This window comes from Ambystoma mexicanum, chromosome 8 (genome assembly GCF_040938575.1).
Source record: "Ambystoma mexicanum isolate Mex_15411 chromosome 8, UKY_AmexF1_1, whole genome shotgun sequence".
Classification (NCBI taxonomy): domain Eukaryota; kingdom Metazoa; phylum Chordata; class Amphibia; order Caudata; family Ambystomatidae; genus Ambystoma; species Ambystoma mexicanum.
This window is the reverse complement of record NC_090929.1, coordinates 1,335,137,991-1,335,210,079: the sequence shown is the minus strand read 5'-3', so window position 1 is coordinate 1,335,210,079 and position 72,089 is coordinate 1,335,137,991.

Sequence of the window (72,089 nt, the reverse complement as noted above, 5' to 3'; positions counted from 1 at the left end):
GATTTTCTATATCTTCAGCTAGCGGCACACACCAGTACCCTGCTATAAGATCCAAAGTGGTAAATACCTTTGACCCTTGAACCTGTGCAAGGTCCTGATTAATACTTTGAAGTGGCCATCTTGACACAGGTAATCTCTTATTTAATTCTCTCTGGTCTGCACACAAGCGCCATTGACCACTGGGCTTTACCACACCTATTATGGGAGTATTTAAAGTATTGTGGATAGGCCTAATGATTCTCCTCAATTCTACATTTGGAAATATTTCTGCTAGGAGATCCAGGCAGGCCAAAGGTAACCTATATTGTCGCAAAAAGACTGGCTCCCTACCATATCCTTCTGGCATTGTAGCAACATGCAAATCGGTAATCCCACAATCAGAGGCGTCTTTGGCAAACACCTCTTTGAACCCTGTTAATATCTTCCTAAACTGATCTCTTTCATCTTCACTCGTACAAGCATCTGCTGCTTGAATGTACTCCTCCACCATCTTAGAGAATTCTGGCAAATCCTCTAAAGGAGGCACTTCTGCACTTTCCTCTAGCTGTGTGACAGTGTCCTGTTGGAGAGACGATACCCTCAAATATTTTGACACATTAGCTTCCATTTCAATTTGTCGGGTTTCAATGTTTTGTTCTTCTCTTTCAGATTCACTCACTTTAAATAGAATGCAATTTTCCTGATGACAGCAAATCACATCATTTGGTTTGTAGACAGATTCCTGATAGCCCACTTTGGTTTACAGTCTAATGGCTCATGCAATTTGCCCTGTGAAGTGACATAGCATTCAGGGATGTTTCCAATAATTGCATTATTTAGATCAGAAGTGTAGAGAGATTCCTGCAGTGCCATCCCTAATGCTATATTGTCTACAAATTAATGTCTTGGCAACCTTTGTTATTCACCAGTATTCGAATGGGGCTATCCCCAATCTATACCAAGGGTGTATATTCACATTCTAACGCTGGCTGTCTCATGGATTCATTAAGTTAAGGCACACAAATGCATCAGGCCCTTGTATCTGTTGTCCCTTCCTGTACTTTAACTTTATAGCAACTTGCCTGGTGGAAGTAGGAAACGTGACATCCTTCTTTAACTGAAGCTCAATTGCATATGGCATCCTTTGAGCACACTGATAAGCTTGTCTTTTGTTCTCAAATTCAGGTGCTATTCCACCCAGCCTAGATCAAACCTTTTGATTCAAGACGTCTAAAACACTACACATTCTGTGTATGATGTAATTTCCCAAATAGAATGTATGTGTGGTCCCACTTACAAACAATACATTGGGATGAGTGCATTTGGAACCAATTGTGACTCTCAGCATGTATCTTTCCACAATTCCTTGTCCCATTCAGGGTTATCCAAACCAGAGATATGTTGATTTTTTTATTTTAAAACTTGGTATCTCTTCTCCATCAAGCATCTGTTTCATTAATGAAACTCTTTCCTTGCTCTATGGCCAACACTGCTTCAATCATTTCTGGATATTCATTCACATGCATAGGAATCCAGGCCTCACCTTCTTTCATGTGTATTTCTGCAATTGTTGAAATATATTTGTCGTGAACTGATTCTGCAGCAATATTTATTTTACAGTTGTCCTCACTTAGATATAATCGCAACGTGTTTTCATCTATCTGCGTCGGCCAGTTTATCTTGGGGTCCAAATAAATCTTTTTTTCTTTTTCCCCTTGCATTTCATTCTTGCACAAGAGAATGCCAATGACACTAGGCACACAGCCATTCTGAAGATGTACTTCCACAGCACTTTTTGATCTAGAAATGGTGTGACATTCTATTGCACTGTTACTCTGGCTCACCACCTTTTTAGGTTTTAGGGGTCTTTTGACCAAACACTCCATTTACCCCAGCAATGAGGGGCGACAGTCTCTTAAAGCAATTTGTTCCTATAAGGAATGGTATCTCTTCAGTGGGTTTGACCACTACTCCCTGTCTCATTCTATGCTTCCCTATCTTGAGATCAACCTCAGTGACACCTTCCACTGGTATTTCTTCCCGATTGAAATGGTGTACAGGGCCTTCAATCTGCCTCAACATCAGTATGTCGTGTGGGGATCTCCCTTCATTTATGCTCTGCATAAATTTCTTTGAAATTACGTTTCCCTACGCACCTGTATCAATCATTACAAATGTATTACACGTCTCTTCAACAGTGATAGGGGCATAATACCTATCCTCTCATTCTTCAAGTACATGCAAGAAATGTGAATTGTTGCTGATTTCAGGGCTTATCTTCCTTAATCCTGCCTGACTTCTTGCTAGGCAAGGGGGTATATGTAATGACATGTTACCCCCCTTTTTCCTCATCTCTCCTTCAACTTCTTTGTTTATTTTTTTGTTTTGGGAATTCATTTATCGTGTTGCCACTGACTGCCCTTCTGTCTTTGGATCACCAGTGTTTATTTCCCATTCCTCTTCTGCCTTATCCCCATTGTCTGGATCTCTTCCACTTACCTCCACTCTGGAAACCAGTTGTCTTGCATTTTCATAGATATCATGTGTCAGACTTTCAGTTCCTGATGTGTGATACTAACGTTTTACCCTTTTGTACCTGTTATTTCTGCCTCATGAAAGATCTGTGGCTTCGAATACTCTTCAGGAATGGTCTTTGCAATATTTTCTTTTCTAAAGGAACATGATCACTATTAGAACAGAAAGGCAATACAACCTCTCCCTTTCTTTTTGTAGCATCACCTATCACTTCAATTGTTTCAGATCACCTACCCTTTTTAATATGTATTTTGATTCTTTGCTCTTTAGGTTCTTCCTGGGTATTTCTGTTTTCTTTTTTTTCAACTCTAGATAAAACCATACCTCCTTTTTGTGTGTGTTTTCATTTCCTATACCATTGTCATGTAGTGGTTTTCTTGGTTTTAAATCACTATGCACTTCAGTTTGTTCATTCAATGTTAAATCATTGTCATGTGCACTTTTATTGTGGGAAGCCTGGCTAATTTGTCATTTATTATCAACCCATGAAATGTCACTCTTGTGACATTCTGCACTTTCATTCAGTTGCCTATCTGTTCAGACAGCATTTTCACCTGTGCCTCCAAACACTGGAACCTGTCCATATCCGTCAACTCATCCCTCTGTACTCTAGGCCGGTAATGGTTGAATTCACCCTGATCAGGCCTATATTTTAGGAGAATTACTCATATTTGCATTTCCCCTGAATTCCTGTGTTACAGGGAGTGGAGAGCATGGGGTGACCATCCTCTGACCATGGTGAAGCTGTGGGGAAGACTGAGCAAAATGACAAGGTGCATAGTTTACATTCTGCCTCTCACTTGGCTGGAATTGTTCCCTCTGTTGGCATCCATTTTCAATAAATGTATATCTACATACCTTGGTCTTGCCTGATTGCCACATACCATTGTGCTAGGGTCAAATCTACTCTGGGCTCCTAAGGCCTGGTATGGTCCATTATACATCTGATTATGGGTATTATTTGGCCTCAGCATATCATAGGGAAATCCCACCTTTGGCAAATTACCAAGATACCAAGGACTAATGTATGAACTTCTGTCACTGGGATCTATGGACTGGAACACAGGTATTATGGGTGTTGCTGCCTTCCTTTGCATGGCCACGCCCGTGCTGATTATGTGGTGTATCATTCCTTATTTGAATTTGAGCTGTCTATAATGGCATCTTTCCAGATTTCTCCTCTAGAATTGCAGAAGTAGACTATTTTGTTTTCTGTTTGGTGGGTTCTTTACTCTTAGCCTCTTCCTGCTCATGAGAGATTATTTCATATATTTTAGTGGCTTCTTCAATGATCAATTCCAGGGCTTTAGCTCGATTAAATTCCTGAGCAAGCTGAGACACTATGCCCTGCTTCATCCCATGAAAATAGGTGGTTTTGAATTCTATAAAATTGGGGTCACAAGCCACATCAAAACGTGAGAATTGTCTTTTCAAATTTTGCAAAAATTGGTGTGACGACTCACTTAATTAAGTCATGCTATATGCAGCCTTCTTGGCATCTTGTATGAAATGATATGGAGAATATTATTTCCTGATCTCCCTTTCAAAGTCCTATCAAGATAGGTTGTTCTGCTCATTTAAACCTCTAATACAGCTAGCAGAAGCAGGGTCCATGTTAAGATGAAAGAACCTACCGTATTGGGCCCTGGAATCTCAAGTGAAAAATTTCAGTTACACTCTCTATGTGATCTTCGATGGAAATGCCTGAATCTTTTTTGAATGGTCAGATTGGAGTCTTGATATACTTAATTATCTTTAGTGCATTGCATGATGGGTCACTTTGCCCCCTTTTGCTCTGCTCTCGGTAGGCAGGCTCAGCTTCGAGCACTGGAGAGCGGCCTGCTCCTGGCAAGTGAACAACAGCTGGTACATCTCCCAGACTGTGGCTGCATTCAGCCTCAGTGAGAGTAATGCTCTGCTGTTTACAGGGATTCAAGCTCTGTACTCCTATCACCCCTGACACATGAATTTTACCGTTTTACCTACCTGCACAGGGTTTGGAGATCATGAGTTTGACTGTAAAAAGCAGAATTCTCTCTCCTCAATTGGCCAATTTCTCCCTGCATTTCAGTAATTTGCATTTTGTAATGATCCATTGTTTGGACCCTTTTATCATTCTCATCCATAAGCCTAAAAATGTCATCCTCCATTGCGTGTAGTTCTTTGACCATTTGACCAACACCCTTTCTGAGCTCTTGAACCTCTGCTAGCTCCCTATCTTTTGGAACACCAACCAAAACAGATTTTAAATGCATTAACTCTTTTCTCTGAAAACTGCTGCTCTTTCTTCAACAAATTTGCACTTACATCATCACATGCTGTCACGAAATTCCCCCGTCTCACCTGAGATCTCTCCTTGTACGATTCCTTGGGGGGAATCCTCTTGCGCACGGATTGGGTTTTGTACAAGCCCGCCCGAGTCTCTTCTGACTCCAACGTGCGTTCAGCGTTCCAGGATACTCGGATGCTCAGGACGTCCAGGAAGCGAAGAAGCATACACGAAAGAGGTATGCGGAATCCGGGAACAAGGTAGAGAGATGAAGGACGAGGGTATGGAGAAGTAGAGGATCCGGGAATCAGGGACAGAAGAATTGTACAGAAAGCTACGAAGCACACGTCTAGTCACTACCAGCGATAGCGGTGAGATGCGCAGGGATGCGGGGGCCTGGTCCATTTGTAGAATGAACTACATCCGACGTGAAAGCTGGTGCAAGGCGTTTCACGTTAGACGGCTATGTTGGAAGTGTCAATGAGTGCAAGCCCCGCTGCGATAAGGACCAGGAAGTCCAAAAGGGGCGCATTCTGTGAGTCATAACAGCATGCCTCCTCCGAAAACTTGTTCCACCAGGTTTGCCCGGATGTATAAGATGATACCTTCTGAGCAGTCGAGGGGTATTCAAATTAGAAAGTGGTTCCCAGGTTCTTTCACTTGCAGGATATCCTTTCCACTCGACCAAATATTGAAGTTTGCCCCATTTATACCTGGAATCACATATTCTTGATACCTCATATTCCAGTTGATTGTCCACAAGCACAGGGTTGGGTCTGCAGGATTTCCGGGAGGATCGGATGTAAGGTTTTAGTAGGGAAGTGTGAAAAACTGGATGAATCTTCTTCCAGGAGTCTGGTAACTTGAGCCGGAAGGAGACTGGGTTTATGATTTCCTTTATGGAAAAAGGACCATAGTAACGGGGAGCTAGTTTGTTTGGTCGTAAATGTCGAGGCAGTAGTTTTGAGGACAACCAGACCTGATCACCGACGGCATAAGAAGGTCCTGGTCTTCTTTTGGCATCCGCATAATGTTTAGCATGAGTCAGAGTCTTTTCTAGATGTTCTTTAGCATCCTTATGAACATTGATGAGATTTCAACCCAGGAATCGACTGTAGGTACAGGTGTGGGATGTGGTAGAATGGAAGGTAGAACTGAGGGGTGGAAACCTTGGCTGCAATAAAAGGGGCTGGTCTTGACTGCCGAATGGTCAGAGTTGTTTTAAGCGAATTCAGCCACAGGTATAAGGAGCGACCAGTCATCCTGCACCTTGGTGGCGAAACAACGAAGGTATTGTTCCAGGGTCTGGTTCACATGTTCCGTAGCTCCGTTAGTCTGTGGGTGATAACCCGATGAGAGAGCACATTGGATTCCTAGAATATGACAGAGATGCTTCTAGAATTGAGAGATGTATTGAGGCCCTCTATCAGATATAATCTTGGAAGGGAGTCCATGCAGTCGAAATATATGTTCCAGGAAAATGCCAGTGAGTTCTTAGGAGGATGGCAATTTGTACAATGGTGTAAAATGGGCCACGTCGGTGAACAAATCAATGGTGACCATGATCGTCGTATAGCCCCTTGATGGTGGTAATTCCACAATAAAGTCCATGGCAATGAACTCCCATGGTCTAGAAGGTAGCGTAGGTTGAAGTAGGAGACCTGCCGGTTTCTTGTTATCATGTTTGTTTTGATTGCAGACTGCGCAGGCTTGAATGTACCGTTGAATGTCAGTTTTCATTTTGGGCCACCAAAATTGCCTTTGTATGAGACGAAGGGTGTTGGTGACACCACAATGTCCGGAATGAAGAGTATCATGGCAGAGGTTGATAATCCGTAGTTGCAGTCTCTGTGTAGGAATGACCAGAGCATTGGACTTGAACAAATATCCGTCTCTAGTTTTAAGACTCCATCGATTCTTTCCTGTGAATTCATTCCAGAATTCAGAGGACTGGGTTTGCATTCGAATATCTTCCAGGAGACTGACTGCTTGGGCTACAAAAATTGTGTGGGGGAACATCTTTGGGTAGGCCCGAGATTCAAGAGTTTCATAATCAGGCGTCAGCGATTATATTCTGTGATCCGGGAACATGATGGATCTGGAACTGGTACTGGGCAAAGAAGAAGGCCCAACGGGCTTGACGGCTATTCCTACATTCCATAGATTGCAGAACTTGAAGATTTCGATGGTCCGTACGGACCTGGACAGGATGTTTAGCTCCCAGAAGTAGATGCCGCCATTCAGGGAAGGCTTTGCGGACGGCGAACAGTTCCTTTTCCAAGACGGAATAATGGGTCTCACTGGAAGTCAGGATTCGTGAGAGGTAAGCAATGGGCTGTTCTTGTTTATCCTCGAATTCCTGCTTTAACACTGCTCCTATGGCGTAGTTAGAGGCATCCGTCTCTACTAGGAATGGTCAATTAATATTGGGTTGAGCAAGGACAGGAGCTTGAGCAAACTCTGTTTTTAATCGTTGGAATGCTTGGTCTTGGGCTGAGGTCCAGAGGAAGGGGGTATCTGTTTTCAATAAAGTAATGATCGGTTGAACTATCTCAGAAAGGGATGTATGAATTTCCGATAGAAATTGGCAAGCCCCAGGAAGGATTGAATTTGTTTCACTGAAGTGGGGGTAGGCCAAGATAGTATGGCTTTTACCTTTGAACGGTCCATTCCTATTCCTTCTGGACTAAGGACAAATCCTAGATAATGAACAGAAGTGACATGTAGACATTTCTCGGGTTTAGCTAGGAGGTTATGTTCACGTAACTGTTGCAAAACTGCCTTCACATGCTCTTCATGTTTTTGAGAATCCTTGGAGTAAATCAAGATATTGTCCAGGTAAACGATGACGAAGAGGAACAACATGTCAGAAAACACGCTATCCATGAAGCGTTGGAAAACTGCGGGGGCATTAGCAAGCCCGAAGGGCATGACCAAGTACTCGAAGTGACCAAAAGGTGTTCTAAAGGTTGTTTTCCATGCGTCTCCTTCCCTAATACAGATCAGATGGTAGGTACCCCTAAGATCCAACCGTGAAGATTACAGCTCCTCTCACCGCTTCCAGGATATCCGAGATTGAGGGCAAAGGATAGCGGTCCTTGAAGGTGCACTGATTCAATCTAAGATAATCAAGACAAGGGCCCTCATTACAACACCGGCGCTAAACCATGGCGCTATTAGCACCATGGTTGGTGCCGGTGTTGTATTGGGTCCGCCATGGTTCAATGGGGAATTACCACCCCATTCCAAGGTTGGCAGGGCGGTAATTCCCCATTGAACCATGGCCCTTCCCCATTCCCATTTCCGCCCCATAGGGCTCTATGGGAATGGGGAAGGCGGTAAGTACGGTACCGCAAATTGTGGTACCGTACTTAGCAACAAGGTCCCTTTGCGGGTCCCTACTTTAACAGCTGGTGTAGACTAAAATCTTCCTTTTCAATTTCAGAACTAATCCTCTCTCTACAGCCTGACAATCGGCCACAATGCAAGTCCAGCGGTAACCCGCCGGTACTGCACCATTTCCGCCGCCTGAGATCCCAGCGCCACCTGGACATGACAAGTCTCAGCAAGGCCATGGAGTCCTTTTTCTTTTTTCTTCAGTTTCTATCTTACTCTTCCACACTCTCTCAGCAACAAAAATCCCATCCTTTCTCTCTCTCCATCTTTTTAAGCTTGATCCTTGCCAGCCTGTTAAGCGGAAACCTGTGCAGTTCCCTCTGGGACCACTGCAAAAGATTTAGGCCTACAGGTGTTTGGCAGTAAACCCACTTGGTAGCAGTCTGTACCACACAGATTCACTTGGTAGCTGTGGCTGAGCAGTCAGACTTCCCTCAAGAAGAGTTAGGCAGTATGTGGAGTATACAAAATAGGGCAATTTACACAGTAGAACAAGCAGGCACGGAACAGAGCTTGGGTGTAAAGATATATAGTTATTTATTTATAAAAACACGTCTATGAAAAACACACTGGCACTAATACGGCAAACAACTTTGATTACAATTACTATAAGTATCTCACTCCTCTAACAATATTTCGACAAGTCTAGGTTCAACGGCACCACTTATCTGCAGACAGAGGTGAATGCTTTAACCTAGATGGCACTCTAATATTCGTTAGAACGGGAGAGAAAAGGCAGGGTATGAAACCAACTTGGTACCAACACTTTTACGAAGCCAATGCAAGGCAAGTAAGGCAGGGTCTACTGTGGATTACAAAGTTCAGAGGTCAGGCCCACTCGGAGAGAGGCAAGGTGATATGTCCCAAAAAGTATCACAGTGGAAATGCACTTCGAGTCTTTGTAGCAAATTGTCACAGAAAGGTTGGACCAGTTAAGAACAAACAGTTAAGAAGGTCTGGAGGTGACCCAAATGGAGAGGCAAGATTAAGACACCTCACGCTAACCCTCACAAGGGAAGTCAGGCAGACACGGTACCTTGTATGTGGAGAGACAGCTCCGGCGGGGGCAGTTGTTCCTGGTGATGGATGCAAGTCAGGGCTTTGCCAAGAGATGAGATGATCTCGTCATCGAAGGAAAGTTGAAGATCGTTGCACCACCAGGGAAGAGACCAGCCACGGAGTGCTCCGTCACAAGGCACCACCTTTTGGTCGCGGTATGGGCTAGTGGCTATCCGGTTGCCGGGGTGCTCAGCACGGGCAATTCAACCACTACGCCCTGGAAGCGAAGAAAAAGCAAAGGGACTGGTTGTTCCCACCAGTCAGGGGAACAAGACTCTCCAGCCTGGAGATCTCTTCTGTCGTTGGGAAGTGGTGAGACGGTTCAGCAGTGCTCCACCGGAGGTGTCGTCGTTGCAGGTCGGCTCAGCTTTACCCTCGTCGGTTTCTTAGGTCCTGTGGCGACTTCTGAAGATCCAGTCCCAAAAGCCCTGCTTTTATGCAGCAAACCCCCATTCATTCAGCCTAGCTGTCAATCAAAACACGCTAAGTGGTGAGCGGGGTGGCTCACCACTTGGGCCAATCACACCAGAGTGCGACTTGAGTTGGCAAGGCAACTCAGTCCAGGGTGCCTAAACCCCCTCCCACACCCCCTGTGGTACCCAGACAGAACGGCACCACTTTGGAGAGCTTCTGTGTAGAAGCCCGCCAAAAGTGGAACAAAGGGCTCAACCTTTGGTTCGGAGTTACAGAGGTGAACACAGACGCCATTTTAAAAACCGAGTTCTGGCAGAAAATACCGACCGGTAGATTTATTTAAGACAAATAAACCGGCGGTATGTTAGAGAATAATGGGAAAAGGTATTAGCCTCCAACAATGGGAAGAATCCCGTAGAATTATATTCGGGGTTGAATATAACAAGTAGTTTCCACTGCCACCAGCCAAAACTCGATGAGGGGGGACGGGACAGTGCGCCCTCGAATAACAGACCCAGGGGTAATCGAATAACCCCTACTAGTACGTCCACAATAGGATGGTTTGTACTAGTTCTGTTAGCAAATTTAGGTCTAGTAAAACCAATGGTGACTTTACATGCCCTGGGAGACAGTAGTCAGTCCCAGGGTATGGAGTCTATGGTGGGGATCCTCTAGGACACCCCTGTGTTACGGCACGGAGGGTGCGGTGTAACACACATAGCAAAAACACATGAGACCCTATGGAGTAAAAGACCCCATAGCCCATAGAACACATTGACATTCACAGGAATCAACCACATTCATGTCCAAGAGTGGGAGAAAAGAGCCTCACTCTTGGCAGGATGGAAAAAAAACAAACTCCAGATAGCCAGCAAAGTTGCTGGGGGACTCACTAGATTAGGAAATTCAGCCTAAACAGAGAATTCTCCCTAACACTCGCCCCCCCCCCCAGAGTAAGGGACAGGAGGATTTAATCCACTCCTGGATGAATCTCATACCTCTAGTCGATGACAAACATCCTAGAGAGACCATCAGCATTTTGGTGGTGACACCCTGACCTGTGCTCAATGGTGAAATCAAACCCTTGCAGGCAGATTGACCATCTCAGTAGTTTTTGGTTTTCCCCTTTCATTGGCATTAACCATCTCAAGGGTTGGTGGTCAGTCTGAATGACAAAAGTAGAACCATACAAGTATGGCCTAAACATCTTCAGAGCCCACACGATAGCAAAGCATTCTCTTTCGATTGTTCCCACCTTGTATCAGGATCCTTCAGCTTGCGGCTGATGAAGCAAACAGGGTGCTCCCTACCTTTCCCATCCAGTTGGCTGAGTACGGCACCTATTCCTACATTAGAAGCATCTGTCTGCACAATGAAAGTTTGGTGGTAATCAGGAGCTCTGAGTACTGGGGCTTGGCAAAGAGTCTTTTTCAGGTTTTCAAACGTCTGATTGCACTCCTCGTTCCATCTAAAATTTTTAGGAAATTTTGGAGAGGAGATGACATTCAGAGGAGAAGCTATGGTCCCATAGTTCTCAATGAAATTCCTGTAATACCCAGTGAGACCTAGGAAGGCTCTCACTTGGGTCTGAGTAGTAGGTGTTGTCCAATTTTGCACAGCTTCAATCTTACTGAGCAAAGGCCTTATTTCTCCACCTCCTACCTCATGTCCAAGATAGACTACCTTACTCTGTCCAATTTGGCATTTACTTACCTTTATGGTCAGATTGGCTCGCCCAAGAGCCTGCAAAACATCTCTCAGGTGGGTTACATGTTCTTCCCAGGAATAGCTGAACACTGCTATGTCATCCAAGTATGCCATGCAGAAGTCCTCCATCCCATTCAGAACCTGGTTTACCATCAGTTGAAATGTAGCAGGTGCATTTTTCAATCCAAACGGCATCACCTTAAAATGGTATAAGACGACGGGGGTAGAAAATGCAGTTTTCTCCTTGGCATGGTCTGTCATGGCTATTTGCCAATAGCCTGACGTCAAGTCAAATGTGCTGAGGAACTTGGCTGAAGCAAGTTTATCTACCAACTCATCTGTTCTTGGCAAAGGGTGGGCATCAGTCTTGGTGACTGCATTAAGAGCTCTATAATCCATGCAGAATCTCAGTTCTTTAGATCCTGTCTTTGGTACTAACACAACTGGGCTAGACCATGGACTAGTAGAGGGCTCTATTACCCCGAGATCAAGCATCTTGCTGACCTCAACTTTGATGTGGGTTCGTACGTTTTCTGACATTCGGTATCCTCTGCTTTTGACGGGCAGACAGTCACCAGTGAGTATGTCATGTTGGCCCCAAGGGGTCAAGCCTGGTGAAAGTGAGAACGGAGAGGCAAACTGATTCAACATAGATTTGCACTCTTCTTGTTGCTCAGGTGTCAGATTTGAAGAGAGATTTACTCCTTCAATTTTTTCGTCTAAATGTAAGCCTCTGAGGGGATCCAGAAGAGCTTCACTCTCTTCTTCTTCCTCTAATGATGCTAAAAGCAACGCTCCTACATCAGTTCTCGAGACATACGCTTTGAGTCGGTTGGTGTGGAAGACTGTCAGAGCCTCCTTGGGATTGCCCAAGTCCACCAGATAGTTGACCTCTCCGAGTTTACCCACAACTCAGAAGGGTCCCATCCATTTGTCTTGCAAGGCCCTCTGCCTTGTTGGAATCATAACGAGAACTAGCTGGTCTTGAGTGAACTCAACCATGTTGGCCTTTTGATCATGCCAGTGCTTGACCAATGCTTGTCCAGCTTTCAAGTTATCACTTGCTTCTGTCATCATGTGCGACATTCTCCTCCAGAGACCTATCACGTAGTCAGTCACTCTGACTGGCTTGGGGGAAGGAGCACTCTCCAACCCCTCCTTAATCAGGGCCAATGGACTTCTGACGGGATGACCATAGAGGATCTCAAAGGGAGAATAACCTACTCCCTCCTGAGGGACTTCTCTATAAGCAAAGAGAAGGCATGGCAGTAGAAGGTCCTACTTTCGTTTAAGGGGTTCTTCTAAAGCACCGATCATGCTCTTCATGGTTCGGTTGAACCGTTCTATCAACCCATTGGTTTGTGGGTGGTAAGCTGTTGAGAACTTGTAAGTAACTCCACAGGTTTTCCACATGGCTTTCATGTAGTGGGACATAAAGTTTGACCCCCTATCAGAGATTACTTCCTTAGGAAACCCGACCCTGGTAAAAATACCAAGGAGGGCCTTAGCCACAGCCGGAGCTGTAACAGTCCTCGTAGGAATTGCCTCAGGATACCTAGTAGCATGGTCTACTACAACAAGTATAAACCTGTTGCCTGAGGAGGTTGGAGGATCAAGGGGACCAACAATGTCAATCCCTACTCTCTCAAATGGGACTCCTACAACTGGGAGAGGCACTAAAGGTGCCACATTCTTGGAGCCACCTTACCAGGTGCAGTGTTTTTCTACTTCGGCCCCCATCTTCAGCCAATAAAAGTAGAGAGAGAGCCTTTCCTTAGTCTTCTTGAAACTCAAGTGACCAGCCAAAGGAATCTCGTGGGCTAACTGCAAGAACTGTGGTCTGTTCTCTTGGGGTAATACCAGTCGTGTGTAGTCTCCAGGTGCAGACTCGGTCGGTTCACTGTAGAAGAGGCCATCTTCCCAGTGCAACCTGTATTTCCCAGGCTCTTGCCCTTCAGCCTGAGCTTGTGCCTGGTGGCGAAGACCTTCCAGAGTTGGACATTCCCTCTGTCCCTTACTGAAGTCCACACTGCTGGGTCCACCTTCTGCCAGTAAAGACTGCAGCTCAGGATGGTCAACAGGATCCAGATCTCCAATGAGTTCCTGGCCTTCCATTAGCTCTTCCTCAGAGTCTAATTCTACCACACAGGGTTGTACCACCCTCTCAGCCTCAGCGGGAGGGGGAGTTATGGGTGTAACTTTGGACAACCGCGGGGAAGTCCTTGTCGGCTGCACTGGAATGCTGGCTGCTGGTTTCGGTATAGAAGTCTTAGGTTTCCCTTTCGCTTCTGATTTCTTTGAGACAGCAGCTGACAATTCCAGTGGAGCAGGAGTGATATCTTTCTTCATCATCTCCTGGAGAGTACCTCTCATGGTTCTCTCCCTTGCAGGTCTGGTTAGCTCCTGTAACCGTTTACTAGGAGGTCTGGGGGTATGAGACACAACTCCGAGAGTTTTTAAATCGTTACACAACAGAACTCGTCCTGGTACCTCATTCTGTATGCTGACAGGTATCTTCACAGTCATGTTGTTACACTGGATGAGAACTGGTAATTGGGGAAGCATCTGCACAGGCCCTCCAGCTAACTTGGTGAGGGGTTTGGGTGCCTTAGCAACATCCTCAGCCTGAAAAAAAGATTTATCCACCACAGTTATGCTGGCCCCAGTATCCCTAATGGCAGGAGTCTCCTGACCATTCACCTGGACATTGTCCTTATAATACTTTTTAGTATTATCTGGGATAGAATTATAGACATCTAAATTCTGTTGTTCCCACAAACCCAGAGACACAAAAGAAACACTGGCTGAGACTCCAATGGGTTCATCAGCCAGCAGTAGAAAGTTTCCACTTGCCATTTGGACTTCCTCCTCTGGAGCGAAGGCTAAGGAGACAAGCTGGACCTCTGAAGGTTTACCCTTGCATCTGGGATCTCCTTTCACATGGTCAGTCGAGCCACAAACAAAGCATTTACCGAATGCTTTCTGGAATGGTGGCTTGTTCTGGCCTCCCTCCGGTTTGGCACCAGAAGGTACACTATTCTGCGGTGGATTTCCTTGTGGCTTACCCTTATGGTTTTGTTTGGGGCCTTCTTTGGAATTTGAGTTATTAGAATTCTCTTTTGAGTCTTTTTTAGGCTGTTTTCCCTCATTCTTCTTCTGAGTTGCCCCAGAATCCTTATGGGTAGCCCTGTTGGCAACCCACAAGTCAGCAGCCTTAGCTAACTCCCTGGAATCCAATTCCTTCGAATCAGCCAAGTGCTGTCTGAGCTCAGGAGAACAGGCATCATAAATAGACTCCAACATAAAAAGATTCTTCATACCCTCATAAGTGTTCACCTTGTAACCCGTAATCCATCCCTCTAAATTTTTCAACCCTTCACTCACCCAGGGAGCCCAAGGGGTACCATCATGCTTTTTGAGGGTTCTAAACCTCTTAAGATACTGGGAAGGGGTCTTCCCGAATCTAGCTATCAAAGCTAGTTTCACACTTTCGTAATCCTTCTTATCCACCTCCCCCAACTCCATTACCACATCAGTCGTAACAGGGGGAAGCCTAGAGAACAACCAGGGAAGTAACTCATTCCCTGTGATGTCCTGGAGCCCATGATTATATTCAAACAGTTTTAACCAATCCAACACATCCAATCTCGGTTCATACATACCCACTAATTCCTTAGGCAACCGGGGTCTTTTGGGACTGTAACTTCTAGAGGAACCAGAGGAGAGAGACGCATTTTCCACAGACAACTTTTTCATCTCTAACTCATGATTACGTTCTATTTCTCTGAGTCTTAACTCAGCTTGCTTCTGCTCAGCTTGGGCATTCATTCGTCTGAACTCTAGCTCTTGGTTTCTTTCAAATTGGGCTAAAAACCATTTGTACACTAATTCGAGCTTCATTTTTTCAAGTTCAAAATAAGCACGGTTACATGTGGGACCTGGTATGGGCCCCGTAGGTACAGTAGGTAAGGCAGACAGAGGCTCAGAGTGGCTAACTTCATTAGGTTCACTTTCCTCTTCTGACTCATTATCAAGACTTTGATTCAGATCAATACCATCACTGTTTTCTACATTCGCTGGAGAAGTTGGTTCCTCTGAACCAGTACCCAGACTTTGGTTTTCCAGCAGTCTCGCTATTAGTTCTACTTTCTTGCCTCTTACAGAAAGATTCTCTTGTCTACAGAGAGCTCTCAAACTCTCAGTAGTTTCACCTGACAAGGACTCTTGACTGTAAACTTCCATAGTAGACATGTTTTTGAAAGTTGCTTTTTAGTGCTAAGCTTTGTGGTTAGTTATCCTAAAGTGTTGAAAAGCACTCTAAACTGTATACTCGATACAAATCCCACCGCTGTACACCAGTGTTAAGCGGAAACCTGTGCAGTTCCCTCTGGGTCCACTGCAAAAGATTTAGGCCTACAGGTGTTTGGCAGTAAACCCACTTGGTAGCAATCTGTACCACACAGATTCACTTGGTAGCTGTGGCTGAGCAGTCAGACTTCCCTCAAGAAGAGTTAGGCAGTATGTGGAGTATACAAAATAGGGCAATTTACACAGTAGAACAAGCAGGCACGGAACAGGGCTTGGGTGTAAAGATATATAGTTATTTATTTATAAAAACACATCTATGAAAAACACACTGGCACTAATACGGCAAACAACTTCGATTACAATTACTATAAGTATCTCACTCCTCTAACAATATTTCGACAAGTCTAAGTTCAACGGCACCACTTATTTGCAGACAGAGGTGAATGCTTTAACCTAGATGGCACTCTAATATTCGTTAGAACGGGAGAGAAAAGGCAGGGTATGAAACCAACTCGGTACCAACACTTTTACGAAGCCAATGCAAGGCAAGTAAGGCAGGGCCTACTGTGGATTACAAAGTTCAGAGGCCAGGCCCACTCGGAGAGAGGCAAGGCGATATGTCCCAAAAAGTATCACAGTGGAAATGCACTTCGAGTCTTTGTAGCAAATTGTCACAGAAAGGTTGGACCAGTTTAGAACAAACAGTTAAGAAGGTCTGGAGGCGACCCAAATGGAGAGGCAAGGATTAAGACACCTCACGCTAACCGTCAAAAGGGAAGCCAGGTGGGCACGGTGCCTTGTATGTGGAGAGACAGCTCCGGCGGGGGCAGTTGTTCCTGGTGGTGGATGCAAGTCGGGGCTTTGCCAAGAGATGAGATGATCTCGTCGTCGAAGGAAAGTTGAAGATCGTTGCACCACCAGGGAAGAGACCAGCCACGGAGTGCTCCGTCACAAGGCACCACCTTTTGGTCGCGGTATGGGCTAGTGGCTATCCGGTTGCCGGGGTGCTCAGCACGGGCAATTCAACCACTACGCCCTGGAAGCGAAGAAAAAGCAAAGGGACTGGTTGTTCCCACCAGTCAGGGGAACAAGACTCTCCAGCCGGGAGATCTCCTCTGTCATTGGGAAGTGGTGAGACGGTTCAGCAGGGCTCCACCGGAGGTGTCGTCGTTGCAGGTCGGCTCAGCTTTACCCTCGTCGGTTTCTTAGGTCCTGTGGCGACTTCTGAAGATCCAGTCCCAAAAGCCCTGCTTTTATGCAGCAAACCCCCATTCATTCAGCCTAGCTGTCAATCAAAACACGCTAAGTGGTGAGCGGGGTGGCTCACCACTTGGGCCAATCACACCAGAGTGCGACTTGAGTTGGCAAGACAACTCAGTCCAGGGTGCCTAAACCCCCTCCCACACCCCCTGTGGTACCCAGACAGAATGGCACCACTTTGGAGAGCTTCTGTGTAGAAGCCCGCCAAAAGTGGAACAAAGGGCTCAACCTTTGGTTCTGATTTACAGAGGTGAACATAGACGCAGAAAATACCAACCGGTAGATTTATTTAAGACAAATAAACCGGCGGTATGTTAGAGACTAACAGGAAAAGGTATTAGCCTCCAACAATGGGAAGAATCCCATAGAATTATATTTTGGGTCGAATATAACAAGTAGTTTCCACTGCCACCAGCCAAAACTCGACGAGGGGGGACGGGACAGTGCCCCCTCGAATAACAGACCCAGGGGTAATCAAATTACCCCTACTAGTTGGTTTGTAATAGTTCTGTTAGTAAATTTAGGTCTAGTAAAGCCAATGGTGACTTTACATGCCCTGGGAGACAGTAGTCAGTCCCAGGGTATGGAGTCTATGGTGGGGATCCTCTAGGACGCCCCTGTGTTACGGCACGGAGGGTGCAGTGTAACACACATAGCAAAAAACACATGAGACCCTATGGAGTAAAAGACCCCATAGCCCATAGAACACATTGACATTCACAAGAATTAACCACATTCATGTCCAAGAGTGGGAGAAAAGAGCCTCACTCTTGGCAGGATGGAAAAAAACTAACTCCAGAAATCCAGCAAAGTTGCTGGGGGACTCACTAGGTTAAGAAATTCAGCCTAAACAGAGAATTCTCCCTAACAGATCCCATTTCTCCTGTGTCTATCTACAGAAAGCATATGATCTTCTAGCCCCTGGCAGTGATGTCATCCCACCAATCATACACCTCCTCCATCATGGCCAAGCCTTCTGGAAATTTCCAGAAGTCCCTATTCTTTTTCACAGTCACCCTTGAACAGTTTGGTTCAATGGGCCCAGAATCAACATGTAACCTTTTCACCGTCCTGCTTCCTGTGCTAGCAGCTAAAACAATGGTTGCGCTGGGTGGAATTATTTTTCAAATTCCTTAGCTCACATCCTCATTGCAAAAGCAGTCTTAATTCCTGCATTTTATTTCTAAACAGCATTGCAGAGCCTGTGCCTGCAGCTCCATTTACACCCCCCAGTTTGTACCCTAAGTTTGAACGCTTAGTTTGCACCCTTTGCCATGGACTAAGCTGTTCCATTATAATTATTAAAAATGATAATGGGTTAGGAGTTAAGGGTTAATGATTAGTATATTGGGCATTAGTATTGTTAGTACATACACTGCAATGCTGTGCTTTGGTAACTAATGCTATTATCTATTTATCCACTTCAAGCTACCCCATGCTATGTAATGCTAAAACCAAACCTTTGCTTGTATGAATTCACAACACTGTCTCACATCAGTCTCGGACAAACAAACGCTTCATGCAATATTTTTACCACAGGCATACCCCTTCTATAGGAGTTGTGACCAAAATTCCCTCTTAGATAAAATTCGGCTTGGTTGTCCTACAGGATCTTACAGGAGCAGACATATGCCAATTCCCTTTGCAATCCCTTTTGTTTTCATGTCAAATGTTGGCAGCTATCTAGTAATGTGTCAAAACTTTGTGATTTACCAGTAACTGCCAAAATATATATATGTATATTACACAGCCACGGTAGTGGCTGTGTAGTTATGGTTAAGTTGCTATTCCCATAGGAAGAGCACTTTTTGGGCGGCTTATAACTTCGCTACCCCTGGACGAATCCACGCCAAACCTTGCACAATAAGTATATGGCCCACTCTGAATTCTCTTGCAAAGTTTGGTGAGGTTTGGTCCAGGGGGGAAAAAGTTATATGGGGAGTCCCAAAACATATTTTTTCCCATGGGGTGAATGGGGAAAAAACTTTGCTCACGCCTACAGCCCAAACCGCTGGATGGATTTTCACTAAATTTGCGGCAGGGGCAGCGGCTTGGTCCCATAAGCATGCTTTTGTAAATTTAGTGAAAATCCATCCAGTAGTTTTTTTAAAAACGACCAAAAAGTATGTCACAAAAAATGTGTGATATCTATGTCCGCTCCACGGACACATTTCCCTGTTCGCTCCGCGGACATTGTCCTGATTGGCTAATCGGCTTGCGTCATGTCGCGGACATATGACATGTTTGCTGATTGGATGGTGAAAAGTGTGAAGTGTGTTAGATTTTCGGAAACACCCGCCATCTTTGATCCGCAGACATCCGCGAACAGCGCGGTGACAAATGGTGGAGAAATACAACTTTGGCAAGTGTGTTGGTGTGTAAGAGCGTTTGGGGAGGGTACGGTTTTAAGAAATGGGTCAAATGCTGTATTTATTTAAGTGGCAGGCACCCCTGTTGTGTGGTTGTCATGTCCGCGGACAGACGCGCTGTCTGGGATGTCCGTAATTGGGCAACCGGGGTGTCCTATGGACACTATTCCTGTCCGTACTGTCCGCAGGCAAGTTGAAACTGTTCTAAGAACATGCGCAGTGTCCGGGATGTCTGTAATTGGGCAAACGGGGGTGTCCTAAGGACACTGTTCCTGTCTGTTCCTTTTGCAGGCAAGTTGAAACTGTTCTAAGAACAGGCCTGGTGTCTGGGATGTCCTCACTTACCGAAAGTGTGGGTGTCCTAAGGACACTATTCCTGTCCATACTGTACGCTGGCAAAATAAAACTGTTCTTAGAACACTTTAGGTGTCCGTGGACATAAAAAATGCCCATGCTGCATGGTTAAAAAGTTTGATTCTACGGGTGTGATCTTTGGGGGTGATATGCTGCAGTGGTTGTGGCCAGGGCCTAGAGTCTTGGGTGCATGGCCGAAGGCCGTAGGCCATAGACCATGCACCCAAGACTCTAGGCCCTGGCCACAACCACCGCAGCATATCTCACCCATAGATCACACCCATAGAATCAAATATGTATGAAATATTTTAAAATCTACAGTTTATGCACTGTTTGATTTGCATAGTTGTATGTGAAGTTTTGGCTACATCATGCCATTAAGATTGTAGAGATTGGTAACAAGCACTGCAGTTTAACATATCCATGGAAGTAAACATTTTGCATTGTGGTTTACAGTTACATGTTTGCTTCAATGGTTGTGTTATGGAGCAGTATTTATGAGTTGTACTTACTATAATATATTTACTGTTTGGTTTGATAACTGGAGTACATATATTCTTTGTCAATTTCTGTGATAAAAGAAAAGATCATGTTAGTGTTGGTAGTTTGTAAGGTCTTATAACGTTGCATAATAGACATTTCAGCTTTTTTTCAACCCTCATATTTAGTAGATTACAAACCAGTGTACTGTGCAATTTGCTCAGTTTCTGTGTTTGTTGTTAAATCATTGGGTCTGTGGGAAAAAAAAATTCATGTTGGATTAAAAACCCCCTTTTTTTTCCTTTTGGTATAGTACATTCATTTTTGTGTTTTCAGTGTTTACTTGTTGTTTCTGGCTAATGTTGGGTTGGTGCACATTGTTAGATACTTGTTGTTGAATTGTAACTGATTATAATTTTTATTTATGTACTCAAATTGTTAATCTATCTGTTGGGTTGTTGCAAAATCTTGGTTGTTGGCATATTTTAACTGTTTATTTCTTTTTTATAATTTAGTGGTATTGATTTATCTGTTTGGTTGTTATAGAATCTTTGGACAGTTAGATACCTGTTGGCATATTCTAACTGTTTATTTCTTGTTATAATTTAGTGGTATTGATTTATCTGTTTGGTTGTTGTAGAATCTTAGGGCAGTTAGATACCTGTTGGCGTATTCTACTGTTTATATTTTTTCAATTGAAGTTTTATTAATGTTTATGCACAGATTAGTTATTAGTGGTATTGATTTATTTGTTTGGTTGTTGAAAAATCTTGGAGCAGTTAGATACCTGTTGGCATATTCTAACTGTTTATAGTTTTGTAATTGAAGCTGTGTTAATGTTTAAGTACAGATTAGTTATTAAACTTTGGTTTTATGAAGATAAAATAAGCGTTTATAAGATTTGCTGGTAATCTCTGCTTTAGAGTAATGGTATTATCATTAAATTCGAACCATCCACAATTCTTTTTTATGTATGAAGTGTAGTGACATGCACTGGTTGTGGCTCCTTCGTGGTAGATTATACCTATTGTGAATGTTTTCTTACCAAGCTATACTTGACCATGTGTGAATCCAGTCAGCTTGCAGGTGTTTTTGGTACCATCTGCATTGTAACGTAGAAGCATTAATATTACATAGTTACTATGTGTTTGAATTAGTAAGGTGGAGCGATTATCTGAATTGCAGGTAGTACGTAATCTGCCATAGTTTGCATTTTGTACAAGTTGCTGAAAGAGAACGGATTCACAGTTAGGTATGGATACATACACAAAAAGTTAATTAGGGATTTGCTCATATTGCATATTGTTGCACAGAGTGCATGTATGCTTCCACATGTATGAAATCTGGAAGATTTCATTTAAAGGTATGTTTTTGTTTTCCAGTACTTGTAGCAAGTACATTAGAAATTCTTGTGGATCTTCTTGTGAGTTTATAGTGAATTTCACCATTCCCGCACAGTAGTCCAAGTCTTGTCTTATTCCATGAAAACTGTAGGTGTTGTCAGGATTCTTGGTTGCATTTCTATGAAGGACTAACATTTGCAAACACAATTGGTCTTTACTGAGTAAGTAAATGTTGTCAATAATTAATGGCAATTGAAATACAATATTGATTTCTACATCTGCATAGCAACTTACACCAGTTACATTTGAAAATTTGAATGGACCAGATAGTTCTGTGTCTAAGTCAATTTTTTGGAGTCTGTGTTGCTTCTTTGAAGAAGTACCTGAGTTACTTTGAGTAATAGATTATTCTTTGGTTGTACTAATTAATGAAGTATTAGTTTCTTTTACTCTCTTTGGAGGATTTTTGGTTACATCCTGTTGTATTTCTGTTTGAAGTAGTTTTCTTTTACAACATTTTGCTTTTTGTGGAACAGGATATGTTTTTAGATGGGGGTGTATAGTGAACGTAGTCTATTGTATTCTAAAATGCAAGGCATATCAGCCTTTACTTTACTTGCATCAAAGTTGATTAGATATAGACCGTCAAGTGTATGTAAGCGTGTTAGTGCTACGTAGCTCATGCCTTCTTTGAAGACTGTGTTCCCAATATCTATCAATGCTTTATCGAAGGTTAGACCTTGTGATTTGTGAATGGTGACTGAGTATGTTAGTGTTAGAGAAAATTGTTCTCTGCGTACATACATGTCTTTGAAAAGAAGGAATCGAGCTGTTGAGCGCCCAATACTTTTTACTTCTGAAAGTTTGTCAAAGAGAATATTGACAAACTGAATGTTGTTGTCACGTGGGTATGTTTGAAAGCCAACAACTGTACTCAGTGCTCCATTAACTAGTCCTTGCTCAACGTCAAGGTTACGTTTAAGCATTACTCTACAGTTTAAAGATCATTTTAATATTTTCTCCAAACCAGCTGTATTGGAGATTGAATTTTCCAAGGTATTTAGTCTTGTTGTGGCTTGTTAACACATGGGAAGTGTCATACCATGTACATCCAGTTTGTCTGTTGCAGACATTTCAATTATTGGTTGCATTTCTTTTTTCAACAATGTTTCATTGAATTTGGAACAGGTGAAAGAGTTGGCATCAAGGACATACAATTGACATTTTTCTGTGCTAATTGTTCCATGACATCAGTAGCACATGAGTTATGGCCATAAAGTGCATGGATGTGCCAGGTTTTTAATATTGCTTGTGCTTCTTTAGATAATACACCAACTCTAATACTTTTTAAAATGTTGGCGTAGGTGAGGTCTGCATACTGTCGCATGTTTTCTGTCTAAGGTTAACATTTCCTATCCTGCCAACAGTTTTACGGCAGAGTTTGTGTCCTAAGGTTTTAAAAATAGGTTCACCTATCACTGGTGTCAATTGAAGAAGATCTCCGAAAACAATAATGTGTTTTCCTCTAAAGAGCTCTTCATAGTTTGTTTTAAGTAAGTGAGGTGAATCAAAGCCCACATTAGGTTGAAAACCATGCTTACCTCATCTATTAGGAGCATTTACATTTGTTTTAGAATTCTGCCTACTTCAATATCAGCTTCTGCTGATAGTTTGTAGTACTCTAATTTGTTTTGGTGATCTACTGGAAAGAGCAGTAGTCGGTGTAAAGTAACACCTCCTATGTTGTAGGCAGCTAAACCTGTGGGGGCTGTTATAACAGCTGAAAGGTTGTTTGTTAAGTTTTGGAGGAATTTGCTGATGAGAATGTTTTTTTCCAGAACCAGCTTCACCACTTTCATAGAGGAGCAGAGGTTCATCATTTTGACAGCTACAAGTTTTACTTTCATTCTTCAAACCAAGTTTATTTCTTCTGTCACTTCTAGGTTAATGCTAAATTGATCATCATTTAGCTGTGATTTCAGCACTGACAAGTCTTCTTCTGATTGTTCATATTGATACATGGTATTTTCTACTTCAATCATGGCTATTTCGGCTTAATTTAGAATGAGTGACTCTCCAAGTGGTTCCTGGCATCCTGTAAGAAAAGGTTGACTGCCCTCAGGAGTGTCTTCATCTAGTTGTGCTTGAACTTCTTCCTCTTGTTGACGTTTATTGTCCAAAAGGTTTTTGTATTGCTTGAAATTGACATTTGTTATACTGCTTTTATTTGCATTGAATGCAGCTTGAAATGAGTCATGGTTACCTAAAAAAAATCCTCTTGTTTTCTCCATGGTTTAAAAAGTTGCAGTAGGGCCATGTAAACACATTCTCTATGTTGAGGAGTTTTAAATGATAATTTTATACGATTAATTAGGCTGGGTTTGGTAGTTTGATGAGGCTTCCTTCACAAGCTGAGAGCACATATTTTCCACTATTTTCATCTGGTTTCATGTTATTTTTGTAGGAGATTTGGGATATGTGGTATAGGCACATGTTTTCCAAAGCAATACTTCAGTTTGGGTAGTATGTGTCTTATAAATAGTTTTTTTTAAATGTCCTGGCTGTTGGTATCATTTCTGGCTATTGTTTCTATGTCTTGGTAGGATTTCAGAACTCTATTTCTGGATGCAGATGGACCAAGGCTTAGCCAGACATTGTGCTCAGATTTGCCATATCAGGCTGTGCCTGTTAAACAGTATGCAGCTTCATAGCTTCCACATTCTCTATGGGACAGCATTTTTATGCCAAAGCTGTACAATTTTTGTGACAGTGGTTTGTCAGATGATGTGTCATCCCAGAGGTCTTTTAGCTCTGTTTTCTCAGCTTTGGTGGGATAGACTGTGACATATCCTGCAACAGCAGTGGAATTGGGTGCAATATATTGTATATCTACGTTTGCATTCCACAAGAGGGCAATGATTGCATTACAATCATTGATGTACTTTGAAGCTTTGTTTCTTTTATTGCTGTATGTGGTTTTAGGTAATTTGCCTTTCACACTGTGTCTAACAGAAGACATCAAGCTGTTTATTTAATCTTTTGCTGAAACTGGTCTAGGGAAACCAAAGCGACATTTGGTGCAGTATTTCACTTTGTTTTTATATCTGCATCAGAAGTATTTGCCACACTTATGTTTTTGGAAGCATAAAATGTGTGTACATAGCTCAGTATGTGTGGTTTCTGAAGGTATGTCGCAGGATATGTATTTCTGAATAAACTGCAAAACAGTGGCATCACTGTCATGTCCAAATTTAGGAGCATATTTTATCCACAAAAGCATGTGATGTGTGGTGCTCCTCTGGATTGATATTCTTTTCTCCAAAAGAAGTGTTCCCCTTTTCCGAGGGGAGGGCTACTTTTATTACAGATGAAGTGCAGCATTGCAATAAAGCGGTGGTGAAAGTATCTTGATAGATTTATAGGGTCAAGAAAACAGAGTTCTCCTGGTGTTTTTATGTCTATTCCTTTTTTTATTCTGGTTTGCTATACATAACAAGTCGTACAAGTTATCCCATGCATATTCTGCACAATTTATAGTAACAAACCATGTGGGTGGGCTGAGGCTCCTTAGCATACAATGTACATCAGCATGACTTCGGGACCAGTATACTTTGCTACCATGCATATTTGCCAAGAGATTTGTGATACTTGACTGAAAAACATCATCTTTGTCTTTTATCTTTTGAAGAAGTTATGTAGCAGATATGTTTAAAACATTAGAGCCTGTTTTAATGTGTGTGCAACTCTGTAACATAGAGTTGCATGTTCACTTTTGAACAGGAGGTGGAATATGTATTCTACATTTTGTCTGAATCTGCGGTCTTCAGAATACATTCATAAAGAGCGATATTCTGATGCTGTTATTTGTGTGGATCTTTCATCATATCTTCCGCCTTTTCCTGTAGGAAAGAGTAGAGGAAACAAACATGCTTCTACACTTGTTTCCCACATGCTGATTGGAGATCCTGTGGCTTGACGCATTTGATATGTTTTTAATGCATCATCTATGGTGTCTTTGGAGTGTAGTGGGTGAATTGTATACTGGTCAAAAATATTGGCTGCAGTGATAGGATCTACATGTTCAATTTGGCCACCTGGTGATGAATCCTGAATTATTTGGGTGATTTCTCTTAAGTTCTCTTCAATGTTTATATCTTTGTAGTACTCATTGTTTTCTTTTAGATATTGTAGGGTTTTTCTACCTTTATTTAAGTCTACTAGTTGTTGGCCATATTTTTTGTCTTTTGTTGGTACACCATTAACTAGGATATTCAAAGATTGATCTATTGGCTGTTGCACTCCTAGAGCTTCTACATTTTCATTAAGATCTAATGGCAAATATACTACTTTGCCACAAATGCCTTTTAATATTTCAGAAGGAGGCAATGTGCCTGTTTTGGGTTGAAGATGTATTATAGCTTGGAATCAGTGTACTATTTGGATTATAATACTCGCATTCAAATGAAGCTGATGGAGAGGTTTTGGAAGTGGGAATATTTCCAAATTATTAGTGACAGCACGTGATGGCATTTGGTTATTATCAAGCTTTGTATTGCAGTATGTGCAAAGTACTGCAGGGTCACTTATTTGTATTTATTTTCTGTTATAAGAAATAAAGCTAATTGGAACTATTGGGATTACTCATTGTCCTCTATTTTGTAAATCATATCTACAATTTGTGTGCTCTTTTTATAAGAAGTTCTGTGACATAACACACATACTATTTGTACGTCAGCAGATGTGCCTTTAAACTTTGCTATTTCTTTTTTATATATGTTTGTTTGAGGTTTGGTGTTTGTAAGGTTTTCGCTAATGTTCTCTACAGTTACTGAATTTTCTTAGTCATCTTCACTTCCAAAATATTTACTTTGGATGTGTTCTACTTGTTGAAGGACTTCATTGGATGTTCCATGTAGGAGAATGTTATTAAAATGTTGCAGTTGTGAAGCAGGAGTTTTTGCATAGTACAGTCTCTGCAGAAGATTCCGTATAGTGGAATGGTGTGTTCCTAAAATTTTGATGTGGTGAAAGGTGTTTTTGCAAGCAGTTCCCAAAATGTAGGCTAATGAATGTCCTCGTAGTCTAGTGAATATGTGCACTCAACAGGAGTCCATGATTTGCAAAGTTTTTATTCTAATTTTATCTTTCACTTTCATATAGTGATTGAGGAATTATCGTAAAGACTGGAAGGATTGTTGGTGTACGTTACACATTGAGCTGCATGGCCATTTGTAGACTGGACTGATTGGTTGGGTGAAAGGAACAGTTGGTTTAAAGTTTTTTGGGGATGTGCTTTCGATAAGGGTTTCTTGTGCCATAATGGTGTTTTCTACCATTTCATACTCTCGGCCATTACTATGTATGGCAATTGGGTTTTTCTGTTCTTGTTTATAAGCCTCTTCATTGAAATATGGTTCTGGGCTGCATGTGTGAATCCATTCAACTTCATAGAAGTTTGAAAAGGTATCTATGTTGACATTGCCCATGTGTATAAGTACTTTTTGTAATTTCCTGGTTAATTTTGTTAGTGGTTTCATTCTGTTTAAAATTACTATAAACAATTTTCTTTTCAGCAGAATTGTGCTGTAAATTAGAGCGTCCAGGAGTAGTCTTGTGCTGTAAATTTTAAGGGTAGAGCGGCGACTTCTCAGTTATCTTCATAAGATTGTGAAGTACTCTGCGGTGGAACATTTTTTGTAAAATATTTTTGGGGGAATCCGTCACTGCGGCTATGTTAACATTGTTAGATATAGTGGTTGGGTCACTAGCAGTTTTCTTCTTCATTATACGTTTTTTGCTTTTCTTTTTTTGAAGAGGGGCCCTCGTTTTTTTAGTGGTTGCTGGTTTAGTTTTGTTGACTGATTATCTGATTATATTAGCAGTTTTGTTTCAATAATTGCTATACATTCTGCTAGAGGTGGATGAGTATTTGGCATGCTTTTATTTTTGTGTGCTCTATTCTTTCTTTGCTTTCTACAGAGTTGGTTTTTAGTAGCTATTCTGTCCTGTCTGTTGGAAAGAAAAGGAAAGGGTGGGTTTGAAAGTTGTGGAATATATATGTGAGGGTATTGTGAATGAGTGTGTGAATATGATGGCAGACATAAATAGAGGGCTGTCTGCTTGTGTAGTGGGTTGATACTTGTGGTAGGGAAGGTTGTAAGAGTAGCTGTGGGTGTATATGTGTGAAGGGCTTGGGTTAGTGCATAAGACAGTGGTAGCATCAATGAATAAGTGAGGAAATTACAATGTTTTCAGGGTAATAGTGGGTGTTATAATAATGGTGTTTAGCTGACCATAGAAAGAGTTTACATGTTGAGTTGTAGTGAGCAACAGCTAAATAATTGTTGTTTTGAAAGGAATTGTGTAGGCTACTATGTGGCTAAACTATAATGTATGACTAACAGAAAGAATACGACTGCAGTAATGCACTTACTTTGTAGGATGTGACGAGTAGTTTCCTTCAGATGGTTGTTTTCCTGGAGGTTATTGTTCACTGTAATTGCGAAAGAAGACAATGTGTGGCTATATATGGTAGTGGTGAAGTAATTTTAGTATAGGATATGGTGGTAACCCAGGTGGTGCTGCAGATGGGTTGATACCAGATTCCTAATAATTTTTTGTCACCTACCTTCCCGGTACCAGCAGCACATTGCAAGTCCTGTTGGCCTGGAAAGTCAGGTGCCAGAAACTGTTAGTCCCTATTCCTGTGAAGTCCCATAGGATTCTACGGGAATGGGGACACAGGAGCACTGGCTCTGCTGGTAATGGGGCTGTTGGTCCCATTTTAAGTTTGCCTAACGGAGCTGCAGCAAGAAAGTTTGACATTTTTATAGAATGCAAAATGGAAACTGCTGAGTGTTTTAAAAGCTGTCCTTTTTGGGAGGCTGTACATGAAAATTGAAAAATGTTTTTTGTGGATTTATAGCAGCATTGTGTGTGACTTTTTCATTAAAAAAAACAAGTAGTGATGGAAAACAGTTGTATAACACTTTTAAGTGCCACTTGTGTGACAGTTTACTATGTTCTCAGTGCATGCATACTTGCCAATGTGATGCATTCCAATGCGTAGTTGCTTATAGATGGTGCTTTTGTTTGTATTGTGGGAGTTGTGGGAGTTGTGGTTGCACTTCTTCCATTAGGAAAGGTGCATTACAAGTCCCGGAATGCAGAGAAAAATGTAGAAGCTAATACGTACATACAGATTAGAAAGGGGAATGTTAGCAAGTATGCATGTGTGTCAAAGTTAATACAATTGCACACACTGGCCCTCATTACGACCCTGGCGGAAATCGAAAAACGATGGCGGAAATGCAATACTGCCATCGAATACCGCCCGTTGCGATTATGACCCGTCACCGTAAAGTACGATGCCATTAGCGACACCGTAGTGAACGCCAACGCTAACTGCACCAAGTACGCGCACGCGCGCACTACGAAACCGTAATTACCACCATGGCGCAACGGTACGGGAATTCTGACCCTAGCGGACATGTACCTAACGCCATCAAGCATGGCGGAAAGTACCATTCCGCCATGGTGATAAGTACGGCATCGCAAACCAACCGTAAAAGGCCTTACTGAGTGCCTGTACACCACTCCCTGGCCACATTGCACAACTCCTCGTAGGTGCAATGAAGTCAAACAATGCAACCAGTGAAATGTACAAGTCACCCATGCATGCCAACGAACAAATGAATGTAGGGGCTCCAAGTGCCTTGTGAGTGGCCATCCATATTAGCCATGGCACCATTGCCGTACTGATGCAGCACAGGCATGTGAAGCTCCAAGTACAGCAACATGAACTGAAAACTGAGACAAACAAAAACAGGCCCCCCATCGCTTGACACCAGTGCAAGGCAACATACAAAGCAGTATCCTGAGTGAGACTGCACCAGCCCTGTACTCCTGCCAGTAAACAAACCAACCAGCAGCATAAGCATGTACCACACAAGTTGGCAGAGTGACTGAGCAGCCAGGCACATCTCAAGAGGGGCCAATGGGAGCAGCAGGGCACAGATGGCACGAATACAGAAGCCATTCCAATGGACATGACCTCAGTCTCCCTCCAAGAAACGCACGCAAACACAGGCACCTGTGACCAGCCATATTCTGAAAATCACATAATTCCACCAATCCACCTGGCTGACCGGCATCTGTTACACAAAAGCCAATCCCCCTCCCATGAGCATGACATCATTAAAACAGTCATAATGGCAGCCCCTATCCCTGACCTTACTGGCCTTCGTAGGCAAACGCGCCCAGTACAGTACCACGCGACTATGCTCAGAAGGCCGAACCCAAAGCAGATCTCCTCACAATACATCGCTCCACAAATAGGAATATGCTACATTACTTGCAAAGAATAACGCTACAAGGTCAATATCATAATCAAAATTTAATGCACAACAAAATCACCCGGGCCATACAGCTATTAGGTCATGAACTCCAAATCATATCTCATAATTGTGGGCTGCATCCGCAATAAATGACCAGCTTCTTCTTGTGTGACGCCCTGTTCCTCCATGGTACACAGGGGCTACATCCACGTTCAAAAAGGCAACATGGAAGCGCCTAGAACCGCAGGGCCGTCCCATTAGGTAGGCACTAGTCCAGCTGAAAGCTCAAAATGTTGCTCCTAACCACTAGTACTGCGTAAGGGCATGTGGGCCATTGGCGATCGTCCCATAAGATCGTAATGGTGCTCCACTGATTAACACGAAGCAGCAGGTGTCGGGAGTAAAAGCCATCTGCAGGAGTGGCATACAGATGGCAGCGGCAAAAGGGGAGGAGATACCTGTCACCCAAATGAAACGAAAAAGAATAGTATGGGCATCTGAACTCCATTTGAATTACTCACTTCAAAGATCACACTAAATCCACAGCCATATGCATGCTAGCCCACTCAAAAGGATTATTCGCACCCAATAATCACTTGCGAATCATAACTATATAAATCGAGGTGAAAACACTATTACAAACGAGTGTTTGTGTGCATGCGTCTGTTAAAACAGAATCCATTAGATGGGATTAGTAACGTGCATAGACACAAGTGTTTGAAGGCGCGTCGAGACAGGGAGGGTTCAACAAGGGCAGATAGACAATGGTCCCACTATGGCAGCCCTGCATCACATAGCGCAGAGGAAGTTGATAGATTCCAAAAAGCCATGTACATGGCAGACTCTCTATTAAATCATCTGTCCATGCATCCATACATCATTCCCTCATCCCGGTATAAAAACGCCTGATTATTTACTCACATAACATTAGAAATTTCCATTGAATCTGTGCTTAATGCAGTCTGCAAAATCCACTGTGCTGCAGGCCGGAATTCTAGTGTTGTGAAGTAACATGTATTTGGGAACGTCCTGCCTTATCCTCCACTACGCTATTGCGCATCCCATACTATTCATATCAATCATTGCATTCTCGGCATGGCCCCTGTCCCAAGGACATTAAACAATAGAACTTTCTATCTGCAGTCAGACCTGTGGGTGTCTCCTCGCCGCTAGCTGGAAACCGAAAGCGCTGTCCTTCGAATTCCTCATTTGCAACATCACGTCGAAAAGGCATCTGTGACCGCTTGAAATCACAAATCCATCCATTTAGTGCGGCAGTGTGTGAAAATGGAAACTGGCTACACTCACAAATGGGACGCCCCGCCCGTCGGTGAACCGCGGTACAGCGCTGCATGAGGGTCCACCGTTAATCGAGTACTACATTCCACGGACCCTTCACAAGTTTGTTCCCGACTGCAAAGATAGTATGTGAAACAATGGGAGCATAGCAGAATTAACATATGAAGCAATATCTCACTGCCATCGGGATGAAATACATGATTGTAATAGCAAGATGCCATGCGTCGATTTGCAGCGTTGTGTGCGGGACGTGCTCGCCCAAAGGGGATTGCAGCTTGCACAGGTGGAATGAATCACCACAGGTGGAGGCTATACAGCTTGGAAACACATAAATTGCACACCCAACCCCCTCCCACAACCACACCCACTCCAAAATGCTACCGGCAGGACTTGCGATGTTGGCCCTGGGGGACCTGATAGCACTGCAAGTACTCCAACTTCAAGAAGAAGACGAACACCAACTACTACAACAACCGGCCGCACAGAGGAGACGCAGGAGGAGGAGGAGGGCAAGGCAGGGCCAGCAAGGCCCACCAGCACAGCCACTACCACCACGCAGGCAGCCCGCAATCCCACGCCTCCGAGCACATCCGTTCAACCTCACTGATGAGCAGATCCACACCCTCTACCGTTTGGACCGGGACACCATAACCGCCATTGTGGACATGACACACGCTGACCTTGTCAGCATGATAGATAGCCCAACCGCCATCCCACCCCTACTGAAGGTGGTGTCTGTACTCCACTTCCTGGCCACAGGCACCTACCAGCACACAGTCGGACAGTTGCATGGCATTTCACAGCCACTGTTGTCACGGACACTATTGCAAGTGCTCGATGCCCTCCTGAAGCACGCAGACGACTACATCTCTCTACCACGCTCGGAGCAGGAAATTACGAACACAAAAGTGGGATTCCATGCACTTGCCGGCATACTGGGTTGCATTGGTGACATCGACTGCACCCATGTGGAATTGGTTGTCCCACATGCCATGGAGGCCCAGTACCGCAACCGAAAACAATATCATTCTCTTAATGTACAAATGGTGTGTGACTCAAACAGGATCATTACACATTGTTGTGCCCGATTTCCTGGATCAACCCATGATTCCATGGTCTTACGGAACTCTACAATACCACGCTACATGGAGCGACATGCAGGGAACAGATCCTGGCTACTCGAGGAGTCTCATTTCATGCATGATAATGTGGGGTATGTGATGCGGCAATGACCTGCCAGGAAGGGGGGGGTGCTTACGTAGCAATGTCATTCCTCAAACATCCTTTATTGTCCACATACAGGTGATGCCGGGTATCCACTGAAGAGATGGCTCCTTACACCACTCCGGAACCCACAGGACCAGCATGAGGAGGACTACAACCATGCCCACTCACGTACCCGTGTAGTCATAGAACAGGCATTCGGCCTACTGAAGGGTCGTTTCCGCTGCCTCAGCAGGTCTGGCGGGGCACTCCTGTACCGCCATGAGAAGGTTGCTAAGATGGTCATGGCATGTGTCATGCTACACAACATGTGCATACGTAGAAATGTGCCCATGCCCCCTGACGCAGAACTGCAAGCACCAGAATATGGTCATGATGTGGGTGGGGATGTGGCAGAACCTCAAGGAGTCCGCGAGGCACAGGAGGGCCGTGAAATTCGTCAGATTATCATAGATTCATGCTTCTAGCACTCACGCCTGGTGGTTGATACATGGACACGGGAGTTGTGGCACTGTGTGTGTCTGGAACATGCACAATATGGACTGTACGCCTATGATGGCCTCGTACACAAAGATCAATGTCCACACATCTCATTGGATGATTGTGAAATGTTTATAGCATATGTGAAATTGTGTTACACACCCCATCGACCCGCCACCCAAGTAAGCCCAACACACCCCCTCCACCCTCCTACCTCCCCCCCAACACCAGTGTCAAAGGATGCTCATTGTCAGTGGGCAGACGCTATTGCAAGCCCCCTCTCCGGGTATCAGGGGCACCCCTGCCTGTGGAGCGCAGGTTCCTCCCAGATCTACGTTGGGGGCTGCCCTGGACGGAACTTGCAACGGATGATGTCTCTGCCTGCTCACGTCCATGCATGTCCCTAAGGGTTTGTGAGAGCTCAGTGAGCACACGGCGCACAGCGGCAAGTTCAGCACATACGTCTTTGGACGTCGCATGCAGTTCCCCCCTCAGGCTCTCGGTGCTTCTCTCCATTTGTACTCTCAGGCTCTCGGTGCTTCTCTCCATTTGTACTCTCAGGCTCTCGGTGCTTCTCTCCATTTCTGCCCTTAGTGTCTCTGTACATGTTTCTATGGCTGCCTTGGTACCCCCACATTCATCAGCATGGTCCTTGAGGAGCGTGGCCAGTTGCTGCTGTTGCACGATCACCTGGTCGAGGGACTGTTGCCTCTGCTGTGCCATGGACATCTGCGGTGGTGTCACAGTGGGGCTGATCACCTCATGTTGCCTTGACACAGGGCTTGTGGGGGATGGCCAGTCGTCGTCTTGTGAGTGCCCCTGCGTGGTATCCTCATGTTGTACGGGATGAAACAAACAGGGGGATTGAGACAGGTCATGGATGGATCGAACATCGACATCACCGTTTTCTGTGTCGGAGCATGCTGCCATTAATGCAGTGTCACCTATGGTGCTGCTGCCACCAGAAGCAGTGCCTTCTGTGGCATCCATTGGGGGGGCCTGTGGTGGTGGTGGTGTTGTGGCCATGCTGGCTGCTGGGGTGCCTGTTGAAGTCCCCTCCTGTGTGCTGCCACTTGATTTGTGCTGCTGCCGTGTCTTGATGCATGCAGCTGAGGTGGAGGGTCTTTGGCCGTTGGTCTTGGCCCTCTTTGCAGGTGTGCTGGTAGGGGTGTCCTGGAGCTCGTCGTTTGAATCGGACCCTGTGGTGGAGTAAAGGAGGGCGAGCGTTATTAATGGGTCTGTGGAAATTGGAATGGCAATTTATCACATGCATTGGGGTGGTGCCTGAGGGTGATTTGGGTCAGGGCCTTGGAGGTGGTTTCTTTTTTGTGTGGATTGAGGGTGCAGTTGTATTGCAGCCTGCAGTTAGGGGGTGCCTGCTGCACGTGTAGAGGGTGTTTTTAGGAATTTTAATTATTTATTTTTTTAATTTGACTTTTAATGTCCGCTATCAGGCCAATGTAAGTGGACGTTCTCCTGGACATGTGTTTCTGTTGCACTATGTGGACACATGGTACTTCACATGATTGGACATTGTGGTTTTAGCATAGTTTTATTTGGGCCACCTACCTGATTCTTCGGATGTCTGCACTCCTTTCTCCATCCCTCCGACTCCCTCTATGGTCTCCATTCCAATGGTGGAGGCACAGATTTCTTCCCAGGGGGTCAGCTTGATGGGTGATTCCGATCCTCCCCCGGTAGCTGTGGCAATGTTACGGTTGGCGGATAGTATGCTCCGTACGCGTATCCGCAAGTCGTCCCATCGCTTTCTGCATTGCTGTGGGTTGCGGGGTGCGGTCCCCACCGCACTTACCCGCTGTGCCACCAGGGCCCATATGGCCTTCTTGTTCGCAAGTGCCGTCCTGGTCATTTGCGTCGAGAAGACGACGGCAGCATTCTCCTGGAAGGTCTCTGTGAGCACCGTAAGTTCCTCACGTGAGAAGTGGACCTGCCGCTTGCGGTCGCACGCTTTTTTCGCTACTTTTCCCATTGTTTTGGTTTCACTAGGGTGGATGACGGGTTGGGATGTCTCTCAGGGTAGTATTTTTAATGGTTGTGTGAATGTTCTGATTTTATAGGTGTACGGCGTGCTGTTTCCCGTTCCAGGACCATGTTTTTGCTTCCGTTTCCGTATATTTACGGTCACCGTATTTTCCGATTGCCGCTCTTTACGGTGACCGCTATGTCCGGTGGCGGAATTGCACCTAGGTCGCCGTACGACGGCGGTGAGGGGCGTTTTGGGGACATTTCCGCCATCGCGGACTTTGCACTTCCGCCAAGGCGTACTGCTCGTGCCCGATGGGTCAGAATTAGCCGCACTTTACTCTGTCGTGCCATGGCAGAAACGCTATTTACGCTATGGCGGTCAGGTCAGTTGCTTTCCGCCAGGGTCGTAATGAGGGCCACTGAGTGTTATTTCTAAATGTTGCACACATCGTTTCCATTTTCTTTCATTTATTTTTTAGAAATTAAACACAGTACTGTTTTAAATGTACACATGCCTTTATTAGTTGTACTTGGTATGGTGCTGAATTGAATATTTTTCCCATTTTTCATTCCATGTAAATGCCATGCTTTGGCAACATACTTGCAGTGTTTGTATTCAGTTTGGATTGTGAGAGTTCTAGTGTAACTTTTTTAGTGGGAGAAGTGGTATTAAAGTGACAGAATGAAAGGAAAAAAATAACACTTTGTAGGTTATAATGGGTTATAATGGGCAGTGTGCATGTACTGTCAATATATAGAGCTTTAACACAGGATCTGTCATTTCAGCATGCTGTAGAAATGTTTTACATGTGATTTTCTTTTCTTTCACAAGAAATACACAGACATTGGTGCTGGAATTGCAAATATGGATTTTTAAACTGTGATGAACATGCTCATTAAAAGAACACTTTGTAACCAGCCAGCATTCTAAGTAACTGCCACTTCATGTCAGGAGATGGGGCAAAGGGGAGTATGATTACTGAGTAGGTTAATGCAGGGTAAATGGCAGGAATCCTGTTTACATGCATGTGTAAAGGAGTTGGAAATATAATTTTACAAATATAAGCATACCTGTACTTTGTCTTCATAGATGCAGATGTGGTTGAATCTGCAAATAGAAGTCTTGGAGATGTGTATAATACTTTCTGATGCAGGTGCTTGTGAAGAACAGGAGACATGTACTCTGAGAGTTCAACAGTAAATCTTAAGTGTTGCACTAAGATGACAGAGTTAGATGTAGAGTTTTTGGATGTGATTTGTGGATGGGTGTGTGACTGCTTGAAAATACCCAATGATGGGGTGTTACAAAGATTAAAGTGGAAAGAGAAGGCTTACTGTGTGGATGGTGGGAGATTCTTGTATTCTGAATCTGAAAAGATACAGAGAAATGTGTGGCATTTGTGCTAATATCAGATTGAAGGGAGTGGAGGTTTCATGGTATGGTGTGCCTTGTCAAAACAGGGAGAGTTTATTTGCATATTGAAAATACATGTCTCATCTCCAACGTCCAGATTTCATTGTGGTACATTGTGGAGGACATAGTTTGGGCTACATCAGTACAATATCTTTGCAGATTGCATTGAAACATATGCTGAAAGCACTAATGGTACTATTTCCACATGGAAAGATCATCTTTTCACACATACCGCCTAGGGCAGCATTGAGGTGCAGCAATGGGTTTTGTCCCCAAAAAGAAGCAGGAAGGCACCTTGTGAACAAAGGGGTATGTTCATTGTTGAATGGTGTTGGGATGACATCCTTTCTAAATGAGAACATTGTGCCGGATGGTAGACATAATTTGTTCAGTGATGGCATTTCTTTCACTGATTTTGGTATTGCAATCTTTCTTCAAAACATTCAAAATTCACTCTGAAAGTTCCTGTGAAAATGATGTATAGTGTATATGAATAGTTGTAGGGAAAAAAAAAACTAAAAAATCCAAACTGAAAAAGGTTCTTTTCAGAGCCACCACTAAAGATTAAATAACTTACATTGGGCCTCATTACGAGTCCGGCGGTAACCTGCCGGTTTTTCCGGCTCGGTTACCGCCGGACTCGTATTACCATTCCGCCTCCGTGATTCCTGGAATTACCAGGGCATTACAACCCCGGTGCCCCGGGAATTGTGGAGGCGGAATTCGGTAAATCCCCATTCCCATTGAGTCCCACAGGACTCAATGGGAATGGGGGCCATGGAAACACTGCCACAATCTCGTGATGAAGACGGTGTTTCCACGTCCGCCTGTAGGTGGGCGGTGTTAAACCCGCCAGGTCAGACCTGGCGGGAATGACACCTCCGCCTGCAGGACTCGAGATCACCCGGTATGGAAACAACAGTGGCGCCGGGTTTACTGCCACCATTATTTCCATACCGGGTGACTCGTAATGAGGCCCATTGTCTTTAACTTCCCTCCCCAACCCTTTCAATTGGACGATCTGTCTGCAGACACTGCAGTAGTCTGCAAATGGCATGTGCCACATCCTGGTCTTTTGAGGATGCCAGGCATGGAAATGGGACTGTGCAACCCATGGGATTAGCCAATCAGGTTTCCTGGGAGTGGTATACAAGGAGAGAGTCTGGCAGAAGCTTTGTTTGCTGAGCAGACTGAGAGGACTGCAGTTGGCTATGGCTATGTGTTGCAGGAGGCAGAGTGTGTGGATTTTGGGGGACTCGTGGATCCATTGGCTGAAGGCGTATGCTGAGCACTGTTGAGTGGCTGAAAATCTTGCATATACTTCCAGCTGCAGCTGCACCACAGTCTTTTGAATATAGGTTCACCTTTCACAGGAGTTAAGTGTACAACATCTACTGCAAATCTACTTGGATGATCATAACAATGCAGCAATAAGAAAATACAAAAATTAGCACATTACAAAAAGAAACTTACACAACCCCATCAATTGAACTACTTCACAAAACACTCCAAACACCCACAAGTACTGTGCATACCTCAAAGTACGTTAAAAGTACAAGATCATATCAAACAACCTTCAACCTTAATAGCCTATACAAAAGCTACATCTCCACTTGCCAATCAAACACACATAATGAAAAAATTGTAAAGAACACCATCTTCAAATATGTAAATGGTGATCAACGCTTACGTTCACAACAGACACACTCCTGCCATGTGCACAGTGAGAGTTCAAAAATCAAAAGGACAAAACTGAAGAAAAAAGGTGGCTTTGATACTTTACAAAATGAATATCAAAAGGAGGACTATATACCAATAAAACTACTAACATGGCTGACACATTTTCAGCACAACCTATCACTAAACCTTACACAAATGCAAAAGTAACAACAACCAATAGCAAACAATGAAACTGACAGAAATCTATTTTTTCCCCCTCTACCATGTTTCATAGCCACGGCTAAAGATTTTGGTTTGTACCTGCGGCTGCATGAACATTTTTCTGCAAACCCAAAATCAAAATAAATTGGCCTTCAAACCTTCAAATGTAAATAAGTGAACAACTAAGTACACAAAAAAACCTAAATAAAGACAAATCTGTACTACATCATCCAAAGGAACATATGATTATTGCACACAAAATGTATGTTTATAGATGCAGCCACAAATATAGCTGCGGCCACTACACACAACTTGTCAATTGTCCTAATATAGCCAGGGCTACAGAGGGATCGTTTGCATGCCTTCCTGAGCCACGGCTACTACATGTCCACAAACACACAGCGTGTCATTTGTTCTAATATAGCCCAGGCTACAGAGGGGTACTGTGGATGTCTACCAGTGAATAGCAATGCGGTAAATAATAACAACTGCACCCATCAACCAATTAGAAACTACAACACACACACACATCATACATACCACACTCATACAAACTACTTGAAACCCAAAGTAGGAATATTTTTTCTGGAAACAGAGAAACACTGCATATATCATCGTGGCTGCAATGAAAACTGTGTGGCTGATTGGAGACAGTTGGCTTTTTTGTTCACTGGCTTTTTGCGAGAAACTAAGTATTAGCATGGATCTAGGTTTGACAAATGTCACAATTAAGTGGTTTAGAATGTGAGGAATGCAGTGATTTCACATTCTTCCAAAATTGTAAAGTCTGAGAAGTACAGGGCACCCAGACGTCATACTTATTCAATGTGGAGGCAATAACTTGGGAAATATAAGAGGACTGTCCCTTACTTTAATGATGAAATAAGAGATGGAAAAATTAATGGAACTGTTTCCTCACACAATCTTAAATGTTTCCAATCCAACTCAGAGGCAAAAATGGAGATGGACCACCAGATCTAATGGTAAAATTGAGAAATCGTGGAGAAATGTTAATAAAGCAGTCCCGCTTTGCCTTTGCGAGGACCCCCAGCTCCGTTGGATCGTCTCCACAACGCTTTTACTGGATTGAAAACTACGTGCCCAACAAGGCACTTTCACATTACAGTGCGCTCAAGGGGGCGTGCTATAAAAGCGGACACGTGGAGTCCACGCTGAGTCTCCACAAGGCTTTTACTGGATTGAAAACTACGTGCCCCACAAGGTGCTGACTCTTTGCTGATCCTCTTGGGACTATACTGGACAATATTATATCTCCAGTAATGATATACTTATATTTATTTTTGCTTTATTCATAGGCACTTTCACATTACAGCGCGCTCAAGGGGGCGTGCTATAAAAGCGGAAGCCCACACGCACAGCGTGCGCACACATGTGGAGTCCACGCTGAATTCCGCTTTGCCGCTTCACTGCGGCGTTGTGCGGTGTGGCTCCGGGCTCTACTTCTCCCTGCCTGTTATTGCCTTTTTCCTTCTCTTTGGAGCGAGAAGCTTTGTGTGAACGGTTTTGCTCAAGCTACTGCTCCCGCTCTCTGAGTCAACACTGAAGTGTCATTTGTTGGGTGAGCTGTTATGGGCAAAAGCGCCTAAGTTTTTGTTGACGTTTTCTGAATACTTCTGAGAGAGAAACGCTGAGTGATTTATTGTTGTCTTTTCATTATTGGAAAACGTTGTTGCGAGTATATTGCCCTCCCTGTTGCCAGGCATGAAACCTCCTTATTGCACACTACGGACAGATATGCCTGTGCAACCTTCTAGTTCTAATATTAATGTGAAGGGTGAGAAGAAACGTACAACCTCGCACAAAAGCTTTTTTTTTTTCTGCAAAAAACTGTTCCACCCTAAGAAGCTTATCGGTGGTATCCAAAAGCCCTAAAGGATCTGGGTGCCACAGATATACGTGTTTTTTTTGCAGCAACTGTGGATAGAGTGGATGACACCCCCCCCCCCCGACTGCCTGTTCTGCTAAACAGGCATTGATTGTCAATGTGGGCACTGGAATGGATGGTGCAGATGATGCACAAACAACGCTCAAACCCATTTGCAAATGCTCTTTTTCTAATAATATGGTGGGACGAGGGACCTCGGTTACCTCGGTTGCTACCTCAATCAGCAGGAGTTTTGTGATTTCCTCTGCTGATGCTGCAGTGATAGATCTTGACTCTGCACACTGATTACTCTGCACAAACCATCTCTGAGAATTATCCTCCTCACCAAATATGTGTCCTGTCATTAACCCTGCAAAGTCTAATATTTTTTCCTCCTTTTTGTTACCTACACCAAGTCAAGTAAGACAGGAAGAGTATAGGTTGCCCTCTCCCAGAGAAAAAAGAGTGGTGAATCTGGCGTTTGAAGCCATGAACACAACTCTGAGCACTTTAGTGAAATGATTTGAATCACTAAATGATAAAATCTCGGCCCAAAGCGCGCAGATCTCTACTATCATGGCCTGGCAAGCTTTGCCCAGAGGCGCGGGGGAATTTGAACGTGGTAGACAAGAGACCAGAGCGCTTTCTCCAATAAGAGTCCTTCATATTGACAGAGCTAGCTTGCCTATAGCTAAATTTCCCCCCATTCAATCGCTTGATCCATGTCCAGTGCCAAAAGAGGTTTCTGCTGTGCCCATTTTTTCTGAAGTAATCACCGACCCCTTTGCGTCTGGCAATGAGGGGGCTGACAGCACCCCTCAGTTGCCTAACCATACGGAAAGGCAAATATATACTATATTTGCCAAACCGTCAAAGGGGGTAATTGGCTGCCCTAAGAAAAAGGTTTTAGTCTCGGATAACACTGAGAGTAACACAGCCGCCTTTTTGAAGCCAAAATCTTAAGAACATAAAAGCCAAGAAAAACTTAGCGACTGGCTCCACAAAGCAGTTTATTAGAGCCTTGAACACTCCAACCAAAAGTGCTTCTACAGCCTCAGCGGCTATTGTGAAAAAAAAATATGTGGAACTGAACAATCTAAAAAAAATCAAGATGGGGCTGCTAAAAACTTTACCCCTCAAGGAGCCATATGCTCCTTTGGACAACATGTGGATGCTATTCAGCTTCACTCTAACACTATTCCAAACTCTCCCATGCAGGAAGGGCTAGCAGACTCTTCTTCGGTGCCTAAGGCTAACTCGTTTTCCTTAGGAGTGGGTAATAGGCAAGAAGAAATCAGAAGAGAAGTTGACGCTTATTTGGCCAAGTTTGTTCAGTTGCCCACAATAGGTGCCCCCAACCCTATGCTTAAAGCTGTGACCTTTTGTGATAAGGGGCCGTCTTTTGTAGCCTCAAAATTGAATATGAAGCCCTCAAATGACCATGAGGGACAGGCAAAGATGGTGCAAAGACAAAATCTTCCTCCAGATGCATCCTTTAAGGAATGTCGCGACCATTATCAGGCCGTGAACTCAAATACTGTGGGGCAATCCCGATATGACTCTTTTGAAGGCAGGGGGGATCAGATGGCTCGGTTACTACAATCTTTGCTTCCCAAACAATAAACAAAAACTCAAATGTCTGAAGTGATTAAACAGCAAACAAAAACTAAAATGTCTGAAGTGAGTCAAGTTCGTAAGCAAACTTTGAAAACTCCAGTGCCAAATTCTAATCAAGACCTCAATGCAAACACGTTAATACTTGGGTGCCGTTCTGCACCGTACCCCCAATTTGTACTTAACAGACATACAGGGTAATTCATAGAATTTCGCACAAAAGTGGTGCACGCGGCTGGCGCACAGTGTGCGCGTGCGAATGTCTGCGCCAGCCGCGCTCGCTAAAATCGTTTTCCACGCACAGCGTATTCATGGATTTTAGCCTCCAAAACCAGCTGTGGTGCAGAGTTGCGCAGCGACCCTGCAGCAGCGCCAGTTACACGCCCAAGAATGCCCTCGCGCAAGGAAAAGCCATCAAAATTCCCAATTTAGTGCAAAGGGCTCCGCTAACCCTAGACCAGTTTACAGGGCTGCCTAACATCAAACGCCAAGCGGGGAACGTGTATTACTGGGGTGCGCGTGAAGTTTCACACGCGAAAGGGCCTGAGCGAGTGGGGTACGTGTATTACTGGGGTTCACCGGAAGTTTCACACGTGATTTCAGCAGGGTACATGTATTACAGGGTTCGCGGGAACTTTCACACGCGAAAGGGCCTGTGCGAGTGGGGTACATGTATTGCGGGGGTGCGCGGGAAGTTTCACACGTGATTGGCCTGTGTACGTGTATTTCAGGGGTGCGAGTGAAGTTTTACACGACATTGGGCCTGGGTACGTGTATTTCAGGGGTGCGCGGGAAGTTTCACATGCGATTGGGCTTGGTACGTGTATTTCAGGGGTGCGCAGCAAGTTTCATACGCGATTGGGCTGGGTATGTGTATTTCAGGAGTGCGCGGGAAGTTTCACACGCGATTGGGCTGGGTACGTGTATTTCAGGAGTGCGCGGGAAGTTTCACATGCGATTGGCCTGGGTACGTGTACTTCAGGGGTGCGCGGAAGTTTCACACGTGATTGGCCTGGGTACGTGTATTTCAGGGGTGCGCGGGAAGTTTCACACGCGATTGGCCTGGGTACGTGTATTTCTGGGGTGCGTGGGAAGTTTGACACGCGATTGGAGTAGGGTACGTGTATTACTGGGCTGCGCATGAAGTTTCACACGCGATTTTGCTGTTAGAGCGGGGAACGCGTATTTTGGGGGTGCGCGGGGAGTGTTACACGTGAATTGGCAGTGTGGGTCCTCCCAGGTGTCCCCTCTACCCCTCCACGGCCCCTGCAGGCAGCCCACACCACAGGGGACTACCCCGCATCCCTGGTCATGTCCCGCAGGCAGCACATCCACCATGGGCATGCCCCCCAGCCAAGCCACATGTCACGTTGCAATATGATCACCAACCCATGTCTCCCAGCACCCCCACCCCCCAGCAGTGCAGGGCACCTGCCAGCAGGCCCCCACACATGTCCCCCAGCACCCCCACCCCCCAGCAGTCAGGGGCACCTGCCAGCAGGCCCCCACACATGTCCCCCAGCACCCCCACCGCCCAGCAGTCAGGGGCACCTGCCAGCAGGCCCCCACACATGTCCCCCAGCACCCCCACCGCCCAGCAGTCAGGGGCACCTGCCAGCAGGCCCCCACACATGTCCCACACATGTCCCCCAGCACCCCCACCCCCAGCAGTCAGGGGCACCTGCCAGCAGGCCCCACACATGTCCCCCTGCACCCCCACCCCCCAGCAGTCAGGGGCACCTGCCAGCAGGCCCCCACTCATGTCCCACACATGTCCCCCTGCACCCCCACATCCCAGCAGTCAGGGGCACCTGCCAGCAGGCCCCCACACATGTCCCACTCATGTCCCCTTGCACCCCCACCCCCCTGCAGTGCAGGGCACCTGCCAGCAGGCCCCCACTCATGTCCCCTTGCACCCCCACCCCCCAGCAGTGCAGGGCACCTGCCAGCAGGCCCCCACTCATGTCCCACTCATGTCCCCTTGCACCCCCACCCCCCAGCAGTGCAGGGTACCTGCCAGCAGGCCCCACCCATGTCCCACTCATGTCCCCTTGCACCCCCACCCCCCAGCAGTGCAGGGCACCTGCCATCAGGCCCCCACTCATGTCCCCTTGCACCCCCACCCCCCAGCAGTGCAGGGCACCTGCCAGCAGGCCCCCACTCATGTCCCCTTGCACCCCCACCCCCAGCAGTCAGGGGCACCTGCCAGAAGGCCCCTACACATGTCGCCCTGCACCCCCACCCCCACACCCCAGCAGTCAGGGGCACCTGCCAGCAGGCCCCCGCACATGCCCCCTGCACCCCCACCCCCCAGCAGTCAGGGACACCTGCCAGCAGGCCCCCACACATGTCCCCCAACACCCCCACCACCCAGCAGTCAGGGGCACCTGCCAGTAGGCCCCCACACATGTCCCACACATGTCCCCCTGCACCCCCACCCCCCCATCATTGACAGACACCTGACAGCAGGTCTTGACACATGTTTCCCAGCCAACACGTCATCACAATCCAGATCCCTGGCTTTTATGGCCACACAAATCCCACCCCACAGCACCCCAGCCCAAACAACCATTCAAGCTTTATGTCCACTCCAAATAGAAATCCCCATTACATGATAGATCACAAATAAGCAGTATGCGCATGAGTACAAGTCTGTCCGACCCACACAATGGCAACACGTGACTGAGAAAACCCACATTGTGACATGCATGAAACCAATGAGAGAAGACCACACATTGAAGTAAGAAACAAAGATGTAATCAAGTCAAAATGAAGGAAATTAAATAAAAACACACAATAATGCCAATAATAATGAAAATGCAGCATGTCCCAAAAAATGATTAAAAAAAAAAGAGAATCCAAATTAATCCAAATGAAAATGTGTCCAAAGTCACCGTCCAACAAAGCAAATCCAAAGGGAAAGAAAAGCGTAATATCCATTGCTCCATGGTGAAGAAAAATAAAGATGAACGAGAAAAATCCACTGTAAAACTATGTACAAATAGCAAATCCAGGGTCCATGAGCCCAACGACATAAATGAAACCTACAATGAAACCTACCAAATTACTAACTATATAAAAAAATGTGGGGCATAGTCCATGCGCCCGAATGAAATAAAAAATAAATGAAACTTAACACTAATGAACTATATACAATGGCGGCGGGAAAGTCCAACGGCTCACTTGTTGATGTCATGGGCCAGGGCATCATCGAACTCCTGTTCAATGTCTTGGAGGCGGGCCTGTTCTCTGGCCCTGAGGTCTCGCAGGATAACGCCATGTCCACCTCCAACGCCCTGCAAAGTCCCTGGAGTTCTCCGCCCTGACCATCGCGAGCTGTGCCTCCTCCGCCCGCCGCCGCTCCGCACCTATCTGCTGGCCCAACCGCTGCCACACGGAAGACACTCCCATTCCAGGGTCCTCCTGCCCTCCGGCCGATGCCTGCCCCTCTGATGTAGATTGCCCCGAGCCATGATGCCTCCCACATTGAGCCCGCCGCTGCCTCCGACGCAACTGCCTCTGCCAGCATGACGGCATCCAGGCTGATAGAATCCACCGACGCCGTCGTGCACGTGCCCTGCTTGATGATGCCGGCACATCCTCCATCTGCTGGGGTCCAGTTGCTGTGGTGTCCACCCCTGCTGGACCTCCAATCTCCCGACTGTGGCAGGGATGGGATCCCCACCGAGCTGGCTGTGTTGGTCAGGGCAGGTCCACAGGGGGCCCTGGTGGCATCTGGGCTGGAATACGGCATGGAGAACGACTGGCGCATAGTCTCCACAGAGGAGGAGAGGGCCGCCAGAGTGGCCGACACATGTACAAAACCCCCAACCATGGACACTCCCAACTGGGCCACGTTGGCACGCTGCTCTTCGTGATGACGTGCGTGCTCCCCCCGGGAAGCACGCACGTCATCACAAATGTCATGCGTGCGCAACGTGACACCAATCAGGACCTTCTCCATACGGCCAGGGGTCTCCTCGACCGCAGGTAGAGGAGTGTCAGATGACATGGACATCCCCCCTACCTGCGGATGGGCCTGGAATGGGGCATCCCTGCTGGTGCATGGTGGTGCAGTCACAGGGTCAGGGACAGCGACATGCACAGGCCCCTCCGCCGTGACCTGTGTTGGCTCCTGCCCCTGGCCTTGGACTGCACCACTTGCACCAGTGGTACCACCCCCACCAGGCCCCATGTGTGGCACAGTAGCGGCCTCCTCCTCCACTGTGGAAACCACCAGCCTGGATGGCTCCACACCATCTTCCGCCATTGCAAGCCCCGATGGGGGCTCACCCACCCCTTCCGCTGCAGCCGTAGTGGCAGACGCAGCACCAGTCCCCTCACTCCCAGACGATAGTCAATTCTGGGAGGGTGACTGGGCCTTGCGTCGACGGCTGGTGGGGGCATCCCCGCTGCTTTGCTCCACAGGGCCGTCTCCGCCCCCTTCATCACTTGCCGCTGTGTAGAGGGAGACATAGAACACAAGCATCAGGGTACTGTACAATGGTCCCCTAGACAGGAAGCAAAAGCAGATGAGTGGCACTGTCAAACATCACTTCCATCATGTCCCTCCACAACACATGGGTCAGTGCAGGCAAAACACATGCAGTAACAGGCATGGCGCATGCTATGAACATTAGCATACATGTCCAAAGGACTCTTCAAACATACAATGCTGGTTTGAAACTCACATGCATCATGGGTCATGCCCATCACATGCACACACTTCACCCTAGTTTCATCCATCTGGCCTCGTACACCCCAGACACAGTGGATACAAGGATGAGTAGGCTGCATCAGTGAATCTGAACATTGTCACAGACATGTGTCATGCATCCATGGCATTTCCAAGTCACAGACACGCAAGTCAGACACACAGACATGGACACCATACATGTCCATGACAGCAGCACCCATCTCTCACACCCCATCCATGTCCAATAACAGAGACAGGCATGCATTAATGTGTGCATTCCCAATGCTGCTCCGCATGTTGCATTGTAACACATGCATCAACCATGTGTTTCACACATTACTGATCTCACATGCATGACCATGATGTCCCTGCACAGACACATACGTACATGGCCTGTGTCACACATACAGGCAAGTATCAGACAACCAGCACCCTGCAACATGCCCTGTCTCACACAGCAATGCTTGGCCACTTACCATTCAACTCCGGACGGGTCTGCCTCCAAAGGATCTAGGCGTGGAGCGCTGGGCCTACACGTTCCAGGACCCTCATCTGGATGGTACTCATGCTGCCCCAGCCCCCTGAGGGTCCTGGACCTGAAGTCCTCCCAGCACTTCTTGACATGATGGAATTCGCAGACTGCCACCCCCTCCGTGTTGATGGCAGTCACGATGTCCGTCCAGATCCTGGTCCGTCCTTCCTTGTCGGCACGCTACCTTCCGAAGAGAGCATCATAATGCCCCAGGACATGCTCCACCAGGACACCAACTTCGGTGGCAGTGAAGCTGGTGGCCCTCTGCCTCTCTGGCTGGGGGTTGCCAGTGGTGCCAGATGGATATGTGCCCGACATGGCAACCCCAGAGGCAGGAGTGGGTGGGCAACTGGGTCCTGGAGCTGGGCTGTGGAGCGATGGAATCCCAGTCGGGAGTCTTCTGTTCCAGCAGGGGTGGACACAGCAACTGCACCCCTGCAGATGGCTGACGTGCAGGCACCAAATAGCAGGGCACGTGGGCAGCAGGCAGGAAGGCAGCAGCAGATGGCTGTTGGGAGCGTGTTCAGGGCTATTGGGGGCAGGAAAATGGCCTTCAGGGCAGGAGCGTGGTCTTCCTTGTGTGCACGCGTGGCCAGCTTGATACGGTGTGATTTGGCACGTGAAAATATTGCACGTCAGCATGTAATTCGAGGAAAGGCCGTTAGCACATAAGCGCATCAGCACACGTACGCGATATCATTGGACCAAAGGCCCTTATCGCGTAAGCGCGTCTGTGACGTATTGTACACAGGCGTTGGCCTTTCGCATGTAAAACTTGCCGCGCACCCCTGAAATACACGTACTCCGCTCGAACAGGGCCCTTTCGCGTGTGAAACTTCCCGCGAAACCCATAATACATGTACCCTGCTGAAATCGCTGGTGAAACTTCCCGCGAACCCCAGGAATACACGTACCCTGCTGAAATTGTGGGTGAAACTTCCTACGAACCCCAGGAATACATGTACCCTGCTGAAATCGCAGGTGAAACTTCCCGCGACCCCCAGGAATACACGTACTCCGCTCAACAGGGCCCTTTTGCGTGTAAAACTTCACGCTGTACCCCAGAACTACACGTACCCCGCTTGCTCGCACAGGGACATTATTTCTGGGCTTTGCGGGAAGTTTCACACGCAATTCCAGCAGGGTACGTGTATTTCTGGGGTTTGTGGGAAGTTTCACATGCGATAGGCCCTGTGCGAGTGGGGTACGTGTATTTTGGGGGTGCAGGGGAGTCCTACACGTGAATTGGCAATGTGGGTCCTCCCAGGGGTTCCCTCTACACCCCCACACCCCCTGCAGGCAGCCCACACCATAGGGGACTACCCTGCACCCCTGGTCATGTCCCGCAGGCAGCCCATCCACCATGGGCATGCCCCCCAGCCAAGCCACATGTCACCTTGCACTAGTGATCACCAACGCATTACACCCTTGCACCCCTACCCCCCAGCAGTGCAGGGCACCTGCCAGCAGGCCCCCACTCATGTCCCACTCATGTCTCCTTGCACCCCCACCCCCCACCAGTGCAGGGCACCTGCCAGCAGGCGCCCACTCATGTCCCCTTGCACCCACACCCCCCAACAGTGCAGGGCACCTGCCAGCAGGCGCCCACTCATGTCCCCTTGCACCCACACCCCCCAGTAGTGCAGGACACCTGCCAGCAGGCCCCCACTCATGTCCCCTTGCACCCCCACCCCCCAGCAGTGCAGGGCACCTGCCAGCAGGCCCCCACCCATGTCCCACGTATGTCCCCTTGCACCCCCACCCCCCACCAGTGCAGGCCACCTACCATCAGGCCCCCACTCATGTCCCCTTGCACCCCCACCCCCCAACAGTGCAGGGCACCTGCCAGCAGGCGCCCACTCATGTCCCCTTGCACCCACACCCCCCAGCAGTGCAGGACACCTGCCAGCAGGCCCCTACTCATGTCCCACTCATGTCCCCTTGCACCCCCACCCCCCAGCAGTGCAGGGCACCTGCCAGCAGGCCCCCACTCATGTCCCACTCATGTCCCCTTGCACCCCCACCCCCCAGCAGTGCAGGGCACCTGCCAGCAGGCCCCCACTCATGTCCCACTCATGTCCCCTTGCACCCCCACCCCCCAGCAGTGCAGGGCACCTGCCAGCAGGCCCCCACTCATGTCCCCCTGCCCCCAGGTCATGACAATCCTCAATCATGGCCCTTATGGCCAGCCTCCCCAGCCCAAAGACCCAACCAAGTATTACATCCACACACATAGAAAAGGCAATTACATGATACAACCCCAATGGCAAGTATGTAAATGAACACATGTCCATCACACACACACAATGGTTGCAAGTGAATGTGAAAACCCATATCATGACATGCATGAAACCAATGAGATAATACCACACATCGAAGTATGAAGAAAAAAATGTATTAAAAGGAAAATGAATGGAATTAAAATCAAACAAACAACAATGGGAATAAAAAAAGAAAAGCTGCATGTCCGTAAAATAATGAAAAACAAGAAATCATAATCCAAAGGAAAGGTGTCCAAAGTCACAGTCCAACAAAGAAAATCCAAGGGAAAACCATTGCTCCATGGGGAAATTAAAAAAAAAGAGATAAATCCAATAGTGAACTATATACAGATGAACAATCCAGGGTCCATGATCCCAACTGAAGAAATGAAACCTATCAAAATACTACTTAATGAAAAACTATATACAGAAACGTGGTGCATTGTCCAAGCGCAACCAAATAAAGAAAAAACCAAAGGAAACCTAACACTATCTAACTATTTACAAGGGCAGCGGGCTAGTCCGACGGCTCACTTTTGGGTGTCCCAGGCCAGGGCATCATCGAACTCCTGCTCAATGTCCCGGAGGCGGTCCTCTTCCATGACCCCGAGGGTTCGCAGGGACGATGACATGTTCTCCTCCAACTTCCTGCGAATTGCCTCGAGGCACCCGCCTCAGGGCCCTCCGCATGGAGTTCTCCGCCCTGACCATCGTGAGCCGTGCCTCTTCTGCCCGCTGCCGCTTCGCATCTATGGCATGTCCTAACCGCTGCCACACGGAAGGCACTTCCCATCCTGGGTCCTCCTGCCCTCTGGCCGATGCCTGCCCCTCCGATGACGAAGGTCCTGAGCCATCATGGCTCCCACCTTGTTGCTGCTGCTGCTGTGCCTCTGCCCGTGCCTTGGCTCTTGCTGCCTGCACATCCTCCTCTGGCTGGGGTGCAGTTGTTGAGGTGGCCACCTCTGCTGGACGTCCGACTCCCGACTGTGGCAGGGATGTGTCCTCCACCAGCCTGGTCGCAGGGTCAGAGGCAGCTCCACGGGGCACCCAGGTGGCGGGAAGATGGCACGGAGTATGACTGGCGCATAGGGGGCTCAGTTGAGGAGGGGGTCGGAAAAAGGCCCAGCAAACGGAGGAATCCGGCCCTGGTTACCTGTTCCAGAAGGTCGACATGGTCAACGAGCCATTCGAGACGACATGCAGTCTCCCCATGAAAAGGATGCATTTTGCCTCGCATGGCCCGTTGACGCAACACCACACCAACCAGGACAGGCTCAACCCGGTCCCGGATAGCCACGTCTGCAGGCAGAGGAAGGCCAGTTGTCGTAAGCTCATCCCCTGCCTGAAAACGGGTCTGGACGTAGGTATCCCTGCTGGTGCAAGATGATGCAGTCACAGGATCGGGGACAGGATTACACACAGGCACCTCCGCGGCGGCCTGTGCTGCCTCCTGTCCGTGCCCCTGCACTGCAACACTAGCACCAGTGGAATCCCCACCTCCAGACCCCGTCTCTGTCCCTTGAACGGCCTCCTCCTCCACCAAACCCCCCACCAACCTGGATGACTCTGTGCCATCTTCCTCCGTCGGGCCCTGTGGGGTCTCAGTTGCCCCTTCTGCTGCCGAGGAGTCCAACTCCGACCTCCGCATCTTGGACATCCCCTCGGCAGCTGCGACCTGGGATGCGGCACCGGACTCCTCACTCCCCAACGAGATGACAACCTGGGAGGGGAGCTGGGCCTTGCGTCTCCGACTGGTGGTGCGATCCGTGCTGCTGTGCTCCACAGCACCCTCTCCGCCCTCTTCATCAGTCAATGCTGCAGACAGGGAGAGATAGGCCACAGGCATCAGGGCACTGTACAATGGACTCATACACACATGACAGTTGCACACGAGTGTCATTGTCAAATTTCAGACATGGCATCACAATCCCCAACACACATGTCATTTCAAATCACACACATGAGCTATTCCACAGCCATAGCGCAACAGCCAGCACCATCCATACACATACAACAGCATGAGCAGGCAAAGGTGAGCCAGACATCACATGAGACACAGGGAGTGCACTAGACATGCACACACGCCACCACACTTACATGCATGTGTACACCTCCACCAAGTGTCGCAGTGATGAGATCGGCATCCATGTCACATCTGGCAATCAGTCTTCTACATATCAGTCTCACATGCATCCATGTTGCATGACAGTTGCACACTTGTCAGATACACATACATGCACATGTACACAGTGCAGATACATGCAGCTGGAAGCAACATCCATGTGTGACACCACAACCTTGACAACTGACATACACAGTCATTCAAACATGTGTGCTCACACATCTGCATTTGGCCTGCATGCTTACCCACAAATACACTATCCATGTGTCTCACACATGAAAGGACTCGCATGTGTCAGCCTCACGGCCCTGTACATACACATCCATACATGGCCCTACAAAACCACATGTGCAACCTGCATACTACTGGCACACCACCACACGCACAGCTTCCAATCAGTATGCATGTACACTTACCGCTCGACTCCAGACGGGTGTGCCTCTCAAGGACCTGGAAGTGGAGCGCTGGGCATATGCATTCCAGGACCCTCATTTGGTCTTCCAACAGGTGGCCCCAGCGCCCCTTAGCATCCACTGCCTTGAAGAGGCGCCGGGCCTTGTTGAGGGTCCTGGACCTGAAGTCCTCCCAGCGTTTCTTGACATGATGGAATTCGCGGACTGCCACCCCCTCCGCGTTGATGGCAGTCACGATGTCCGTCCAGATCCTGGTCTGTCCTTCCTTGTCGGCGCGCGACCTTCCGAAGAAGGGCATCATCCTGCCCCAGGACTTGCTCCACCAGGACACCAACTTCGGTGGCAGTGAAGCTGGTGGCCCTCTGCCTCTCTGGCTGGGGGTTGCCAGTGCCGCCAGATGGTGTAGTGCTGGACATGGCAACCCCAGAGGCAGGAGTGGGTGGGCAACTGGGTGCTGGGGCTGGGCTGTGGAGCGATGGAATCCCAGTCAGGAGTCTTCAGTTCCAGCAGGAGTGGTCACAGCAACAGCACCCCTGGCTGACGTGCAGGCAGCAAATGGCAGGGCACGTGGGCAGCGGGCAATCAGGCAGCAGCAGATGGCAGGTGGGAGCGTGCTCGGGGATCTGGGGGGGCAGTAATTCGGCCTTCTGGGCAGGAGCGTGGTCTTCCGTGTGTGAACGCGTGGCCAGCTTGATACGGAGTGATTTGGCACGTGAAAATCTTGCACGTCAGCGTGTAATTCGAGGAAAGGCCCTTAGCGCATCAGCGCACATACGCGATTTCATTGGACCAAAGGCCCTTAGCGCGTAAGCGTGTCTGTGACGTGACACGCGTGGTTGTGTCCCATCTGGCAATCAGTCTTCTACATATCAGTCTCACATGCATCCATGTTGCATGACAGTTGCACACTTGTCAGATACACATACATGCACATGTACACAGTGCAGATACATGCAGCTGGAAGCAACATCCATGTGTGACACCACAACCTTGACAACTGACATACACAGTCATTCAAACATGTGTGCTCACACATCTGCATTTGGCCTGCATGCTTACCCACAAATACACTATCCATGTGTCTCACACATGAAAGGACTCGCATGTGTCAGCCTCACGGCCCTGTACATACACATCCATACATGGCCCTACAAAACCACACGTGGAACCTGCATACTACTGGCACACCACCACACGCACAGCTTCCAATCAGTATGCATGTACACTTACCGCTCGACTCCAGACGGGTGTGCCTCTCAAGGACCTGGAAGTGGAGCGCTGGGCATATGCATTCCAGGACCATCATTTGGTCTTCCGACAGGTAGCCCCAGCGCCCCTTAGCATCCGCTGCCTTGAAGAGGCGCCGGGCCTTGTTGAGGGTCCTGGACCTGAAGTCCTCCCAGCGTTTCTTGACATGATGGAATTCGCGGACTGCCACCCCCTCCGCGTTGATGGCAGTCACGATGTCCGTCCAGATCCTGGTCTGTCCTTCCTTGTCGGCGCGCAACCTTCCGAAGAAGGGCATCATCCTGCCCCAGGACTTGCTCCACCAGGACACCAACTTCGGTGGCAGTGAAGCTGGTGGCCCTCTGCCTCTCTGGCTGGGGGTTGCCAGTGCCGCCAGATGGTGTAGTGCTGAACATGGCAACCCCAGAGGCAGGAGTGGGTGGGCAACTGGGTGCTGGGGCTGGGCTGTGGAGCGATGGAATCCCAGTCAGGAGTCTTCAGTTCCAGCAGGAGTGGTCACAGCAACAGCACCCCTGGCTGACGTGCAGGCAGCAAATGGCAGGGCACGTGGGCAGCGGGCAATCAGGCAGCAGCAGATGGCAGGTGGGAGCGTGCTCGGGGATCTGGGGGGGCAGTAATTCGGCCTTCTGGGCAGGAGCGTGGTCTTCCGTGTGTGAACGCGTGGCCAGCTTGATACGGAGTGATTTGGCACGTGAAAATCTTGCACGTCAGCGTGTAATTCGAGGAAAGGCCCTTAGCGCATCAGCGCACATACGCGATTTCATTGGACCAAAGGCCCTTAGCGCGTAAGCGTGTCTGTGACGTGACACGCGTGGTTGTGTCCCATCTGGCAATCAGTCTTCTACATATCAGTCTCACATGCATCCATGTTGCATGACAGTTGCACACTTGTCAGATACACATACATGCACATGTACACAGTGCAGATACATGCAGCTGGAAGCAACATCCATGTGTGACACCACAACCTTGACAACTGACATACACAGTCATTCAAACATGTGTGCTCACACATCTGCATTTGGCCTGCATGCTTACCCACAAATACACTATCCATGTGTCTCACACATGAAAGGACTCGCATGTGTCAGCCTCACGGCCCTGTACATACACATCCATACATGGCCCTACAAAACCACACGTGGAACCTGCATACTACTGGCACACCACCACACGCACAGCTTCCAATCAGTATGCATGTACACTTACCGCTCGACTCCAGACGGGTGTGCCTCTCAAGGACCTGGAAGTGGAGCGCTGGGCATATGCATTCCAGGACCATCATTTGGTCTTCCGACAGGTAGCCCCAGCGCCCCTTAGCATCCGCTGCCTTGAAGAGGCGCCGGGCCTTGTTGAGGGTCCTGGACCTGAAGTCCTCCCAGCGTTTCTTGACATGATGGAATTCGCGGACTGCCACCCCCTCCGCGTTGATGGCAGTCACGATGTCCGTCCAGATCCTGGTCTGTCCTTCCTTGTCGGCGCGCAACCTTCCGAAGAAGGGCATCATCCTGCCCCAGGACTTGCTCCACCAGGACACCAACTTCGGTGGCAGTGAAGCTGGTGGCCCTCTGCCTCTCTGGCTGGGGGTTGCCAGTGCCGCCAGATGGTGTAGTGCTGAACATGGCAACCCCAGAGGCAGGAGTGGGTGGGCAACTGGGTGCTGGGGCTGGGCTGTGGAGCGATGGAATCCCAGTCAGGAGTCTTCAGTTCCAGCAGGAGTGGTCACAGCAACAGCACCCCTGGCTGACGTGCAGGCAGCAAATGGCAGGGCACGTGGGCAGCGGGGCATCAGGCAGCAGCAGATGGCAGGTGGGAGCGTGCTCGGCGATCTGGGGGGCAGTAATTCGGCCTTCTGGGCAGGAGCGTGGTCTTCCGTGTGTGAACGCGTGGCCAGCTTGATACGGAGTGATTTGGCACGTGAAAATCTTGCACGCCAGCGTGTAATTCGAGGAAAGGCCCTTAGTGCATCAGCGCACGTACGCGATTTCATTGGACCAAAGGCCCTTAGCGCGTAAGCGTGTCTGTGACGTGACACGCGTGGTTGTGTCCCTCATAGCACGTGATGACAGAGCACATGTGGAAAAGCTGCACGTCCGAGTGTTAGCGCGTGTAATTGGAGGAAAGGGCGTATACATGTGTAAGTGACGTGTACGTGTGGGCCGGTTTAAAAGGTACGTGTAGGATGCCATTTCCTTGTACGTGCTTTTTGTGGAGAGTGAGTGGGTGGATTCTGTACTTCTTGTCGGTTCACACCCGATTACTTCACAGCGTTTCAAGTTCGTACTCCCTGTTACCTCTGACAGCTTTCATTTTTCTTCTTTTTTTGGCCCTGTTTCCTCAGTGTTCACTTCTCCTTTTGTCCTGTCTCCTCAGACAGCGTACAATTCTTCTTTTGGCGGGGATGTTGCCAACGCGCACACGCGCGTATTTTTCACATTCTTTTTCCAGGCAGACGGTGAGTTCCGCACGTACTTAGCGACTGTGCTTGCCCCATGTGTCGCGTACCCCTTCAGAGGTCATTGTAGGCTGCGTGTATCACGCGTATGCTTAGTTTTGTGTTTCTGCCACAGCATAGTGCAGGTTCATTTTTCCACGCACATGGTCTACGAGGGGTTGCGTGCACGTTTATTTTTGTTTTTGGGCTGCCTGTGCATTGCGTGACCCGTCATCTTCCCCCAGGGGTCACAGACAGCCTTGTTAGAGCACTAGGGTACGAATTAGATCTAGTACCCTACCCCTTTGACCCCCAATTTCCCAGGACAATAGTTTACTGCTCCTCCCATACGCACAACAACATCAGTGCCATGGTTGGGAGGCGACCAAGCGGTAAGGGAGGCAAAGGTGGCCGACCTTCAAAAGGTGGAAGTGGTGGGTGCGGTAGGGGACGTGGCCAGGATTTGCAGGGTGCCCCTATACCCATGGGAGGACCAATCAGGGACACCCATGACCCCCCCATGGTTGAGGGAAACGTGGCTGAGACCATCCCAGCTCAGCCCTTGTTGGACCAGCCCATTGTGGCACCTGACCTGGCACAGGATGACTCCCTGGCTGACTTCCAGGTCAGCAAATCTAAGCCACATGTGGCGGTGCAAGTTGTCACCAAGCCACGTGGATCTGGGGCAGCTATGTCATCTGCTGCCCCAAGTATGCAGGGTGGTGAGGCTGCAGGGGCAGCTGCAGCTCCATCCGCCCCAGCTCTGACTCTCCCAGCCAGGACAGTGTCATTCCTGGTCCATCATACTGATGTTCCCCCTGCCAACATCACACTTCAGACAATTCATGCACAAAGTCCTATGGTCAATGTGCATTCACACACTCCAACAACCCAGTCCACCAGTGATTCTGCCCCTACTGAACAGAGCGGCGTTATCTCCACCTTCTAAAAAGAGGAAGAAGGGTGCTCTGGCATGACATGCTGAGACCCCAGGCATGGCTACACACTCCGGTACCTCAAGGAAGCCTTGCTTCAATGATTCGGAACTTAATGCACTTGTGAGCTATGTGTGGCAACATAGCCAAGAAATGGTGGTGACTGCAGGGTCCAAGACCACACCTGGTCAACGTAAGGCACTGTTAGGCGGAAACCTGTGCAGTTCCCTCTGGGGCCACTGCAAAAAGATTTAGGACTACAGGTGTTTGGCGGTGAACCCACTTGGTAGCAGTCTGTACCACACAGATTCACTTGGTAGCTGTGGCTGAGCAGTCAGACTTCCCTCAAGAAGAGTTGAGCAGTATGTGGAGTATACAAAATAGGGCAATTCTTCCCAGCAAGACAAGCAAACACGCAACGAGGCTTAGTGTAAAGATATTAAGGTATTTATTTATAACGAAACATCTATGAAAAACACTATGGTGAATTCACGGCAAACAAATCAAACACAATTACTCTACGAAGAAGAAACGATCAATCCCCCTAACAATATAACAACAAGTCTAGGTTCTACCGGTACCACTTATTTTCAGACAGAGGTGTATACCTCAACCTAGATGGCACTCTAATATTAGTTAGGACGGGAGAGAAAAAGATAGGCAGGTTATGAAATCAACACAGTTCAATACTTCGCGGATAAAATGCAAGGCAGGAAGGCAAGAATCACAATAGATCGTAAAGTTCAGAGACCAGGCCCACTCGGAGAGAGGCAAGGCGCGATGTCCCAAAAAGTCTCTAGTGGAGATGCATTCAAGTCTTTGTAGCAAATTGTTATCGGCAGATTGAACCAGTTCAGAACAATAAATGAGAAAAGCTTGGAGGCGACCCAGAACGGAGAGGATTAAGACACCTCACTCGAACTGATCGAAAGGGAAGCCAGGCGGACACGGTACCTTGTTGTGGAGGGCAGCTCCGGCGGGGGCAGTTGTTCCTGGTGGTGGATGCACGTCGGGTCTTTGCCAAGAGTAGAGATGATCTCGTCGTCGAAGAAAAGTGAAGTCCGGTGCACCACCAGGGAAGAGACCAGCCGCGGAGTGCTCCGTCACAAGGCACCACCTTTTGGTTGCGGTACAGGGGTAGTGGCTATCCGGTTGCCAAGGTGCTCTGCATGGGCAATTCGACCACTGTGTCCTGAGGCAAATAAAAAGCAAAGGGGACTGGTTGTTCCCATCAGTCAGGGGAAGAGACTCTCCGGCAGGGAGATCTCCTCTGTCGTCGGGAAGTGGTGAGTCGGTTCCGCAGGGATCCACCGGAGGTGTCGTCGTGCAGGTCGGCTCAGCGTTACCCTCGTCGGATTCTTAGGTCCTGTGGCGACTTCTGAAGATCCAGTCCCAAAAGCCCTGCTTTTATGCAGAAAACCCCCATTCATTCAGCCTAGCTGTCAATCAACACATGCTAAGTGGTGAGCAGGAAGGCTCACCACTTGGGCCAATCACTCCAGAGTGTGACCGGAGTTGGCAAGGCAACTCAGTCCAGGGTGCCTAAACCCCTCCCACACCCCTGTGGTAACCCAGACAGAATGGCACCACTTTGGAGGGTCTCTGTACAGAGCCCGCCAAAAGTGGAACAAAGGGCTCGACCTTTGGTTTAGGAGTCACAGAAACGAACACAGACGCCATTTTACAAACCGAGTTCTGGCAGAAAATACCATCCGATAAACTTATTTAAGATAAGTAGATCAGTGGTACGTTAGAGATTAACGAGAAAAAGTATCAATCTCCAACAAAGGGACGAATCCCATAGGGTTATGTTCGAGGTCGAACATAACAAGTAGTTTCCACTGCCACCAGCCAAAACTCGACGAGGGGGGACGGGACAGTGCCCCCTCGAGTAACAGATCCAGGAGTAATCGAATTACCCCTACTAGTACGTCCACAATAAGATGGTTGGTACCAGTTCTGTTAGTAAATTTAGGTCTAGTAAAGCCAATGGTGACTTTACATGCCCGGGGAGACAGTAGTCAGTCCCCGGGTATGGAGTCTATGGTGGAGGTCTGCTAGGACGCCCCAGTGCTACGGCACGTAGGGTGCGGTGTAACACACATAGAAAAACATATGAGACCCTATGGAGTAAAAGACCCCATAGCCCATAGAACACATTGACATTCAAAGGAATTACACACATTCATGTCCAAGAGTGGGAGGAAAAGGGTCTCACTCTTGGCAGGATGGAAAAAAACAAACTCCCGAAATCCAGCAAAGCTGCTGGGGGACTCACTAGGTTAGGAAATTCAGCCTAAACAGAGAATTCCAGCTAACACTCGCCCCCCCCAGACTAAGGGACAGGGGGATTTAATCCACTCCTGGATGAATCTCATACCTCTAGTCGATGACATACATCCTAGAGAGACCATCAGCATTTTGGTGGTGACATCCTGACCTGTGCTCAATGGTGAAATCAAACCCTTGCAGGCAGATCGACCATCTCAATAGTTTTGGGTTTTCCCCTTTCATTTGCATTAACCATCTCATGGGTTGGTGGTAAGTCTGAATGACAAAAGTAGAACCATACAAGTATGGCCTAAACTTCTTCAGAGCCCACACGATAGCAAAGCACTCTCTTTCGATTGTTGCCCACCTTGTTTCAGGATCCTTCAGCTTGCGGCTGATGAAGCAAACGGGGTGCTGCCTACCTTTCCCATCCAGTTGACTGAGTACGGCACCTATTCCTACATTTAAAGCATCTGTCTGCACAATGAAGTTTTGGCGGTAATCAGGAGCTCTGAGTACTGGGGCTTGGCAAAGAGCCTTTTTCAGGTTTTCGAAAGCCTGATTGCACTCCTCGTTCCATTTAACCTTTTTAGGAAATTTGGGCGAGGAGATGACATTCAGTGGATTAGCTATGGTCCCATAGTTCTCTATGAAATTCCTGTAATACCCAGTGAGGCCTAGGAAGGCTCTCACCTGGGTTTGAGTAGTCGGTGTTGTCCAATTTTGCACAGCTTCAATTTTACTGAGCAAAGGCCTTATTTCTCCACCGCCTACCTCATGCCCAAGATAGACTACCTTACTCTGTCCAATTTGGCATTTGCTCGCCTTTATGGTCAGATTGGCTCGTCCAAGAGCCTGCAAAACATCTCTCAGGTGGGTTACATGTTCTTCCCAGGAATTGCTGAACACTGCTATGTCATCCAAGTATGCCATGCAGAAGTCCTCCATCCCATTCAGAACCTGGTTTACCATCCGTTGAAACGTAGCAGGTGCATTATTCAATCCGAAAGGCATTACCTTAAACTGGTATAGGCCAAACGGGGTAGAAAATGCAGTTTTCTCCTTGGCATGGTCTGTCAGGGCTATTTGCCAATAGCCTGACGTCAAGTCAAATGTGCTGAGGAACTTGGCGGTGCCAAGTTTATCCACCAACTCATCTGTTCTTGGCAAAGGGGGGGCATCAGTCTTGGTGACTGCATTAAGAGCTCTATAATCCACGGAGAATCTAAGTTCTTTAGATCCGGCCTTTGGTACTAACACAATTGGGCTAGACCATGGACTAGTAGAGGGCTCTATTACCCCGAGATCGAGCATCTTGCTGACTTTGATGTGGGTTCGTACGTTTTCTGACATGCAGTATCCTCTGCTTTTGACTGGCAGACAGTCATCAGTGAGTATGTCGTGCTGGCCGCAAGGGGTCAAGCCTGGTGAAAGCGAGAACAGAGAGGCAAACTGATTCAACATAGATTTGCACTCTTCTTGTTGCTCGGGTGTCAGATTGGAGGAGAGATTTACTCCTTAAATTTTTCCATCTAAAGGTAAGCCTCTGAGGAGATCCGAAAGAGCTTCACTCTCTTCTTATTCCTCGGATGACGCAAGAAGCAATGCTCCTACATCAGGTTGTGAGACATACGCTTTAAGTCGGTTGGTGTGAAAGACTGTCAGAGCCTCCTTGGGATTGCCCAAGTCCACCAGATAGTTAACCTCTCCGAGTTTACCCACGACTCGGAAGGGTCCCATCCACTTATCTTGCAAGGCCCTCTGCCTTGTTGGGATCATAACGAGAACGAGCTGGCCTTGAGCGAACTCAACCATGTTAGCCTTTTGATCGTGCCAGTGCTTTACCAATGCTTGTCCAGCTTTCAAGTTATCGCTTGCTTCCGTCATCATGTGTGACATTCTCCTCCGGAGACCTATCACGTAGTCAGTCACTCTGACTGGCTTGGGGGAAGGAGCACTCTCCAACCCCTCCTTAATCAGGGCCAATGGACCTCTGATGGGATGACCATAGAGCAGTTCGAAGGGCGAGTAACCTACGCCCTCCTGATGGACTTCTCTATAAGCAAAGAGAAGGCATGGCAGTAGAAGGTCCCACTTACGCTTAAGGGGTTCCTCTAAAGCACCTATCATGCTCTTCATGGTTCGGTTGAACCGTTCTATCAACCCATTGGTTTGTGGGTGGTAAGCTGTTGAGAACTTGTAAGTAACTCCACAGGTTTTCCACATGGCTTTCATGTAGTGGGACATAAAGTTTGACCCCCTGTCAGAGATTACTTCCTTAGGAAACCCGACCCTAGTAAAAATACCAAGGAGGGCCTTAGCCACAGCCGGGGCTGTAACAGTCCTCATAGGAATTGCCTCAGGATACCTAGTAGCATTGTCTACTACAACAAGTATAAACCTGTTGCCTGAGGAGGTTGGAGGATCAAGGGGACCAACGATGTCAATCCCTACTCTCTCAAATGGGACTCCCACGACTGGGAGAGGCACTAAAGGTGCCACATTCTTGGAGCCAAACTTACCAGAGATCTGGCAGGTGTGGCAGCTCCTGCAGTGTTTTTCTACTTTGGCCCCCATCTTCGGCCAATAGAAGTAGAGAGAGAGCCTTTCCTTAGTCTTCTTGAAACTCAAGTGACCAGCCAAAGGAATCTCGTGGGCTAACTGCAAGAACTGTGGTCTGTTCTCTTGGGGTACTACAAGTCATTTGTAGTCTCCAGGTGCAGACTCGGTCGGTTCACTGTAGAAGAGGCCATCTTCCCAGTGCAACCTGTATTTCCCAGGCTCTTGCCCTTCAGCCTGAGCTTCTGCCTGGTGGCGAAGACCTTCCAGAGTTGGACATTCTCTCTGTCCCTTACTGAAGTCTGCCCTGCTGGGTCCACCTTCTGCCAGTAAAGACTGCAGCTCAGGATGGTCAACAGGATCCAGATCTCCAATGAGTTCCTGGCCTTCCATTAGCTCTTCCTCAGAGTCTAATTCTACCACACAGGGTTGTACCTCCCTTTCAGCCTCGGCTGGAGGTGGAGTTACGGGTGTAACTTTGGACAACCGCGGGGAAGTCCGTGTTGGCTGCACTGGAGTGCTGGCTGCTGGTTTCGGGATAGAAGTCTTAGGTTTCCCTTTCGCTTCTGATTTCTTGGAGACAGCGGCCGACAATTCCAGTGGAGCAGGAGTGATTTCTTTCTTCATCATCTCCTGGAGAGTACTGCGCATGGTCCTCTCTCTTGCAGGTCTGGTTAGCTCCTGTAACCGTTTACTAGGAGGTCTGGGAGTATGCGATACAACTCCGAGAGTTTTCAAATCGTTACCCAACAGTACGCGTCCTGGTACCTCACTATGTATGCTGACAGGTATCTTCACAGTCATGTCGTTACACTGGATGAGAACTGGTAATTGGGGAAGCATCTGCACAGGCCCTCCAGCTAACTTGGTGAGGCGTTTGGGTGCCTTAGCAACATCCTCAGCCTGAAAAAACGATTTATCCACCACAGTTATGCTGGCCCCAGTGTCCCTAATGGCCGGAGTCTCCTGACCATTCACCTGGACACTGTCCTTATAATACTCTTTAGTATTATCGGGGATAGAATTATAGACATCTAAATTCTGTTGTTCCCACAACCCCAGAGATACTAAAGAAATGCTGGCTGGGACTCCAATGGGTTCGTCAGCTAGCAGTAGAAAGTTTCCACTTGCCATTTGGACTTCCTCCTCTGGAGCGAAGGCTAAGGAGACATGCTGGACCCCTGAAGGTTTACCCTTACATCTGGGATCTCCTTTCACGTGATCAGTCGAGCCACAAACAAAGCATTTACCGAATGCTTTCTGGAATGGTGGCTTGTTCTGACCTCCCTCCGGTTTGGCACCAGAAGACACACTATTCTGCTGTGGTTTTCCCTGTGGCTTACCCTTCTGGTTTTGTTTGGGGCCCTCTTTGGAATGTGAGTTATTAGAATTCTCTTTTGAGTCTTTTTTAGGCTGTTTCCCCTCATCCTTTTTCTGAGTTGCCCCAGAATCCTTATGAGTAGCCCTGTTGGCAACCCACAAGTCAGCAGCCTTAGCTAGCTCCCTGGAATACAATTCCTTCGAATCAGCCAAGTGCTGTCTGAGCTCAGGAGAACAGGCATCATAAATAGACTCCAACATAAAAAGATTCCTCATACCCTCATAAGTGTTCACTTTGTAACCCTTAATCCATCCCTCTAAGTGTTTCAACCCTTCACTCACCCAGGTAGCCCAAGGGGTACCATCATGCTTTTTGAGGGTTCTAAACCTCTTAAGATACTGGGAAGGGTTCTTCCCGAATCTCGCTATTAAAGCTAGTTTCACACTTTCGTAATCCGTCTTATCCGCCTCCCCCAACTCCATTACCACATCAGTCGCAACAGGAGTGAGCCTAGAGAACAACCAGGGAAGCAAAGCATTCCCGGTGATGTCCTGGAGCCCATGATTGTATTCAAACAGTTTCAACCAATCCAACACATCCAATCTTGGTTCATACATACCCACTAATTCCTTCGGCATCCGGGGTCTTTTGGGACTGGAGCTCCTAGAGGAACCAGAGGAGAGAGAAGCATTTTCCATAGACAACTTTTTCATCTCTAACTCGTGATTAAGTTCTATTTCCCTGAGTCTTAACTCAGCTTGCTTCTGCTCAGCCTGGGCATTCATCCGTCTGAACTCGAGCTCTTGGTTTCCTTCAGATTGAGCCAAGAACCGTTTGTATTCTAGTTCAAGCTTCATTTTTTCAAGTTCAAAATAAGCAGGGTTACTTGTGGGACCTGGTATGGGCCCCGTAGGCACAGCTGGTAAGGCAGGTAGAGGAGCAGGGGAGACAGTTTTGTTAGCCTCTCCGTCCTCGTCAGCCTCTTCATCGCTATCATCAGAATTATGAATTAGATCAACACCATTACTGTTATCTACATTTGCTGGAGAGCTTGGTTCCTTTGAACCAGCACCCAGACTTTGGTTCGCCAGTAATCTCTCGATTAGTTCTAACTTCTTGCCTCTTACAGGAAGATTCTCTTGCCTACAGAGAGCTCGCAGACTCTCAGTATTTTCACCTGACAAGGACTCTTGACTGTAAGTTTCCATCGTAGACATGTTTTTTGAAAGTTGCTTTTTGTGCAAGGTTTTGTGGTTAGTTATCCTACAGTGTCGAAAAGCACTCTAAACTGTATACTCGATACAAATCCCACCGCTGTACACCAGTGTTAGGCGGAAACCTGTGCAGTCCCTCTGGGACCACTGCAAAAGATTTAGGACAACAGGTGTTTGGCGGTGAACCCACTCGGTAGCAGTCTGTACCACACAGATTCACTTGGTAGCTGTGGCTGAGCAGTCATACTTCCCTCAAGAAGAGTTGAGCAGTATGTGGAGTATACAAAATAGGGCAATTCTTCCCAGCAAGAAAAGCAAACACGCAACGAGGCTTAGTGTAAAGATATTAAGGTATTTATTTATAACGAAACATCTATGAAAAACACTATGGTGAATTCACGGCAAACAAATCAAACACAATTACTCTACGAAGAAGAAACGATCAATCCCCCTAACAATATTTCGACAAGTCTAGGTTCTACCGGTACCACTTATTTTCAGACAGAGGTGTATACCTCAACCTAGATGGCACTCTAATATTAGTTAGGACGGGAGAGAAAAAGATAGGCAGGTTATGAAATCAACACAGTTCAATACTTCGCGGATAAAATGCAAAGCAGGAAGGCAAGAATCACAATAGATCCTGAAGTTCAGAGGCCAGGCCCACTCGGAGAGAGGCAAGGCGCGATGTCCCAAAAAGTCTCTAGTGGAGATGCATTCAAGTCTTTGTAGCAAAATGTTATCGGCAGATTGAACCAGTTCAGAACAATAAATGAGAAAAGCTTGGAGGCAACCCAACGGAACGGAGAGGATTAAGACACCTCACTCGAACTGATCGAAAGGGAAGCCAGGCGGACACGGTACCTTGTTGTGGAGGGCAGCTCCGGCAGGGGCAGTTGTTCCTGGTGGTGGATGCACGTCGGGTCTTTGCCAAGAGTAGAGATGATCTCGTCGTCGAAGAAAAGTGAAGTCCGGTGCACCACCAGGGAAGAGACCAGCCGCGGAGTGCTCCGTCACAAGGCACCACCTTTTGGTCGCGGTACAGGGGTAGTGGCTATCCGGTTGCCGAGGTGCTCTGCACGGGCAATTCGACCACTGCGTCCTGAGGCGAATAAAAAAGCAAAGGGGACTGGTTGTTCCCACCAGTCAGGGGAAGAGACTCTCCGGCAGGGAGATCTCCTCTGTCGTCGGGAAGTGGTGAGTCGGTTCCGCAGGGCTCCACCGGAGGTGTCGTCGTGCAGGTCGGCTCAGCGTTACCCTCGTCGGATTCTGAAGATCCAGTCCCAAAAGCCCTGCTTTTATGCAGAAAACCCCAATTCATTCAGCCTAGCTGTCAATCAACACATGCTAAGTGGTGAGCAGGAAGGCTCACCACTTGGGCCAATCACTCCAGAGTGCGACCGGAGTTGGCAAGGCAACTCGGTCCAGGGTGCCTAAACTCCCTCCCACACCCCTGTGGTAACCCAGACAGAATGGCACCACTTTGGAGGGTCTCTGTACAGAGCCCGCCAAAAGTGGAACAAAGGGCTCGACCTTTGGTTTAGGAGTCACAGAGACAAACACAGACGCCATTTTACAAACTGAGTTCTGGCAGAAAATACTATCCGATAAACTTATTTAAGATAAGTAGATTGATGGTACGTTAGAGATTAACGAGAAAAAGTATCAATCTCCAACAATGGGACGAATCCCATAGGGTTATGTTCGGGGTCGAAAATAACAAGTAGTTTCCACTGCCACCAGCCAAAACTCTACGAGGGGGGATGGGATGGTGCCCCTCGAGTAACAGATCCAGGAGTAATCAAATTACCCCTACTAGTACGTCCACAATAAGATGGTTGGTACCAGTTCTGTTAGTAAATTTAGGTCTAGTAAAGCCAATGGTGACTTTACATGCCCGGGGAGACAGTAGTCAGTCCCCGGGTATGGAGTCTATGGTGGAGGTCCCCTTGGACGCCCCAGTGCTACGGAACGTAGAGTGCGGTGTAACACACATAGAAAAACATATGAGACCCTATGGAGTAAAAGACCCCATAGCCCATAGAACACATTGACATTCAAAGGAATTACACACATTCATGTCCAAGAGTGGGAGGAAAAGAGTCTCACTCTTGGCAGGATGAAAAAAAACAAACTCCCGAAATCCAGCAAAGCTGCTGGGAGGCTCGCTAGGTTAGGAAATTCAGCCTAAACAGAGAATTCTCCCTAACAGGCACACTGGCAGACCATCGCCAACCACATAAGTGCCCTTGGATTTGTGAGGCCCTCAGCTGATGATTGCTACAAGCGGTAGAACGACCTGAAACGCAGAGCAAAGGACAAACTGGCCTCAAGTAATGCCGCTACTCTGGTGACTGGCGTTGGGTCTCCACAAGAGGACAACAAACTCATTGAACATGAGTCTGTTGCTGGGACCTTCGTCACAGAGGAACAAATCCGAGGTGTGGGAGAACTACCTGATTATGACACATTGTCCGGTAAGTGCCCATGCGTGTGTGTGTAATGCATGTGTATGTTGTTTGGGTGACGGGTTCTGATTGAGTGCCAGGTGAGGGTGTGTGTCACTGAGTAGTATGGGTCACCCATGTGCTTCATCCAAAACATTCTGCGGCCTTGAATTTGGGTGTGACAGTATCCCTTCTGCCCACAGTTGTAATTTAGCGCAACACTACGGCAGTTGCCCTTGAGGTGTTACCATGCAACAACATTTTTTGTATTTTTCAGTGTTTTTTCAGGCTGATTGTTTCAATTCTCCCACTTTTGCAACACATTCCTCAGCCCTATTGTGACATATGTGACATGCTTCTGTCATTGAAGAACCGCACATTGGGCCACATGTGTCACCTTGGTAGTTGAATGATTTGACCATTCAGGCTGAATGAGTATTGTCCTGATCACATGATGTTTTTGGGCCTGTTTGAATGTGGAACATGCTAGTTGTTTCCTGTCATGTTGAAGTGCACAAACATTGATGTGTACATGGCCCTGCAATCACTGTATTTTTGTATACTGGATGTGTTGCAGTGTGTGGCACATGGCGTATCTTTTCACACTATGTGGAATTTTTCATCTCTTCATGTCCATCTCACATGAATGGGTGACAGTGCTCATTCACTGACATATAGATGTACTTGTGGAATGTACCATGGCTATGGTACATGCCATCTGTGTGATGGCATGTGTGATTTATGTGTATAGGACATGCCACTCACAGGCCAATGTGTGATGGCAGTGCAACCCAGCATGCAGCAAATGTGTTGCTCTTCCATCTTGGTGTCATCAGTGTCAGACTTTTGGCTCCCCTTCCAACTCTGTGACAGTGCATGCATGGGCGGGTTATAGTCATGTGGGACATGTGTAAATCATGTACTGGTTCTGTAGCTTGTCAGGCCTATTTGTGTGCTATGGTGCTAATGCCTGTTTCCATTTTTTGTCTTTCATGTTTTTGCAGGGGATGACGCACTTGATGCTGTTGAGATTGAGAAGATGGTGCAGACCCAGGAGGAACCTGAGGCACAACCGGCCACCAGTGGGGGATGTGGTGTGGTGGTGGGTGAGAACCCACTCTTGCTGCAGACGATTCTGTCCAGGGGTGTCTCTGGGTGCACCTCCCCAGACCTCTATTCAGGTGTTGATTCGGATGATGAGACCTATGTGGCGTCGCAGGTAAGTGTTTCAGGAAGGGGTTCTGTTCTGTCCAACCCACCTGCACCAGGGGTAGAACCCTCTATGGGGATGTCAGTGTTGGTTAGTCAGCCTTTGGCGGTTACGGGTGCAGGGTCACACTCCACAAAATCTGATCCTGTTCCTGGGCCAGCAGATCAGAGGGGGAATGCAGTCCTGCAGCCTCAGGCAGTGCCGGCACAGCAAGTCGCAGATTGCCTTGCCCCAAACAGGTGTGGTGCCCGCCGACGCAGTGGCCGTTCACCACCAGGCAATACCGCATGGGAACAATTCATTTACGGTATGGCAACCCAACAGGCAGCATCAGTTGAGATGATGGCTCAAGCAATGGAGAGGGTGGCCACTTCCATTGTCCCCCCTGAAAGGCAGATGGAGGTACTACAGCAGGCAACAGACTCCATTTGCCAATCACACAGGGAGGACATGTTGGCGTCCAACAGGGACAGACAGGCGGCACTGGAGACTCTACGCCAATATATATCAATAGAGTCCCAGGGCCACAGGGAAGCCCTGAGGGTAGAACTCCATCACCACAGGGAGACTCTTGTTGACCTTGAGACTTCACTAATTTGAGGACAGAACAGCAGCAGGAGCAGCTCACACATTCCCTCTCAGCTGAGATGCAGGCAACTCGGGAGGAGATCCGGGCATCACGTCAGGTGCTGCATGGGGATCTCTGCACTATAATCCTCCAGAACGAGACTTTCCACACCCGCATGCTTGCTGCCATGGAGGACCATACCAGGGCTTTGCGTGGGCTGCCTCCCATAGCACCACCACCTCCTGTGGCAGCAGCAGAGGGTAATGAGAGCGACAGCAGCAGTTCTCCCACATTGGCATAGCCGTGCAGGCCATGAGCCTATGGAGGTGTTTTTTTTCCCAACATCCACACAGGCGGCTGTTGGTGCGCACCCTGTCCTCGGACCTCCTGGGTGTCCCCCCCCCCCCGGCCCCCACATGGCCATTTTTTATTTTTTATTTTTATATTTTTTATTTTTTATTATTTTTTAACAGTGTGTTGCCTTGTGTGGCTCCCATGGGCATCCACTGTATTCCGGCTGGGCACATGCAGGCTTGTCCTGAGTTTGGGTTCGATGCTTGGGTTGAGAGACACACACCCCTCCTGCTTCCCGTTTCCATGGGCTTGCAAAGGGTGTGACCAAATGACAGTGATGTACACAGTGATGTTGGGCTCCCATGAGCTGTGTCGGCAGTCTGTAGTCTATAGTGTGTAGACATTCCTTCTGTATATTGTTGTTGTATTGTACACTGCATGTTGGAATTATGTATGCTTCTGCTTCCATGTCTCCCTCTGAATTTGCAGGTTCATTCCTCATGTCTTCACAAGGCTGTCTACTTTGAAGATGGAGTTCATGTTGTATGCAGTACATAGACAAGTTTTGAAGCCTGCAAGACTACAGTTGGAAGGGGGCGATGTGGTGGCATATTCAGGTTGTAAGACTACGACTACTTTAACTTAGTACTCTCACATTTTAGTTATGTTTGAGCTTGTGTAGCTGCATTGTATTGTTGGTAAGTATTTGGTCATGTGTGTTGTTAGTTCAACATTACTGGGAGCATATTGTGTGTGGCCAGTTTCCATTAGGGACACTGTACTTAGTGACACTTGTGTCAGGTTTTCGGGATTGCTTTGTTTGCTCTCACATAGCATGACATGCCATGGTGTGTTGGGTGGTGGTGCTGGGGAGGGGTTGGGTGACATGGCACTGTTCTCATGTTGTATTTTGCAAGGGGGTAATGCATTTGGCAGCATATGTGTCTTTTGATGACACAGCATTGGTGGTGTTTCTGTAGGTAGGGATGCACAAATTGTGACACTTCCAGGTGACCAATCTCAGGCTGGTATGGTTGTGACAGTTCACTGTCCCTTGTGTCATCATCGATTGTCAGCTGGTATGTGGCAGGACTGTGTGCACTCCACAGGGGTGTGATTCTAAGTGAAGTAATTAGCCACCAGCTGCGTTCGGGCTGCCTCACCCCGTGCCCTTTCCCCTCCCATGCGCAGTGGGCGTGCATGTGGTTGGGGATGTGGGGGTACCACCATGTCCACTGGCAGGCCCCGGCATGTTGCAACGTTGTGCAGGACACATGCTGACCCTATGATCCTGCACACTACTGGGGGAGCGTATAACAGCTGCCCGCCAGAACAGTCAAGGGAGCGAAAGCATGACTTGAGCACTCCGAATGTGCGCTCCACTATGCCCCGGGTTGCAATATGGGCTGTGTTGTATCTTACCTCGGGTGGCGTGGTGGGGTTCCGAATTGGCGTCATCATGTGGGTGCTCAGAGGGTAGGCACTGTCCCCTGGGGAGGTGGTGATGGGTATCATTAGTAGGGTTGTGACATTACTCAGTATCTGGCATGCATGCATGTGCTGCGGCATTTATACTCACTGAGCAGCCATGTATCGCCATGCCGCCCAGCTTCTAGGTCCCGGTTTAGGGTTGACATTCTGTAAATGAAACTGTCGTGGGTGGACCCTGGATAGTTGCCATATACTGAGGTGATGATTTCCTTGGCAACACATACTACCTGGACGTTGATGGAATACCAGTGCTTGCGGTTTCTATAGATGTGCTCTGATGCCCTGGGGAGACGTAGAGCCACATCTGTGCAATCAATGGCACCTAGGACTTTAGGGAATTGTGCCACCCCTTAGAAATCCTGGACGGCAGGATGCCTTTCTGCAGGTGTTCTGGGCAGGTATATGTGCCTGCGGACTGATGGGTGTGCAGTCATGATGGCCAAGACCTGGTGTAGGTAGCGTGACTGCGTGGCCTGTGACACCCCCCCCCCCGCTATGGCACTTGTACGCTGAAATGATCCGGTGGCCAAAAAGTGCAGTACATTGAGGACCTTCTCCAGGGGGCTGAGTGCTTGGGAGAAGAGGGTGGGTGATGTGAGGTCATCCTCCCACTCACTGACCAGGTCGAGTATTATGTGAGGTAGAAACCTGTACCTCCTATACACCTGGTCATCAGGCATGCCAAAAAGGCTGGTTCTGGGTGTGAACATTCTGGGCCTGACTATCCTCTTCCTCCTGCGGTATCCCACGACCACTGTTGCTAGGAAAGGTATGTTCATCCTGGCGTCTGAGCTTGCTTGTTGTTTGCGCGCACTTTTATGCTGCGCGGGTCCACGTACGCCTGCTTCCTGCTGGCGTACTTTTTTTCCCGACTAGCGCGTCTTTTTTGGTGCGTGCGTGTGGGCGTTCCGCGCATTTGCCTCCTGTACTTCCCCGCCCACCCCAGTAATACACATACCCCGCTTGCCCAGGCCCAATCGCGTGTAAAACTTCCCACGAGCCCCTGAAGTACACATACCCCGCTCGCCCAGGTACAATCGCGTGTAAAACTTCCCGCGAGCACCTGAAGTACACGTACCCCGCTCGCCTAGGCACAATCGCGCGTGCCCCTCAGTGCTGGGGGGTGGGTGTGCAAGGGGACATGAGTGGGGGCCTGCTGGCAGGTGCCCCTCAGTGCTGGGGGGTGGGTGTGAAAGGGGACATGAGTGGGGGCCTGCTGGCAGGTGCGCCTCAGTGCTGGGGGGTGGGGGTGCAAGGGGACATGTGTGGGACATGAGTGGGGGCCTTCGAGCAGGTGCCCCTCAGTGCTGGGGGTGGGGGTGCAAGGGGACATGAGTGGGACATGAGTGGGGGCCTGCTGGCAGGTGCCCCTCAGTGCTGGGGGGTGGGGGTGGAAGGGGACATGAGTGGAACATGAGTGGGGGCCTGCTGGCAGGTGCCTCTCAGTGCTGGGGGTGGGTGTGCAAGGGGACATGAGTGGGGGCCTGCTGGCAGGTGCCCCTCAGTGCTGGGGGTGGGGGTGCAAGGGGACATGTGTGGGACATGAGTGGGGGCCTGCTGGCAGGTACCCCTCAGTGCTGGGGGTGGGGTGGTGGTGCAAGGGAACATGAGTGGGGGCCTGATGGCAGGGGCCCTGCACTGCTTGTGGGTGGGGGTGCAAGGGGACATGAGTGGGACATGAGTGGGGGCCTGCTGGCAGGCGCCCTGCACTGCTGGGGGGTGGGGGTACAAAGGGACATGAGTGGGGGCCTGCTGGCAGGTGCCCCTCAATGCTGGGGGGTGGGGGTGCAAGGGGACATGAGTGGGGGTCTGCTGGCAGGTGCCCTGCACTGCTGGGGGGTGGGGGTGCAAGGGGACATGAGTGGGACATGAGTGGGGGCCTGCTGGCAGGTGCCCTGCACTGCTGGGGGGTGAGGGTACAAAGGGACATGAGTGGGGGCCTGCTGGCAGGTGCCCTGCACTGCTGGGGGGTGGGGGTGCAAGGGGACATGAGTGGGACATGAGTGGGGGCCTGCTGGCAAGGGCCCTGCACTGCTGGGGGGTGGGGGTGCAAGGGGACATGAGTGGGACATGAGTGGGGGCCTGCTGGCAGGCGCCCTGCACTGCTGGGGGGTGGGGGTACAAAGGGACATGAGTGGGGGCCTGCTGGCAGGTGCCCCTCAATGCTGGGGGGTGGGGGTGCAAGGGGACATGAGTGGGGGTCTGCTGGCAGGTGCCCTGCACTGCTGGGGGGTGGGGGTGCAAGGGGACATGAGTGGGACATGAGTGGGGGCCTGCTGGCAGGTGCCCTGCACTGCTGGGGGGTGTGGTGCAAGGGGACATGAGTGGGACATGAGTGTGGGCCTCCTGGCAGGTGCCCCTCAGTGCTGTGGGGTGGGTGTGCAAGGGGACATGAGTGGGGGCCTGCTGGGGGGTTGGTGTGCAAGGGGACATGAGTGGGGGCCTGCTGGCAGGTGCCCCTCAGTGCTGGGGGGTGGGTGT